General features: G+C 39.4%; 1 protein-coding gene across 3 annotated transcripts; it reads right to left on the bottom strand.

The window, feature by feature from the left end:
- Window positions 1-4053: 4053 nt before the first annotated feature.
- Window positions 4054-33363, bottom strand: LOC114277619 (uncharacterized). 3 transcript variants are annotated; one of them, XR_014329718.1, is made up of 5 exons: window positions 32667-33363; window positions 30113-30697; window positions 7267-7656; window positions 4733-5262; window positions 4054-4333 (listed from the first exon to the last, which is right to left on the bottom strand). XR_014329718.1 is itself a non-coding variant. In XM_082869202.1 (5 exons), the coding sequence occupies exons 3-5, from the start codon at window positions 7543-7545 to the stop codon at window positions 4327-4329; spliced, it is 816 nt and encodes a 271-aa protein (XP_082725328.1). In that variant the 5' UTR covers window positions 7546-7656; window positions 30113-30697; window positions 32667-33291; the 3' UTR covers window positions 4054-4326. The 3 variants fall into 3 exon arrangements, 2 of the variants coding, with proteins under 2 accessions (XP_082725328.1, XP_082725327.1); XM_082869202.1 differs by having other exon boundaries at window positions 32667-33291; XM_082869201.1 differs by lacking the exons at window positions 4054-4333; window positions 4733-5262; window positions 7267-7656 and adding an exon at window positions 29480-29749 and having other exon boundaries at window positions 32667-33350.
- Window positions 33364-72089: the final 38726 nt, after the last annotated feature.

Consider the following 72089-nt stretch of genomic DNA (forward strand, 5'->3'; position numbering starts at 1 on the left):
TGAATATGCCTTTGAATCTTGTGTTGATTGTGACAATGATGACGAGAATTTCTTTTTGTAATTTTTTAACCAACTGTCAATGATAAATTTATCATTGAATTGTCTTTGAATCTTGTGTTAATTTGTGACAATGATGATGAGATTTTATAATTTTTAACAAGCAGACAGTGGTTAAATTTATCACTGAATGTGTCAATCATAATTTTTTTTACTAGATTTGTCTTTGATTCTTTGTGTTAATCTATGAATGTGAAGAATTTTTTTCTGGTAAGAATTCCTCATCTCTCTCCTTCATTTTCTTCATCCTTATTCTTGTCCTTTTCTCTTGTTACCACCTTGTTTGAGGAGGTATAGGCGGTATTGGCACGGAGGAGATGAAAAATGGTCACACATAAAAATATTATAAAAATTCGAAGGTAGATGCTGGAGGTCAGTAACGGCTGTCGGCAATCAAAGATGAAGGCCAAATGAATCATTGGAGGTCGATGATGGTCACCAGTAGTCAGAAGTAATCTTTGGTGGCCGATTAAGAGAGAGAGATTCGAACAGTTGTGATAGAGAGAGAGAGAGAGAGAGAGAGAGTAGAATGGTTGAGTGATTTCTTTGTTTAGACTGAATGTGAAGAATAAAATGGAAAGACGTACTAAATCTTTTTGAGTCAGGACCTTGTAGGAATTAAGTCCGATTCAAAGAACCGGCTAGGAACTCCCCTTATTGTTATTCATGATCATTGTGTGGAACTTCTCTTCAATCACTCGGTTGCCTGCTTCTTACTAGTGTTTGGGTGAGGATGTAGCAAAAGGACAAATAGTTATCGAAAAATTAAAAAAAAAAAATAGCAAAAATGATAGCTCTCCATTGTTATAATTTTAGTCAAATGCTACTATTCATTGCCCTAATTTGGCAATGACAATGCAATTATAGCATTTGCCATTGGAAATATTATCACTTTGCTTGTTTTTGGTTTTCCAAAAACATTTTAAAGAAAAATTTTACTTTCTTATTTTCCGTGTTGTTTTGTTTTTACTGAATATTTTTAATATATTAAGCAATTTTTTAAATTTCTAGACACACCTAACATAATACACGTAAAAGTATAATTTTTGTGAAAAAAAAAAATCTTTCAAAAATTCACTAAATACCAAAAACACAAAAAAAATAAAAATTCAGTATATTTTTCGCATTTCTATGTATTTATTAATTTTTTAAAACATTTTTTACCAATTTTTTTACTTTTTAGATACATTTAAGTAAGGTACATCTAAAAAAGTAAAAAAATGCTTAAAATTTTAAAATTATTTTGCTAAAACAAAAAAACACGAAAAAAAAAATAGTTTTTAAAAAACTCAAACTAAACACACACATTTGGATTTTTGATAAAATTAGTTAAGGTTAACTCATTTAGCAAGTTTACAATGTTATTTCTAAAATCATGACTGTTTACACGCACAGTTTTAATCCATTGAACAAAATTAATACAAAATTATAAATTTAGAATTAATTAAAATTAGAAGAACCAAAATGACCAAAGGGTCAATGAATGGGAATTTAAATATAATTTATCCTAAAAAGAAAAAGAAAAAAAAAATATAGCCATATCTTTTTCTGAATTTTTGTCTCTACTGATTTTTTTTTTTCAAAATTAAGTCAAAAGTTTTTTATTTTTTTGGTTCGTCCTGTCAAGACGAATCTAAAAAATATTATTTCTTTGAAAAATTTTAGAAAAAAGTACTAAAGATAAGAATAAGTTTAAAAAGATTGCTATTTTGACTTATTTTTGCCTTTTCCTTATTTTTTTGAATTTTTTTTAAAAAGTTATAATTTTCCTATTCGTCTTGTCGAATTAAATTTAAAAACCTATAGTTTTTTTTATAAAATTAAAAAAAAAACTTTGGTAAAGACGAAAATAAGCCAAAATTAATTTGTCCAAGCTCAAAAAAAAGTCCACTTCACCAACCACCAAATATTCTTCAAATTTCTGTAATCAAAAAATGAAAATTCGTTGAGAAGAACCGTAGAAATTTTTGCACATACAATTCTTTTATAAAAAATTTATATGAATGGACTACTTTTTTTAAAAATAAAATTGACACATATATAGGAGTACTTTTATTTTGAAAAACCACTAATAGTGGGTTGAGTACCCTCAATTCGTTTCTTTTTTTTTTTAATTCATTATTATAAATTTATAACATCTTAATTCTTTGTTACCCACTCTGTTTCGGATTTCAAAATCTCAATCAACTCTGTTTGACAACTTGATTTTACAAACAAATAAAAACATAACAGTTTACTCTAATTCGTAGACAACCCGCCTACTTATCAGGTTAGACTTTATACAAATAGTAGCCTTTTTTTTTTTTTTTAATATATATATGTGTAAAGAAAAGCAAACGACTCTTGAGTATATTTTTATAGATTCAGGCTTCTTTCCAGTTTGGTTTTCCAATTTGAGTGTGTTATTGGATCTCTATGGGCTTAGTATGGAGCTCACATTGATAATCTGAACTATTCAATACGTAGGATTGATTGAGTATTTCATCCCTATAAAAAATCACGTTGATCGAATATCGATAGTCACTTGATCAGATCACATTTATATTAACAATTTATTTTTGAAATCATAGTAATATTGATAAAAATTTGATCTGATCAAGTGGCTTTCGATATCCAATCAACGTTATTTATTGCAAGAATAAAGTACTCGTCAAGTAGTACACACTGAACAGTTCAGATTATCAATGTGGGTTTTATGGTAGGCCCGCATAACCCAACAACAAGCTCAATCCGATTAGGCTAGAGAAAAGTTATTCCCTATTCTATACTCCTTTTGTGCACAAGTTATAAATTGATTTTTTTTTTTTTTGTTTAGTAATTTACAAGGTTATGTCAATAAATTTTTCACTCTCTATAATTTAAAATTTTCAAAATTATTTTTTTGATTTTTTAATTTTAGATCGACTTAATAGATATACACTTAAAAAATATATAATTTGTACAAAAAATAAAAAATAAAAATCATTGAATATAACAAAATACTAAAATGTATTAAATTTTTGTATTATTTTGTATGCAATAAATTTTTTGCTGGATTATGTAAAAGGAAAAGAATAATAGTGTATTTTTTTTTTTTTTAGATAGTAGGAATAATAGTATTAGACTCAAAAAAATTAAACACATAAAAGTGTTGGATGAAATTTATTTTAAGTCTAACTCAGATCACACTCAAGATGAATTTTAACAATCCAAGACATTTTCTTTATATGTTTTATATTCTATTTTTTTGCACTTAACATTATCAAAAAAAATAATAATAAATAAAGATTAACTTCACTTCTAAAGAATTAGAGATTCATAAATAATCACCAAATTCGTTTGGAAGTAGGCTATTTTAGTTGACTATTTGATTTTTTAGGAAAAGATATGTAAAAAAAATAAAAATAAAATAGAGAAAGTAATGTGATGGGATGTTTTGTTTTAGGGAAAATTACCAACACCCCCTCGAAGTTTGATTAAAATACAGATTTTTTCCTGAGATTTGAGAAATTACATCCTGCCCCTGAGGTTTATATTTGCGTAACAAATTGCCCTCTTATTTGTTATGCAAATATAAATCTCAGGGGGCAATTTGTAATTTCTCAAACCTTAGGGAGAATTCGTATTTTAATCAAATCTCGAGGGAGGTGTTGGCAATTTGCCCCTTGTTTTATTAACTATTTTAGCTTTGAATGGACAACCCATCCCCAAACAAACCCATATTTTAACTTATTTTTACCTTAGTGATTATGCAAGCAAAATAAACTACAATTACAACCTTGTAAAATATGCACAAAATTACTATATAAAACATAAACTCACATTAATACATTAATACAAGATTATCTGAGAAAACAATCTAAATAAGGACCTGTGTTTCGTTTATAAATCAATTCATATGCCCCGTGCAACTCACGGACACCCCACCTATTATATATATGTGTGTGTGTGTGTCAACAATTAGAGACTTTTGGTAATCTTTAGCTCTAGTTTGACATTCATGTTGGGGCTAAAAAATTGTAAAAAGACAAAATTGACGACAAAAGTTAATAAGACAAAATACTACTTATTATCCATAATCATTACACTTTTTTTTCTCACAAAAGTCAAAAAAGTCCAAAAACAAAATCCAAACAAAGTTAAAAAATGTAGGCTAAAAAAGTCCCAATATAAAAAAATTGACTATAGTAGTCAATGCCAAACGAAACTTTATTTCGTAGAAGCCAATAGAACCATAAGCATAGACTCATATCACTACTGATACAGATTTGGGTGCCCTGCCCTCTCGAACTAAACCCTGCACTTCCCACACAATTCAAACTAGTAAATAAATACATTGAAGAAAGTATAGCATCAATAAACAATAGGAAGGGGCAGAATTTTCATATAGGGACGAATATATATATATATATATATATCTAATCAAAATTTTTAGAGATAAAATACAAATTATAATATCAATTTCTACTAACATGATCAAGTAACTATTTTGCCTTTTTTTTTTTTATTATTAATTTTATATTTTGATTACATGTTTCATAGATACAGAGTGATAGCCAATTAAACATTCTTTTGAAATCTAGAGAAGATGATTCTTAAAATTTGTAAACGAAGAAAAATTTAGGAGCGAGTATCTGTAATTTGTAAGTAATTATAACTAATATTATTATAATAAATGGTGTTTTTGAAAACGTACCTCCTTCCACGTCTAGCTTCTATATCGGATCCTATGAAGCTGTTTGCGCATAGATCAGTACAATTTTTGATGATGCGGGTAATCAACAAAAAGAATAGGGGAAGGCAGCCGATAACACAAACTGAAATAGCAAGGCCAGATGAATGTGCTAAGACAGCATATGTCCCCGTAACGAATGCCAACACCATTGCAACCACAGCAAAAATAATAAGATAAGCAGCTGTATAAACTTGGTTCTCTAGCATATCCGGATTGTTAGTAATAGCCGCATAGAAGTGGATGAGCACTGCTGAAATGGATAATGACATGGCTATGGTATCTGTTACCATAAAAGCTTTGAAAGCTGCTTCTCTTGTTAGAATCGCCATGCCTTGGTTTAGGCCATCGTTGCTATTGTATCCGCCGGGCATCGTGAAACCAGCAGTAAAGGCCACAGTTGCTACAAGTGTAGCCACTATCAAATGGTTTGCCCCTGTTTGCCTCAGGTCTTTGGGTGTCATTACATTCCTATAATCAGGCCCATATAGTCGCTGCAAATAAAAAGCGAAATAAAATAAAACAAATAATAAATTATAGAAGGCAAACTTCATTTTACCACGTTACTTTTGCCCATGTGTGAATTATCCCATTCCCATTTGAAAATAATCATATAAATTCCTTGTAACGTTAAATATTGTGTAATTTGATAGCAAGTGTAAAACACGTATAGGCATAAGGGAGATTATATGCTCATTTCAAATTTTAAAGGAATAAATTACACATAAAATAAAGTATAGGAGTTAAGATGCATTTTTGTCTCCCAAATAAATAATGAAAATATCTGTAATTCGCACACTTGGATTGCTTATATATAGAGGCATTTTAATCTTTTTCATTAAATCGTTAGCGGGGCTAATGTATACTTTGGTTCGCAAATATGGCTACATGGTTATTTCCTAAAGAGAAACGAGGAATCCCAACATAAGTCAAATCACAATGTGACAAGGTAAAATTTGCCCAATTATAAACACAAATAAATGGTAAATGCTAGGAGCGATTTGGTGTGTAAGATTAAATTTAATTATTTAGTCATTATAGTGACTCACATGATATGGCAATATTAATTATAGATTTAATGGGATTTATGTTCCATATCTTTAGTCCCAAGTTTTATATGATAGGTCAATAAGAAGAGTGGTTTCCAAGTTTCTTGTTTTGATGGGCAAGTAGAGTTATGTTTGAACAAAGAAATTGGTCATTTCTTTCCCTATAACATAACATTCAGAGTACCCATCAAATAATTCTGAATTCACATATTCTAAAGAGGATTAAAAGAGAGAAATCATTTATTCATGTTTTCCGTAGCAATGGATTCAGGTAAGTACCGCAACAATGGGTTCAGGTAAGTACAATTATTTACATGAAAATCATGATAGTTATAGATCTTGTATTATGAAGGTTGTTATATGCATAATACCATAAAATTTATTTATATCGTGGACCATGTAGTTGTCTCTTGAAAATTTAAAATAACGAGAAAGTCAGACGTTCGGGATTTGAGTCGATGGAGCGACTGTTATCTTTTCGTTGTGATGTAACTTACTAACCCATTAACATCTCATATTTTTTTAAGGAAATAAAAAAAATAAAGGGTTAAATTTATTTTATCCCCTTGTGGTTGGAGGTTAGAGCACTTTACCTCCTTATGGTTCAAATATAGATAGAAAAATCTCATATGATTTTAGATTAAAGTGCTACCATTGATTTTTCCATCCAAACTAACAGAATGTGTATGTCACACACTACTTTTGAGAGTGGATCTGATTTCCTGAAAAATTAAAGTGAAATTAATATAACAAAAAAAAAAAAAATTTATCCCAATTTTCTCTAAACCTAAAATTAGATGAATAGGTTAATTAAAATAAAATAAATATAATTAAAATATAATTAAAAATTGATCTAAAATATAAAATACAATTAAGAAATGATTTAAAATATAATTAAATAAAAATATAAAATAAATAATAATTAAAAACTGAACTAAAATATAATTAAATTAAAATTAGATTAAGATGTTAGGAATTTTAATAGATAATTAAGCATTTAAGATTAATTGTGATCTAAAATATTAAATTAAAATAAGATTAGAAATTTTGTAATTAGAATAAATAATAAAATATTTAGGATTAATTGTGATATAAAATATAATAAAATTAAAATTAGAATAAAAAGTTAAGAATTAAAATAAATAATTAAGAATTTATAATTAATTGTGATCTAATTAAATTAATGTTAAACCTGATAAATTATGTGTGTGAGAGGAGATAGAGAGTGAATAACAAAAAAAATATATATATATATATATATATATATAAAAGATTTGATGGTATTATAATCATTTTATATTTGGTCCAAAATCACATGCCTCTCTGATTATTTTTGAGCCACAAGGGGTAAAGAAGTTTAGCCTGAAATTCTGATGAGGTAAAATGAATTTAACCCAAAAATAAAAAATAAAAATGATTATAAATGAAGTTTAACCCGTTGGTTCTGACCTCAGTACTGACTAGGAGATTGCGCCAAGCTTGTTTGGCTGTTGTAGCATCCTCGATTATTGGAAAGATCCGGTCTGAGACGCCTTGCTGGATGTGAGAAAGAGCTGCAGCATCCTTCTTTTGGTTCTCCTTCTTGGTCTCCTCGTCGGTCTCCCCGTTGGCCTCATGGTTGTACCCATTCTGTACCGTATCCCACAAATCCATAGATGAAAACAGAGTTGTCATCTTCACACTCCAAATCTTGTAGTTGGTACCGTCAAAAATTGGAATTGTCGCCATAACTCTGTTAAGGATATTCAGTTCTTCACCTTGCAGCTGATCTTCCTTCCACAAACCATAACTCTACTACTACCATATGGAATGGAAGCCTTTTGAGTAGGCCTATGTAAGCTGTTGTTTCATCATTAAAAAATAAATAAATAAATAACAGCCAGCAAAATTTACTTTCGCAAGAAGGACGGATGTAGATTTTTTAGAGTTTGGGTACAGCTGCACATGGTGCGCTGCAGCACATTTTATTAGGTTTATTTTAAGGTTTAATTTGATAATTTAAATCGTTCATATTTTAAAAATTATTAAGTAAAATATATCTGTAAAAAATTACGTCGATCGGATATCGTTATTTCTTTATCAAATCACATTTGCATTGAGTTTTATATTTCAAATTACATTTGTCTTTTTTTTTTTTTTTATAATTACAAATGTAATTTGATAAAAAAGCCAACGATATCCAATTGACGTAATTTTTTACTGATATATTTTACTCGATAACTTTTAAAATATGAACGGTTTAAATTATCAAATAAAACCTTGAAATAGGCTCAATAAAAAATATATAACAGTTGCTATTTCACACCATACGCATCGGCAATCCCAAACATGTTTTTTTAACGGCAAAAGAAGGGATGGTATGCAGATTTGGAATTCTATCTTCTGTCGTACACTTTGACTCTTCACAATCTATATCAAAATAAAACCCACAATGGACTCCATTATATGCCATTTTGGGAACCAAAATAAAAAGTCACGTTTTTTATCTTTGGTCCAAAAACGCAAGTGGCAAAAACGTAACAAAATTGGTTGGGGAATTTATAAAAACGCAAGTGTGAAATTACAAATTAGGGCCTATGACAAAAAAATAAAAAAATAAATTTCTTATGTTAGATAAGGATATTTTGGTCATTTTAATTTGATTTGACACTATAAACAAATATTAAACTAAAAAGTCAAAAGCCCGTTTTTTTCCAACTTTCCAAAAAACTGAAAAACTTGATAAAAAAATCAAAATTCAACTTTTTACCAACTTCTCAAAACACCCCTATATATGCACATCAAGGATTATTGTACAACAACAACAACCACATTGTCTCCTAATTATGAGCTCCAGCTTACTTTTCAAGACAAACCAATAGGGTTGTATCAGGAACCATGAAAACAATAAATAAATGATAACTAAAAATAAAAAGGGTGATGATACATACCCATTCTTGAATGGAAAATGAATTGTGGCCCTAAAAACAGTGGCCCTAATGGCCCTAATTTCCTTTTTTGGATAAGTTTGTTTTTTTTTTCTTTTTTTTTTTGCCTTGTTTTTTTTTTTTGCCTTATATGGAAATTTAGGGCCATTAGGGCCACTAAATTTCGAGCTACCAACTAAATCTGTTCTTGAATTTCCTAGATGTGTCCTTAATGATATGACGTGATAATGTGGCGACCATATGAAATAAAAGAATATTTTTTTATATATAGTATGAATTTTTTTATCATAATCTCAAAGATAATATTTGTAATTAAAGAAATTAACTATTGATTATTTATAAAATTAACTAGCTAAGTAAAGTAGTAAAATGGCCTCGAGGGGAGGGAGGCATGTATGCTCGGTATTCTTCGCCCGAAAATGCATTGCCTTGCCATGAGTTGCCTCTGTTTGCACTCGCGGTGATCTCAGAACATCATAGGAACTTCCAGTTTGCATCTGCCCCAACATAGGAACACTTTGACAATTTTCCCTGCAGGTGGCCAGCCGGCCACCTCAACTGGTCCGTAGGCTACCTCAACTGGCCGGCCGGCCAGTGCAAGTGGTCGGTAGGCTAGTGCAAGTGGCCGGCCGGCCACTTCTCTTTCCAGAATTCTGCTTTTGTTATAATAGAGAGCAACAGAGCCAAGACAATGTATTTGGCAAGAAATGTGTGTACTACCACCCTCCTCATCATGTCTCAAGCTCAAAGGAGTGTGGTACTTGGCTCTCAAGCCACCAATTAAACATCTCAACGCATGATGGCCCAAAAACCAAGCTTGTACAAGGTTAGTGAATGCGCACATAAGACTCAAAGTGCCTCCACCCTATCATGCATGATCAAGGGCGTTGGCGACCAAGAAATGCGACACGTTTCATCACTTTGAGTATAAAACATCTTACATTTCTTGTGTTTGGATTAACGTCTGATCCAAACACATGCAATGCAACACACATATGTTATCTTGCTCATGTTTTACTTGATTAATTTCTTGTTTACTCATTTACATTACCAAACCATTCCTTAATTGGTTAAGTCCAATGTGCAAGTCTTCTAAGGAGAGGAGGTCAACCAATTGAATGGTTTAAGGCATAGGAGAGACCATGCCTTTGACTAGGAGGAACCCTCAAAAGAGGGTTAAAGCCATTTAAGCACAAGTCTCAATCCTAAACTTAAACACAATCTTAAGGCCAACCAACTCTCAAATGAAATGGAAAAATGAAGAAATGAGGGATGTGGCAGAAAATTAGTGCTGAAATGGCATGTTAAAGACCTTAAAGCATGCAAGCAATACAAGCATAACATGTTGAGGGTCAAAAACATCAAAACTAGTAAAGAGCATTACACAAGAGACATGCAATACATAGCCTAAATAACCAAACCAGCTCTGGACAGAGCTCAATCATGCCAAATCATAGGTCAAAACATGCTGAAATGGTAGCATGAAAAGCAAGAAACTCATGCTCATGCATTGGCTCGTAAACAAGGCATAAAGCACAACTCTCAAAAGCTATGGAAGAGTGAAATATGTGAGAGTGTGACTACACTATATACACTAAAATTACATGCTAAATGATGCCAAAACATGCAATCATCACACACACAACATGTTAAGGACCCCAAAACTCAAAGCTAGTCAAGGCCAGTCAAGGCCATTTACACTACAACCATGCAAGGCAAGCCTCAAAGGACCAAGACCACTCGAAACAGAGTTTAAACATGTTAAAACATGAGCAAAAATGTGCTGGAATAGAGCCAACACATGGCAAAATAAAAGGCTACAACATCAAGCATGTTAAGCTAGTAAGCAAGATTACACTACAAGTGTAAGAAGCAAACAAGAGATGCTCCAACCAGCAAAAAACAGAGTTATAACATGTTAAAATAAGGCCAAAAACATGCTCAAACTAGGCTACAAAAAGGTAGAAATACATGCTCATTTGGTAGGCCATCAACACATGTAAACAAGACAAGAGGAGAGGGGACCACCCCCTCCCATTTTGGACCTTAAAACCAACTTTCCACCACTGAAATTCCTTTGAGTTTCAGTGGTAGAAAGGCCAAACAAAGAGGGTTACAAAAGCTAAGAGAGGTGGCTCAAAAGGCTTTACAAGCCAAAGAGCCAAGGGAGAAAACCACCCCTTAACCAATCAAAACTCAAACCAACATTTTAAAGCCTTAAAATCAGAGTTTTTAAGAAGTTAAAACCAGCCTTAAAATAGCATGCAAAGGTGGTCAAGCACTTAATCAAAAAAAAAAAAAAGCTTAAAAGGGACAAGTTCTTACCCTTGAAGCACAACAACAATTCAGCAACAATTCTGAACCAAAACCAAGCCTAAGATCTCAAACCAAGCTTCAATGGACCTCAACCCCAAAGTGAAGGTGTTTAACTAGGTGTTTTATTCAAATATATGAAGAAAACTCACTTTCAAGCACAATATAGAGAGATAGATAGAGAATTCTAGAGAGAGAGTAAAATTTAGCTCCTAAATTTTCTGAACCTCTCTAAAGGGGAAGGGACCTCCCCTTATATAAAGCAAGCAAGCAAAAAGCTTGTTTCATCCCTCCATACACGTGTATGGAGGATGTAGTCAGTGACCAACAGCTAGCCCAAAAGATCTGAAAATATCTGAAAAAGGAAAAAATTGGCTGCCGGCCACCTTCCCTAGCCAACCGGCCATTTCAAGTGGCCTGCAAGGGAGAAAAGTGGCCGGCAAATGCCACAAGTGGCCGGCAAGGCCTTTCCCTCCTCTAGGCAAGAGGCACCAAGGTTTGGCCCAAAACAAGGCCAAAACACAGAGTGTAAAGAGGCTCAAAGACAAGGCACTTGGCCGAGAACCTCGGACACTCAAAACGAGCGCAAACATGCACAAACGATAACGTCTGAGTCTTAAGGTCAGTCAAAAATGGGGTGTCTACACTAACGAAAGTAAAGATTATTTCATACAAGTCCGAGCAAAGGCAAAGCTGTCCCTCGGAAGTTCGAGTGGATGTACACTCTCTTCTTCGGCAATCAATGGAAGCAAAGGCTGTCCCTCGAAGCTCGCATTGATGGAAGCGAGGTCTGTTCTTCAAAAGTCTAAGTGGGAGCACAAACTCTACTTTAGTAAGAAAGCTCTTCGAAGCTCGCACTGATGGAAGCAATGGCTACTCTTCAGAAGTCCGAGTGGGAACACACACTCTGCTTCAACAAAAAAGACCCTCGAAGCTTGCACGGACGAAAGTAAGGGGCTGTTTTTCAGAAGTTCGAGTGGTAACACACACTCCACTTCAACAAGAAAGACCCTCGAAACTTGCATTGATGAAAACAATGGCTGCTCTTCGGAGGTCCGAGTGGAAGCACATCTACTTCAGCAAGAAAGACCCTCGAAGCTTGCATTGATGGAAGTAATGGCTGCTCTTCAGAGGTCCGAGTGGGAGCACGCACTATTTCAACAACTAATGGCCACTGTCTCTTGGAAATTCGAATGGGAGTCCACTCTACTTCGGTAACTAATGGAAGCAAAGGTTATCCCTCGGAAGTCCAAGTGGGAGTACACTTTTACTGTGTCAAGAAAGGTCCCTTCATGTTGGCAATAGAGTCTATTACTCCTCCTTCTTCTTCAAGGGGCAACAAAAATTGAAAATTGTCTCAAGCAACATAACACAATAAAGATATATAATATAGAGAAACTAATGGAGATACACAATATGGAGGAAACAAATTGCTTCATAACATAAAAAAGATAAAACTTCTTGGACAATGCAGTAAATAAAAATTGTTAATGTAATGGATAGACTTCTTCTGCTGAATTCTTTTACGGAATGTCGACCCTTGCTCTCAGTCACTAGAGTTGTGAGGTCATTTGGAAAACTTTCACCAGCTGCTCAGGTTGTGGCCGTTATGTGCCACCATTGCCATGCCTTCTAAGATATCCTGGGGCCCCTGTTTTTTGAACTCTAGCTCATCTGTTTCGACTTTCTTTCTAAAGATCTTCTTAAGCGTCTGACACTTTTCTGTAAGATGTTCTAGTGATCGGTGGAAAACATAATAATTAGGGCCCTCGCGGTCCTTCTTTGGCAAAAGCTCTTCGATATGAAGCAACTTCAGTTCCCCGTCTACCACCCATTCTTTAACTAAGGCCTTTACTTCCTCAACAATACATGGAAAATGAGTGTCATCTTCGCAGTTTTTCCTCTTCTGACCTCTGAATTCCTCCCCCTGCGACTTTCGGGTAGAAGACGCGGAAGCCGCAGTAACAGAAGGTCCTCGAGATGTTTTGAAGCTGGTTTTATAACTAGTCTCAAACCCAATCTCCTGAGACTGAGGTATGTTGATGTTCCGAGATGCTTTAATTAGTGCTGAGAATGTGGGTAACTTGTGATTAACGAGAAGCATCGTGTACCCATTCAATGCCCTTTCAACACATATTTGGACTAAGTAGCTTTCCTCTACAGCCTCGTGATAGTCCACAACTTTGTCTTGGAACCTCTTCACATATTCGAGAATGTCTTCACTCTAGTATTGTTTTTCCTTACATAGGGTAAGTGTAGTTACCTTCTCAGCCACTTGAAAGAATTTGGCGTGGAATTTGTTGACCATCTCTTCCCAACTTTGGATAGAGTTTGGGGTCAACTTAACGTACCAACTGTATACTCGGTTGGTGAGAGACTTGGAGAATTCTCTCAGTCGAAGGGCATGATTTGAACCATGAATCCCCAAAGTCTCGATGAACCGAACAACATGTTCTCGAGCATTTCCTTGTTTGCCATCGAATTTGATGAACTTCGACACTACGTACCCCTCCGGGTATGGATAACTTAACATCTCAATAGGGTATGGTGGCTTGACATCCGAATCGGGCAAAGAGGGTAAAGTCCTCTTGCCTCGTTCGAGATCGAACATGGCTTGCACATTAGCGAGAGTGAGAAATTGTTGAGGAAGAGAACTTGATGGTGGTATTCCTGAAACTCGACTTGTAGACCCAAAGACCAAGCCTGGAGCGACTTGGCCATTTGGGTGTTAAGAATTCACCACCGGTGAAGACACATGACGATATTGGCTATCGGCACCTATGGACAAGCCATTTGATGGTGGGACATTGAATTGGGTCCTATAAAGTCTATTGCATGCCGTGGCTATACCGGGTTGGACTTGCAAACTCAGCGTTGGAACTAAAGGAGACCCATTCGGTGCATGAGTAGAATTTACAATTGGTGGAACAAAAATAGGCATGGATGAAGCACCATTTTGTAGAAAAATTTCTGTGGGCCTTCCTTAAACTTCCATAGCTGCTGGAACACCATTCATCGCGCTGGAAACTCCTCAAACCACCGCTGGACCATGGCTTGATCCTCCAGGTGCGTGATTTTGCACTCCATGGGCCACAGGCTGACCATGACTTGTTCCTCCTAGCACTTGATTTTGCACACCATTTTGGGCAACTTCAAGGAGAATTGGAGGTGAGTCTTGATGGTTTTGACCATTCCCAACATCACCGTGAAGTTGTTGATGTTTGCCGGTGCTGATTTGACCTCCATTTGTTACTGGACGTACGAAATTCGAACCCATCACCAACATGGTGTGGGTGAGATTTTGAAGGGTCGTAAGAATCTCTTGTTGAGTGTGTTGGAGTCCTTAAATGGCTTCAAGAATAAGAGGTGCATCTTGAACTTGAGTAATCTCATCACCACCGTTGAAAGGGCCTTGTTGATGAACTTCTTCTTCTCTAGCCATCTTCACCGGAGTTGTGTAGATTCCGGATCTTGTTGAGACTATTAACCAATTCGCCTCCCTAGCAGAGTCGCCAAATGTATGAGAGAGTTCAAGAGCGTCGTTGGAAAATTCGAAGATCTTCGAAGAAAAATTTGAATTCTCTAGAAAATGATGAGAGGCTTAGATTCTTCAATAGTCACAACTAAGAACACAAAAGCAAAGAGATGGTGAAGATAAGAGATTGCGTAAAGAATAAGGCAAAATAGTTAGAGAGAGAATAATAGCAAGGCTCTCCTATGGATCTCCCACTTTCACTCTCAAGGTTGATAATGGAGAAAGAAAATTAGTTCTTTCTTAAGAGTTATCTCTCCAAAATCTATCCCTTGTAAAGCTATGGGTAGGTGCTATTTATAGGTACCTCATGATGTAGGATGGAGGCCATGTGCAAGGCACATGGGAAATATTCTCTTTAACAACCTTGTCCAAAAAGGTGACTTTTACGAGGATGCGGAAAACCTTGTAGAGGATATCAATCTCTCGGCGAACCCTTTTTTTTAGCCACACTTAACCAATGATCCCCAATCATCTCAATGGGTTAGAGGCAGTCCCAGAGGACGTCCTGCTGCAGAAGGGTCAGGGGTAGTTCAAGAGAATGCCCTGCCACAAATATTGCCAAGTCGCAGGGACCCCCTAGATCGTGCCACCTCGACCCGGGTATAAGCTAGTTTAACCAAAGAGTGAATTTATCTCCACTCACCGTCCTCAGGATCGGGTCCTTTGTTCGAACTCCATTATGCCCATGGTTCTGGTGTGTCAATCCCGGAAAGCTCCGAGCCCGCAAGTGTTTTGGGACTCATTAACGAAGCGACTTCTAGATTGCGATCGAATCTGTTCGAAGCCCGAGTGCCTTGAATCTCTAAGCTTGCTCAATACCCTCTCGAGTCCGGGCCCGAGTAAGTCTCTAAGTTCGTGGATCCGAACTCTTTCGAGGCTTATAGCAATCTGGCCTGTTTGATGGCGATAAATCTAGGCCCACCAATCTTGGACCTTTGAATTGGGTCCATTAATTTAGTGGGCTCAAATTAACTCCTCTTACACACGTCATATAATTATGATAGCTAATTTGTACTCAATGATTTTATGATATAATAGGATACCATGAGTCTTATAAACGGCCTTACATTATTGAAATTTTCATTTTGTGTGTTCATCATAAATGCATGAAATTTTCATTGTGATTTTTTTTTATATAAAAAAAATTTAAAATTATATTTTATAAAAAAAAATTTAAAATACTAAGTTGTTTTTGGAGAAACTCCAATACGGGAGACAAATATGCAAATTAAGAATTTTTGCTAATGAAGATTTACTAATTTTGTCTCAAACAAATTATTCATCCTAAAAGACATTTTCTCTATTTTTTAATTTGACTCTACAAATGTTGATAGCATGCAGTGTGAGAGGGTGATTTTTTGGGAAAAATTGGGCCGAGCTGGGAGTTGGGCCATGCGGCCCAAAGTATGAAAGAATTGGTAAAAAGCCGTAATGTTATTTCGGCTCCAGGAGAAGTGAAATTATTCCGGCCCAGCAGAAGTGAAGTTATTCCGGCCCAGGAAGGGTGCGGTTACTTCGGTTCAAGAATGCGCCACGCTACTCCGGTCTGGAGTTAACTAGAGTTAGTCCGGTCTCGGAATTAATCCGGTCGCAGGCGTATTGTGGTTAGATCGGCCAGAGCTTGCTACTCAGAAGCTTGGTCCAAACACACTGTATTCTGAACAGGGGCAGCCGAAGTAAGGAGTTAGAGGAGAAGACCGAGCTAAGTCCAGTTCGGCCCTCTGTGGCTCGGCGTAGCTAATCTTACTTCGGTCACATGGAAGTTCGGCCATGGAGAAAACCATCCCACTTGGTTTAAGCAGTGGGGGAGGGTATAAAAGGATAAGCATTATCCTTAGGAGTATGAATCCTAAGAGGACTCTGCATGGAGAAATAAAAGTCCTACTAGGATTGTGCCACTCGAAATCTATAAAAGCTCACAAGCAACACCTTGGAGGAGGTAATTCGATTTTACTTTCTGAGAACATAGAGCTTTGTCTATTTGTCAAGTTTTCTGACTTAGGCATCGGAGAGGTTTCCGGCACACACCCGCCGGCTAGCTCACGTTTGTATTTTCAGGTAAGAAAGCGATGTCGTACGGAGGAGCGTGGACTTGGTCAACAGGATTATACGAGGAGAATTATTTCCTCCCCGTACAATTGGCGCCGTCTGTGGGAAGAACAGACAAGAACAAAAAACCTCTTGACTAAGCTTCTCCTTCTCTCAATCAATGGCAAACATTGAAGACATGCCGCAGTCCGCCGTCGATGGACTAACTCCAGAAGGAGGCGCAAGGCGTGAAGGATTACCTTCTGTCCCTCCCATGGGGGACCTGGAGCCTCAGCGACATACCTCCAGGAGGGATGCTAGGGGAAGACGGAATCATAGCCCCCGTCAATCCCATTCTCAAAGTCCCGACCGGCAGAGACGGAGGATTGACTCTCAAGCCCTGGAGGATCGTGTGAAAGAGCAAGATGAACTAATTCGGAAGATGGCGGCGGACATGGAAGCTTTGAAACGCCAGATGAAGAATAAAGATGTGGCGACAGGAGAGGGGCGCAAACACAAGACGCCCCCTCGCCACTCAGAGAATCGTAGTAGGAATACTACGCCCTCATAAGGAGAGAGCAGGAGCCTCAGGACAGGCGACACTCATTCCTTATCTTCCAGGACTCGTCTCTCCAGGTCTGAGAGGACGAGATCTGAGAGATCATACACTGAAGGAAGCACGTAATGGCCTTCGCATTCACACCAAACCAGATCTAGACAGACAGAGCTCCCCAGGTCATCCGACTTACGAACCATGCTCGAAGAAAAAGCACGATGCAAGGAGGATGCCAGGGCGAGGGATCCACACCGAGTTTCGGCCTTACAACGGTTGGCTCCTCGGACGCATGGAAGCGTCGAGGTTGGAATGCCAATACCGCGACCGGCCTACGAACCAATGGACAAGGCATTGGCAAGACTACAGACTTCGCCGTTTGTTCCAGCAATCGAAAACGCTCCCCTACCATCAGACTTCCTTCAGCCGAAATTCACTACATATGAAGGGAAGACGGACCCGTATTCACACTTGAGTCATTTTCGCCAAGTCATGGCTGTTTACAGGCGAAACGAGGCCTTAATGTGCATACTCTTCCCATCAAGCCTTGGCGACCTAGGCTTGACTTGGTTCGAGAAACTCCCAGAAGGCAGCATAGCCTCTTGGGCTCAATTGGCAGAAGCGTTCGTAACAAGGTTTCGAACAAACACAAAAATGCCGGTGGAGATAGATCAGTTACTCTCCATCGACATGGGTGAAAAAGAGACCCTTAGATCTTACAACAGTCGCTACTGGGAGACATTCAACCAGATTGGAGACTACCCCACCAATTTAGCCATTGCACAATACAAAAGAGGCCTTCCAGTCGGGAATAGACTGAGGGACTCGATCACCATGACGCCACCCCTCACTATGGAAGCCCTGATGGAAAGAGTGCACCAGCACATCAGGGTAGAAGAGGATGGCGCACGTGCAAAAGCAAAATCTAGTGCAGCCGTAGTACCAGAAAAGAAGACCTCGGCAAAGGTCAATACAGTAGATCGGCAGAATAAAAACGGGCGTGGCAGACGAGATAACGGAGAAGACCCGGACAAAAGATGGTTGAGAATCCGCACTGCCATAACCACGGTGTTCAAAAAACCAATATATCGGATTCTGAGCGAAATAAAAGATGAGCCTTTTGTCAAGTGGCCAGCCAAGCTAGGGGAAGCTCAGAAAAATTACGACGACAGATCACGGTGCACCTTCCACAAAGAAAAGGGGCACCGAACTGAGAATTGCACGCCACTGAGACAACACTTGGAAGAATTGGTGGCAGCAGGCCACTTGGACAAATACATTGAAGGAGGAACGCAACCGGCCCCCCAAGATCATAATGACCATCCCCACAGAATGCCAATCGATGCTCCGCCTCAAGGTATTATCAATGTCATTCATGGAGTTTTTGAACCTGAGCGTGTATGCGAGCTTAAGGGATCAATTAAAAAGGCTGAGCACTTTAGGGAAATAAGAAGTGCCCAACCTGTTATCAAGAAGGGGAAGACAGAGGCAACAAACATCATGTCCTTTTCGGACAGGGACTTGGATCGAATTTACTGCCCCCATAATGATGCCTTGGTCGTCACTCTCCGAGTCAAGGAATTTGACGTCAAGTGGATTCTGATTGACCAGGGTAGTTCATGTGAGATCATGTACTACGACACATTCAAGCAACTGAAGCTGCAAGACAAAGACTTGGCGCCTGCAGTCTCTCCCCTGATTGGATTCAACTCCATGCCAGAGTGGCCTGTCGGCAAAATAATCCTTCCAGTCAAAGCAGGAAGCGTGACGAAGCAAGTGGAGTTCTGGGTGTTAAAAGTCCCCTCCACCTACAACATCATCTTAGGAAGAACATGGCTGCATGCCATGCGATCGGTGGCGTCTTCCTACCACCAAGTAATGCGGTTTCCCAACGACACCGGCATAATTGAAGAAGTCTATGGGGACCAGATCATGTCAAAACAATGCTTTGCCACGGTGAATGGCAGCCGTGCTGCCAAAGGAAACGTTCATTCGGTGGAGGAACCAGAAAGTAATGAGCTATTTGTCGAAGTTGGCAAAACGGCAGATCAGAAAGCAGTGGAGGACTTGGTGGAGGTAAAAATAGATGAGAACAACCCGGATAAGTTCTTCTTGCTTAGCTCATCGTTGTCCAGCACCGAGAGATTAGAGGTCTTGGAATTCTTGACTTCTAATATCGAAGTGTTTGCCTGGACGCCTTACGACATGCCAGGTATTGACCCAAACTTCATCAGTCACCAACTCAATGTCCACCCATCCGCCAGACCAGTCATTCAACGCACACGCAGGTCGGCACTCCACCACGCCGAAATAGTGGCAGAAGAGGTAGGCAACCTGCTGGAGGCAGGAGCAATAAGAGAAGTGCACTACCCAAGATGGATCTCCAACACGGTTGTAGTGCCAAAAAAGAATGGTAAATGGCGTGTCTGCGTCGACTACAAAACAGTCAACAAGGCGTGCCCAAAAGATAGCTTTCCTCTACCAAGGATAGATCAACTGGTGGACCTAACGGCAGGGCATAACCGACTTAGCTTTCTGGATGCATACAGGGGCTACCACCAGATCGCCATGCATGAACCAGACCAGGAGGTCACATCCTTCACCACACCAAGGGGGCTATATTGCTACAAGGTCATGCCCTTTGGCCTAAAGAACGCAGGGGCGACATTCCAACGGATGGTCACCAAGATGTTTGAACCATTGTTAGGCAGAACAATGGAGGCTTACATCGACGATATGGTGGTCAAAAGCAAGGATGAGAATGACCATCTTAAAGATCTAGGCGAGATGTTCCAGATCCTGAAGAAACACAAGTTGCGTCTCAATGCGTCCAAATGCGCATTCGGAGTTGGATCTGGCAAATTCTTGGGCTTCTTGGTGACAAACCGAGGTATAGAAGCAGACCCATCTCAGATTAAAGCAATCCAGGAGTTGGAGAGACCAAACTCAGTCAAAGAAGCGCAGCATCTCACTGGTATGGCCGCTGCGCTCAACCGGTTCATAAGCAGGTCATCAGACAGACTACGACCATTCTTCCAGGCTTTAAAGGCCAAGTTTGAGTGGGATGAAGAATGCGACCGAGCTCTGGAAAGCTTAAAGGAGTACATGTCTTCCCCACCACTACTTGTTACTCCAGTACCTGGTGAAGAACTCTTTTTGTACCTGGCAGTCTCTCAGCACGCAGTCAGCGCAGTGTTGGTTCGTGCAGAAAGAATACAACACTTGCCCATCTTTTATGTCAGCAAGACATTGTTCGGAGCCGAAACAAGGTACTTGCCCTTGGAGAAACTCGCATTAGCATTAATGATGGCATCCAGAAAATTGGCGCACTACTTTCACGCCCACACCATAGTCGTCCTCACAGCCTTTCCACTAAAAGCTCTATTTGAAAGGGCGAACTTTAGTGGGCGAATTTTGAAGTGGGCAGTAGAGTTGGGACAATTCGATATCAAGTTCCAACCCAAGACCGCAATAAAAGCCCAATCTTTGGCAGACTTCGTCGCAGAGTTCACTCCAGGAAGTCATCATATCTGCCCAGTCGACCTAACCGACACAACCGAACTAGGGACGGAAGTTGACGCCGGAATAACGCAACCCCTAGTAGAAGGAAGTCAATCAAGCACCAAGGCAGACCATACTAAGGACAACAAGGAAGAGACAAAAAAAGGCTCACCAGCAGTTCAAACAGAGGACGACGGGCAGACAGCCGACATGGACCTTGAAGAAAACACCATTCTCGACCCCACGACATCATCTGATCCTGCCACTTGCTGGAAGTTATTCGTTGGAGAGATGTGGAAGCTCTTTGTGGATGGAGCATCCAACCGACATGGCGCAGGACTTGGCATAGTCCTCATCTCTCCAGACGGCCTGGTTATAGAGCAAGCAATCAACCTTGGCTTTCCAGCATCCAACAATGAAGCGGAGTATGAGGTGCTTCTCGCAGGGCTCAAGTCAGCATACTACATGAAGGCCACCGAACTAATGGTATACAATGACTCTCTGCTGGTGGTAAACCAAATCTCTGGCGAATACGAAGCAAAGGACGACAGAATGGCCAAGTACCAAGAGTTAGTCAGAACAGAGATCAAGAAGTTTGATGTAGTAAGGATAGAACAAATTGGCAGGGAAGAAAACAGCCGAGCGGACGAACTAGCAGGCCTTGCCTCAATGGCAGATACATCCATCCCTCATCCATTACTCATCGACTTCCTACCAAGACCAAGCATAGACGACCCCGAAGCAGAAGAAGTATGTTGCACAAAATTAGGCCCTTCATGGATGGATCCCATCATCCTGTTCCTAAAAGACGGCATCCTACCAGAAGAGAAAAAAGAAGCCAACAAAATAAGGGCAAAGTCGCAGCGATTTTGGCTATCTCCATCTTCAGCATTATACAAGAAGTCATTTTCTGGACCTTACCTCAAATGTGTTCATCCCAGCAAAGTAGAAGCATTTTTGTTCGAAATACACGAAGGGGTGTGTGGAAGTCATCAAGGGGGAAGGTCACTCGCTTACAGGGCTATTTCACAAGGATATTGGTGGCCCTATATGCAAGCAGACTCAGAAAAATATGTGAAGAAGTGTGAGAAATGCCAAAAATTCGCACACCAAATACATCAACCAGCAAGAGAACTCCTACCATTAACTAGCCCATGGCCTTTCGCAATGTGGGGCTTGGACATAGTAGGACCACTTCCAACAGCGCCCGGGGGCAGAAAATTCTTTCTCGCAGCAACAGACTACTTCACAAAGTGGGTAGAAGCAGAAGCATTGGCGTCAATCAAAGAAAAAGATGTGAAGAAGTTCATCTGGCAAAACATCATCACTCGATTTGGCATACCAAAGGCCCTAATCTCAGACAATGGCACTCAATTCGACGGCAGAATTTTCAGAAGCTTTTGTGAAGAGTACAAGATAGAGTTCTACAATTCTACACCAGCATATCCTCAAGCAAATGGCCAAGCAGAAGCATCAAATAAAGTCGTCTTGGATGGACTAAAGAAAAGGTTAGAAAGGGCAAAAGGCAAATGGGCAGATGAACTCCCCCACGTCTTATGGGCTTACCGCACCACGCCTCGGCGATCAACTGGAGAAACACCATTCTCCTTAGCCTATGGAATGGAAGCAGTGATCCCATTAGAAGTCGGCCTCCCCACAATTCGAAGCGAAAATTTTGATCCAGACTTAAATGGAGAAGCCATAGCCTTAGAACTCGACCTTGCAGAAGAAAGAAGAGAAAGAGCGCTAGTCCACATCGCCTCATACCAACGAGAGTTAATCAGAAAATACAGCAAAAAGGTGCATCCAAGACAATTCAAGATTGGGGATTGGGTGCTGCGCAAAGTAATGGGAAACACCTTAAACCCAGGAGATGGCAAGTTAGGCCCAAATTGGGAAGGTCCTTATAAGGTGGTTGGGTTAGCAGGCAAAGGGGCATACCACCTAGAAGACAAGGATGGCAAGGCAATCCCTAGACCATGGAATACGGCCAATCTCAAGTTATTTTACTTTTAGCTTTTTTTTTTCAAACATATATAATTTTTTCTTCCTTCAATAAAACAAACAGTTCTTTTCAGCATAAGTTGTTCCTTGTAAAAGTTAGCTTTAGTAAAAATTAGGCACATTGCAAGCATTTTATTCTAAGTTAGCCGGAAAAACTAACTTAGAGGTTGGCTGGAATAAACCAACACTTGTTACTCTTCAGCCGAAGTAAGGGTAGGGCTGGAGAGTGGTTGGCTGGATTAAACCAACACTTGTTACTCTTCAGCCGAAGTAAGTGTAAGGCTGAAGAGTGGTTGGCTGGATTAAACCAACACTTGTTAATCTTCAGCCGAACTAAGTGTAAGGCTGAAGAGTGGTTGGCTGGATTAAACCAACACTTGTTACTCTTCAGCCGAAGTAAGGGTAGGGCTGGAGAGTGGTTGGCTGGATTAAACCAACACTTGTTACTCTTCAGCCGAAGTAAGTGTAAGGCTGAAGAGTGGTTGGCTGGATTAAACCAACACTTGTTACTCTTCAGCTGAAGTAAGGGTAGGGCTGGAGAGTGGTTGGCTGGATTAAACCAACACTTGTTACTCTTCAACCGAAGTAAGTGTAAGGCTGAAGAATGGTTGGCTGGATTAAACCAACACTTGTTACTCTTCAGCCGAAGTAAGTGTAAGGCTGAAGAGTGGTTGGCTGGATTAAACCAACACTTATTACTCTTCAGCCGAAGTAAAGATATGGCTGAAAAAGTCGTTGGCTGGATTAACCAAACTCTATATACTCCTCAGCCGAAGTGATTATGTCGGCTAAGGAGTGGTTGGCTAGTAAACATATTTTAATCAGCCAAAACCGAAATAACAGTTGGAGTAAAAGAAGACATTACAAAATACAAGCATACACATCACAACCGGAATAAGAGTTCAAGCAAATTCCCAATTCATTGAAATTATTACAAAGAAGATTCATAGTTCGGTTACAACGGCAAAAAACAGCAAAGAAAAATCAAGAAAAAAGATCTTCGATTTCGGCGTCCAAAGTAGCATTGGCGTCGACCTGAAGACCGGTTCCAGGCGCAAGGACATTTTCAGTAGGAAGAGTGGTCTCGGCCGGAGCCACGGTTTCACTTGGTTGATCAATAGTTAAATCTTCCACCGTGGGCTCCGACCGAACTACTTGATCTGCATTCACAACCGGAGTATCCTCAGGGGCTGAGTCTTCAGAGTCTTCATCGTCTGAGCCCTCAAGAAACTGCTGTTGCATGGCATTGGCGTATTCCTTCAGGGAGTTCGGTATAAAGTAGGCTGGAGGGTTGAAAACCTCGGTCTGAGGATCATGACCGAGCTTCTCAACGGCTCCCCTCCAGCCGCACTTAAAAAACAGCTCCTTGGCGGCATTGCATTGTTGGGCATAAGCATCCTCTGCTCTCTTGAAGCCTTGTTTGTCAGCTTCCTTTGCCTTCTCCTTTATTTCGGCGTCCTTCTTTCTTTCGAGCTTCACCAGCTCGCGCAGGTATTTGTCCTTCAGAGCTATGGCAGTCTTCTGCCTTTCTGCCTCTGCCGAATTAACTACTTCGGTCAGCCTGTTGTTCTCAGCTCTTAGCTCGGCCATTTCCTTTTTGGCCTCCTCCAGCTCGGCCGTTTTTGAATCAGCTTCAGCCGCTGCTTGCCTGGTTACCTTCCTTAGCTCCAGCACTTTCCTGTGAGTAATTTGGTTTTTCTGAATGGCCTGACAAAACAAAGATTTCCAATTAACCGTAGTAATAGTTGGAAAGATAAAGAAAAAATGACCGAAGTTACCTACCAGAATAAGGGATTTAGTCGTAGACCGGATGGATTTCAGCTCGGTGGTTAACTGTTTGTGGTGATGCTCCATGTCTTTGGGCAGACACACACTCTTGGCCAGATTGATGGCCAACAGGTGGTCTTTCTCCGCAACAACCGAATCTGTATCTCGGATGTCCCGGTCGTTGAATGTAAGTTTCGGTGCCCAACTGGTGATAGTTCGGTCGATTGGCTCCGGTTGGGGACTCGGTGGCAGGATCGGTGGAACTGCAGTCTCATCTTCATCAACCAAACTTGGTTCAGACTCAATGGTTCGTGCGCGCTTGGTTCGGCGCGATGAAGACGGCTGTTGAGAGGGGAGGGCCACAACGGCAGGCTGTGCTTGGCTGGCTGACGGTGCTTCGGGCCTGCTTGTCTCGATCAGAAGCGCCCTTAGTCTGCTCTTCTTCGCCATTTCTTCTTCAGCAGTTAATGGAACAAGTCGAATTTCGGGTAAGGTTGGATCCGGTTCTGGTGCTTCCTCAAGAAGGAAATCGGTTACCTTTGCCTTTCGGCGACCGCTATACCGGTAGGTCGGCTCAAAGTTCAGAAGCTTAGCCCAACTCCTTTCTTGACACCGAAGTGCGGCTCGTAAAATCGCAAGGTTGGGATAGCTATACAGGGAACGGAGGTGGGCAAAATCTGCAAAAAAGAGTGTTAGTTCGGTCAATAGACTAGTAGAACCGAGATAAACATACAAGGAAGAAGACCGAAGTTAAATTACCAGGCTCTCCCATTTTCCAATTTATAGGTCGGCCAGGAATTTGGGCTTGAAAATCCTCAAAGTTCCCAGAGACCCGAAAGAAATCATCATCATTAAGATCTTTGTCCGGTGTGTGTTTAATTATCTTCTCTCGGCGGCGGCGAATTCTAAGGTAATAGACCCACCCAGCATTCTTTGAGCCAATGGAGTATTGATGAAAGATTTCAGCCAGACCAAGGTTTAGTCCGGTTTGGTGGTTCAGTGCGGCTATTCCCATGATAATGCGGTATGTATTGGTGGACAGTTGAGTGGGACATAACCTAGTCTGCCTAAGAAATTCGCAGATCAATGGTTGGACAGGGAACCGTAGTCCGGTTTCGATTATGGATTGAAGGGTGAAAGGGACAAAACCTTCATTGTTCCACGGAGTGATGTCCTTTTCGGCCAACTCCAGATGGACGTCTTCAGGAATATGGTAATCTTTCCTAAATTCGGCCATACCACCAGGGGTCTCAACTAGATACCTATACTTACCCATCTGGTGTATAATTTACTTATAAATTATATCGGTTTAAAAATCGTGCTCAGTAGCTCGGTCGAGCGCATGCAGGAGTGCCTGGATAGCCTAAGTCTGCAAAGTAGAAAAAGACGGGGTTAAAGCACTGATCAATGGACCGTGCTACAATTTAAAAGCAAGGTATGAGAGCCCTATTTCGGCCTCTAAAGACTATTCCTATCTCGGTTCATCAAAAGGCTTGGTAGCTCGGCTTGAACTGTTTGCTCGGTATACCGGTTCAACATCGAGGGGCAGCTTTCTGAGTTCGGTCTAAAAAACTAAGAAAGCTGGTTTAGCCCCAAGGCCTAAATCGGTTGAGCTATGTGTTTCGTTACTCCGGTTAAGCCTCTAGGGCCAGCTTTCTGAGTCCGGTTTAGAAACTGAGAAAGCTGGCTTGGCCCCAAAGGCTTAGCTCGGTTATTGACTAAAGTCCCCGGTTTAGTGAGTCCAGACTTCGTTCGGTGATCTTATTTCGGCTAAGATTGGATCGGAAATTTATTTTTCAAAGCTACTGTTGTCTCTACAAGTTCTAGTTCGGCTATTGACTGAAGTGATCTACCTATTTGGGGCAAACAGGAATCTAGTTCGGTTGCTATGTGATTTTGGATCTAAGATTGGTTTTCTACATATTGTTCATACACACATGGAGTTCTACTGGTTTTTTTTATGAAAATACAGAGGCAAAAGCGACGAATGGAAGAAAGTGTTTGCAAAAAACACACAAAACAAGATATACAGTTGCATAAAATGAATATGGAAGTAAAAATAAGAAGGGAAAGTGGATTTGCTCACCTGGTTAAAAGAAGGAAGCCTGGAAATGAAGGCAGTAGCAGCGATGGAAGCACGAACACAGCAAGAACAGCAAGAGCACGCAGAGAGAAGACGAAAAACATGAAAAAGTGTAAGTGAATGATTCAAGAGTAGAAAAGTTGTTTTGTGAAAAGGGACTGCGAAGAGGCGGCAAAAAGAGGCGGGACTGTTCAAAATGCACGAAGTACGAAAGACGGCGTGACAGCCGTCCTCAGCCTATCAGAATCTGCCACGTGTCATTGGAAGGGGAAGTGTTACAGTCGCTGTGATTGAAGAGACGTTTTGATTGGACATAGTGAAGCCCGAAGTAAAAATTAGCTCGGTTGGAGAGCCCGAGGGTTTTTAGCTCGGCTGGAAAGGCTTAATAAAACTCTAGCTCGGCCAGTGGAATGATAATCCCAATCATGTGGCGCAGATGGAATTAAGGGGCAATTGAGAGGGTGATTTTTTGGGAAAAATTGGGCCGAGCTGGGAGTTGGGCCATGCGGCCCAAAGTATGAAAGAATTGGTAAAAAGCCGTAATGTTATTTCGGCTCCAGGAGAAGTGAAATTATTCCGGCCCAGCAGAAGTGAAGTTATTCCGGCCCAGGAAGGGTGCGGTTACTTCGGTTCAAGAATGCGCCACGCTACTCCGGTCTGGAGTTAACTAGAGTTAGTCCGGTCTCGGAATTAATCCGGTCGCAAGCGTATTGTGGTTAGATCGGCCAGAGCTTGCTACTCAGAAGCTTGGTCCAAACACACTGTATTCTGAACAGGGGCAGCCGAAGTAAGGAGTTAGAGGAGAAGACCGAGCTAAGTCCAGTTCGGCCCTCTGTGGCTCGGCGTAGCTAATCTTACTTCGGTCACATGGAAGTTCGGCCATGGAGAAAACCATCCCACTTGGTTTAAGCAGTGGGGGAGGGTGTAAAAGGATAAGCATTATCCTTAGGAGTATGAATCCTAAGAGGACTCTGCATGGAGAAATAAAAGTCCTACTAAGATTGTGCCACTCGAAATCTATAAAAGCTCACAAGCAACACCTTGGAGGAGGTAATTCGATTTTACTTTCTGAGAACATAGAGCTTTGTCTATTTGTCAAGTTTTCTGACTTAGGCATCGGAGAGGTTTCCGGCACACACCCGCCGGCTAGCTCACGTTTGTGTTTTCAGGTAAGAAAGCGACGTCGTACGGAGGAGCGTGGACTTGGTCAACAGGATTATACGAGGAGAATTATTTCCTCCCCGTACACAGTGCTAGCCAAAATGTATATTTCCGCCACTGTGCTGCTTGATCCATGTTAGTTTATTTGTTCCAACATATTTATCTTTGTTTCGCTTATTTTTATTGCATTATTAATATTTTATAAATGGAGATTGTTTGTCTCGTGTGATACGAATTTGTAATTTCTCAAACCTCAGGGAGAATCTGTATTTTAGTCAAATCTCGAGGGGGTATTGGTAATTTAACCTTTGTTTTATTAACTATTTTAGCTTTGAATGGACAACCCATCCCCAAACAAACCCATATTTTAACTTATTTTTACCTTAGTGATTATGCTAGCAAAATAAACTACAATTACAACCTTGTAAACTATGCACAAAATTACTATATAAAACATAAACTCACATTAATACATTAATACAAGATTATCTGAGAAAACAATCTAAATAAGGATTTGTGTTTCGTTTATAAATCAATTCATATGCCACGTGCAACTCACGAACACCCCACCTATTATATATATGTGCGTGTGTGTCAACAATTAGAGACTTTTGGTAATCTTTAGCTCTCACTACAAGAAAAAGCATCTTTGGCGACTAAATTTTTAGTCGCCAAAAGTCCATTTTTAGTCGCCTGTTTTGTCGCGTATATATGGTCGCCGGAGGTATTGGTGACTAAAATTTTTTTAGTCGGCAAAATATAGCTCTTTAGCGACCAACGTTTTAGTCGCCAATAATGATTTACACTTTTTAAAATCACACATTTAGCGACTAATCTTTTAGTCGCCAATAGTCCATGAATCGCCGACTAAACTGTTTAGTCGCCAAAGGTGCTTCCGTGAAAAAAAAAAAAAAAAAAAAAAACCAACTTCTTTGCTTTTTCTGAGATTTGAACAGCTAACCTCTCTCACATTCTAAACCTTTAGCAACACACTCTCTCCACTATGGCACTACAACACCACATGAATATATATGCAACATATATTATTTATATACTATATTGACCTGTATTAATATCTAGCTATATATATATATAAATAATTATTTTTATTCAATATAATTTATGTAAAAAACTAAATTATTTACTAAAAAAAAAATTAAATCACTTTTGGCGACTAAATCTATTTTGTAGTCGCCAATTGTATAGTTTTGGCTACTAATTATATTTTAGTCGCTAAAAAAATTCATTCCCGCCTAAAAACCTCCACTTTTGGCGACTAAACTGAAATTTAGTCGCCAAAACCTCTACTTTGGGCGACTAAACTGCATTTTAGTTGGCAATTCTTGACTTTTAGCTACTGAATTTTTTTTAGTAGCCAAAAAGCTTCACTTTTGGCTACGAAATTGATTTTTGTCTGTAAAACACTTATAATCGGCGACCAAACAATTTTTTAGTCGCTAAAACCTATACTTTTGGCTACTAAATGTTTTTAGTCGCCAAAAACCTTCGCTTTTGGCTACTAAAATTTTTTTAGTCGCTAAAACCCCTATATTCGGCGACTAAACTGACTTTTAGTCGCTAAAACCCCTACATTTGGCTACTAAACCGTTTTAGTCGCCAAAAGTGTTCACTTTTGGCGACTAATTCCATTTTAGTCACCAATTCTGCTATTTTCAGCGACGAAAAATCCATTTTTAGTCGCGAAATCTACTTTTTCTTGTAGTGTCTGGTTTGACATTCATGGTGGGGCTAAAAAATTGTAAAAAGATACAATTGATTACAAAAGTTAATAAGACAAAATACCACTTATTACTCATAATCATTACATTTTTTTTCTCACAAAAGTCAAAAAAGTCCAAAAACAAAAACCAAACAAAGTTAAAAAATATAGGATAAAAAAGTCCCAATATAAAAAAATTGACTATAGTAGTCAATGTCAAACGAAACTTTATTTCGTAGATGCCAATAGAACCATAAGCATAGACTTATATCACTACTAATACAGATTTGGGTGCGCTACCCTCTCCAACTAAACTCTGCACTTCCCACACAATTCAAACCTGTAAATAAATACATTGAAGAAAGCATAAGGGGCAGAATTTTCATATAGGGACGAATATATATATATATATATATATATATATCTAATCAAAATTTTTAGAGATAAAATACAAATTATAATATCAATTTCTACTAACATGATCAAGTAACTATTTTGCCTTTTTTTTTATTATTATTAATTTTATATTTTGATTACATGTTTCATAGATACAGAGTGATAGCCAATTAAACATTTCTTTTAAAATCTAGAGAAGATGATTCTTAAAATTTGTAAACGAAGAAAAATTTAGGAGCGAGTATCTGTAATTTGTAAATAATTATAACTAATATTATTATAATAAATGGTGTTTTTGAAAACGTACCTCCTTCTACGTCTAGATTCTATAGCGGATCCTATACAGTACAGTACAATTTTCGATGATGCGGCATCTTTTGTTGATGCGGGTAATCAAGAAAAAGAATAGGGGAAGGCAGCCGATAACACAAACTGAAATAGCAAGGCCAGATGAATGTGCTAAGACAGCGTATGTCCCCGTAACGAATGCCAACACCATTGCAACCACAGCATACCTAATAAGATGAGCAGCTCTATAAACTTGTTTCTCTGGCATATGCGGATCGTCAGGCATTGCCGCATAGAAGTGGATGAGCACTGCTGAAATGGATAATGACATGGCTATGGTATCTGTTACCATAAAAGCTTTGAAAGCTGCTTCTCTTGTTAGAATCGCCATGCCTTGGTTTAGGCCATCGTTGCTATTGTATCCACCGGGCATCGTGAAACCAGCAGTAAAGGCCACAGTTGCTACAAGTGTAGCCACTATCAAATGGCTTGCCGCTCTTCCCCTCAGGTCTGTATCTGTAGGTCTTAATACAGTCCTATAATGAGGCAAAGTTGGTCCCGGCAAAGTTGGTCCCTGCAAAGTTGGTCCCGGCAAAGTTGGTCCCTGCAAATAAAAAGCGAAGTAAAATAAAACAAATAATAAATTATAGAAGGCAAATTTCATTTTACTACGTTACTTTTGCCGATGTGTGAATTATCCCATTCTCATTTGAAAATAATCATATAAATCCCTTGTAACGTTAAATATTATATAATTTAACAAGTGTAAAACATGTATAGGCATAAAGGAGATTATATGCTCATTTCAAATTTTAAAGGAATAAATTACACATAAAATAAAGTATAAAAGTTAAGATGCATTTTTGTCTCCCAAATAAATAATGAAAATATCTATAATTCGCATACCTAGATTACTTATATATAGAGGCATTTTAATCTTTTTCATTAAATCGTTAGCAGGGCTAATAGTATACTTTGGTTCGCAAATATGGCTACATGGTTATTTCCTAAAGAGAAACGAGGAATCCCAACATAGGTCAAATCACAATGTGATAAAGTAAAATTTGCCCAATTATAAACACAAATAAATGGTAAATGCTAGGAGCGACTTGGTGTGTAAGATTAAATTTAATTATTTAGTTATTATAGTGACTCACATGATATGGCAATATTAATTATAGATTTAATGGGATTTATGTTCCATATCTTTAGTCCCAAGTTTTATCTGATAGGTCAATAAGAAGAGTGGTTTCCAAGTTTCTTGTTTTGATGGGCAAGTAGAGTTATGTTTGAACAAAGAAATTGGTCATTTCTTTGCCTATAACATAACATTCAGAGTAACGATCAAACAATTCTGAATTCACATATTCTAAAGAAGGTTAAGAGAGAAAAATCATTTATTCATGTTTTCCGTAGCAATGGATTCAGGTAAGTACCACAGCAATGGATTCAGGTAAGTACAATTATTTACATGAAAATCATGATAGTTATAGATCTTGGATTATGAAAATTGTTATATGCACAATACCATAAAATTTATTTATATCGTGGACCATGTAGTTGTCTCTTGAAAATTTAAAATGAGGAGAAAGTCAGACATTCGGGATTTGAGTCGATAAAGCGGCTGTTATCTTTTTGTTGTGATGTAACTTACTAACCCATTAACATCTTATATTTTTATAAGGAAATAAAAAAAATAAAGGGTTAAATTCATTTTATCCCCTTGTGGTTGGAGGTTGGAACACTTTACCTCCTTATGGTTCAAAAATATAGCTAGAAAAATTTTATATGATTTTAAATTAAAGTGCTACCATTGATTTTTTCATCCAAACTAACAAGATGTGTATTTCACACACTACTTTTGAGAGTGGATCTGATTTCCTGAAAAATTAAAGTGAAATTAATATAATAAAAAAAAAATTATCCCAATTTTCTCTAAACCTAAAATTAGATGAATATGTTAATTAAAATAAAATAAATCAAATTAAAATATAATTAAGAATTGATCTAAAATATAAAATTCAATTAAGAAATGATTTAAAATATAATTAAATAAAAATAAAAAATAAAAAATAATTAAAAATTGAACTAAAATATAATTAAATTAAAATTAGATTAACATGTTAGGAATTTTAATAGAAAATTAAGCATTTAAGATTAATTGTGATCTAAAATATTATATTAAAATAAGATTAGAAATTTTGTAATTAGAATAAATAATTAAATATTTAGGATTAATTGTGATATAAAATATAATAAAATTAAAATTAGAATAAAAAGTTAAGAATTGAAATAAATAATTAAGAATTTATAATTAATTGTGATCTAATTAAATTAATGCTAAACCTGATAAATTATGTGTATGTGAGGAGATAGAGAGAAAATAACAGAAAAAAATATAAGATTTAATGGTATTTTAATCATTTTATATGTGGTCCAAAATCACATTGATTATTTTTGAGCCGTAAGGGGTAAAGAAGTTTAGCCTGAAATTCTGATGAGCTAAAATGAATTTAACCCAAAAATAACAAATAAAAATGATTGTAAATGAAGTTTAACCCGTTGGTTGTGACCTGAGGACTGAATCGTAAGAGAATGTCCCAAGCTTGTTTGGCTGTTGTAGCATCCTTGATACTTGGAAAGATCCAGTCTGAGACGCCTTGCTGGATGTGAGAAAGAGCTGCAGCATCCTTCTGTTGATTGGCCTCATGGTTGTACCCATCCTGTACGGTATCCAACAAACCCTTAGATAAAAACAGAGTTCTCATCTTCACACTCCAAAACTCGTAGTTGGTACCGTCAAAAATTGGAATTCTGGCCATGTAGAGTTGACTCTGTTAAGGATATTCAGTTCTTCACCTTGCAGCTGATCTTCCTTCCACAAACCATAAACTCTACTACTACCATATGGAATGGAAGCCTTTTGAGTAGGCCTATGTAAGCTGTTGTTTCAGCATTAAAAAATAAACAAAGAAATAACAGCCAGCAAAATTGACTTTCGCAAGAAGGACGGATGTAGATTTTTTAGAGTTTGGGTTACAGCTGCACCTGTGCGCTGTAGCACATTTTATTAGGTTTATTTTAGGGTTTAATTCGGTAATTTAAATCGTTCATATTTTAAAAATTATTAAGTAGAATATATCTGTAAAAAATTACGTCGATCGGATATCGTTATCTCTTTCATCAATCACATTTGTATTGAGTTTTATATTTCAAATTACATTTATCAACTTTTTTTAAAATACAACCGTGATTTGATAAAAAAGTCAACGATATCCGATTGACGTAATTTTTTACTAATATATTCTACTCGATAACTTCTAAAATATGAACGATTTAAATTATCAAATTACACCTTGAAATAAACTCAATAAAATATGTAGCAGTTGCTATTTCTCACCATACGCATCGACAATCCCAAACACGTTGTTTTAACGGCAAAAGAAGGGAGGAATGGACGCCATTATATATGCACATCAATGATTATTGTACAACAACAACAACCACATTGTCTCCTAATTATGAGCTCCAGCTAACTTTTCAAGACAAACCAATAGGGTTGTATCAGGAACCATGAAAACAATAAATAAATGATAACTTAAAATAAAAAGGGTGATGATGCATACCCATTCTTGAATTTCCTAAATGTGTCCTTAATGATATGACGTGATAATGTGGCGACCATATGAAATAGAAGAATATTTTTTTATATATAATATAAATTTTTTTATCATAATCTCAAAGATAATATTTGTAATTAAAGAAATTAAATACTGATTATTTATAAAATTACCTTAAGATTTTACTTTTTCATGTCTACCTTATTTCGTCTGCTATTTATACTTTTCAAACATTTTAACAAGTAGAAAGTGTAATTTTTTACTTTCGGTGAATGTTATTTGTACTTGGAAATAAAAACTTTTATTGAATACTTAAAAAACTATAGAGATTATAAAAAAAATAAAAAGAACACTCTTACTCACTTATAAAACTCTACTTCTTGGCTCTATTTCTACAAGACGCAACTATACCCTTTTTATAGGCAAAGAGTGGACTTCAATTTCGGAATTGAAATGCATAAAATTAAAATATAAGGTTCTTGTTACAAGACAAGAAACCTTTTATACTCTAATTTATTGAAACTAACATAGTAGTGGTATCTCCACTACTTTGGTTTTATTCAGCATATGACTTTCTTATTTTCATTCACAATGTGATTCAATTTTTTTTGTCTCCTTGGATATATATGTCATGTGAGCTTTCTTTTTGTCTTCTTTTATCATGTGAGTCTTACTTAGTTTTGTCTTCCATGTGACTTGTCTAAAGGATTTTTGCCTTTTTTGGCTTGATTTATTATGTGAACTTCTGCTTATTTTTCAAAAATGCAAAGGTCCACGACTTACATTGATTCATAGTGAATTTGGTTCTTCTCTTGATTTTGTAGAGTTCTAAAATAGCTGCAAAGATGTTTGGTGTTTCAATTATCTTTTCTTGGAGCATCTTGAGTCCTTTGCTCTATCTTCTCCTAACTTAGATGGTTCAATGACATCTTTTTCACTTCTTACCACCACAACTCTCTTCCCATCATAAAAGATTGTTGGTTCTAAATGTCGGAGAAGAGTTTCCAATTACTTATGGAAAAACATGAGCCTATCAATTTTGTCGATGGTAGGATCATACCTGTAACACCTCGAATAATGCAATTAACAATAATTAATATTAGGCACCTTTCAATACCTTAAACCAAAATTAAGCTATTTGATTATATAGAATAAATAATTTATTACTTGAAAAAGTATATAGTGAATAGAATAAGATGTGTGCACATGCATTCCGTTGTCGAAATAATAATTAACATATAATAAAAAATATATAAAAAAAATATTGAATTTAAGTACCTCATAATATCAAGGAATAGAAATGTAAATAGAAATTAATTGGAAATGAATGCCGGCTAACAACAAGGCACTGTCGGCCATCTGCAAGGCACTGCCGGCCACTGATGTGCTGGGACACGAAGCTGCAGTAGAGCACAAAACAGAGAAAATTGAGGGTCTCCCAAGGGCATGTACGCACTATGCCACCCCATATCATCTTAAAACATCAAGGGTGAGGCATAGTCAGATCTACGACCATCAATCACGCATCTCGATGCATGATGGCCAAAGATCCAACTTGTGCAAATCAATATGAAATAAATGCACAAATAAACACATAAAGCCTAAAACTCTATCATGGATCATCAAGAGCGTCGGGGACTAGATTATTTTGGTAGCCTCACTTAGATATTATTTCCACTCGCGCTAATTGAAATATGCCCTAAAACTAACTATCGAAAATGGTTAAGTAAAAGGGAGAAAGAAGTGGGGTTGGAAGACATGCACACACACACGCACGCTTATTACAACATTACGCCCTCTCGAAGGAGGGTCCGAATAATTAAGATAAACTAATTATTACAACCAACTAATTAACTAACTTAGCTAATTAATTATTACAAACAGAATTGAAACTAGCTATGCTAGGCTAATTAGAATATTACAGAGATGAATTAAATTAGCTAAACACTTTAACTAATTAATTATAAAACCGGCAAATTAGCTAGCTAAGTAAAGTAGTAAAATGGCCTCGAGGGGAGGGAGGCATGCATGCTCGGTATTCTTCGCCCGAAAATGCATTGCCTTGCCATGAGTTGCCTCTGTTTGCACTCGCGGTGATCTCAGAACATCATAGGAACTTCCAGTTTGCATCTGCCCCAACATAGGAACACTTTGACAATTTTCCCTGCAGGTGGCCAGCCGGCCACCTCAACTGGTCCGTAGGCTACCTCAACTGGCCGGCCGGCCAGTGCAAGTGGTCGGTAGGCTAGTGCAAGTGGCCGGCCGGCCACTTCTCTTTCCAGAATTCTGCTTTTGTTATAATAGAGAGCAACAGAGCCAAGACAATGTATTTGGCAAGAAATGTGTGTACTACCACCCTCCTCATCATGTCTCAAGCTCAAAGGAGTGTGGTACTTGGCTCTCAAGCCACCAATTAAACATCTCAACGCATGATGGCCCAAAAACCAAGCTTGTACAAGGTTAGTGAATGCGCACATAAGACTCAAAGTGCCTCCACCCTATCATGCATGATCAAGGGCGTTGGCGACCAAGAAATGCGACACGTTTCATCACTTTGAGTATGAAACATCTTACATTTCTTGTGTTTGGATTAATGTCTGATCCAAACACATGCAATGCAACACACATATGTTATCTTGCTCATGCTTTACTTGATCAATTTCTTGTTTACTCATTTACATTACCAAACCATTCCTTAATTGGTTAAGTCCAATGTGCAAGTCTTCTAAGGAGAGGAGGTCAACTAATTGAATGGTTTAAGGCATAGGAGAGACCATGCCTTTGACTAGGAGGAACCCTCAAAAGAGGGTTAAAGCCATTTAAGCACAAGTCTCAATCCTAAGCTTAAACACAATCTTAAGGCCAACCAACTCTCAAATGAAATGGAAAAATGAAGAAATGAGGGATGTGGCAGAAAATTAGTGCTGAAATGGCATGTTAAAGACCTTAAAGCATGCAAGCAATACAAGCATAACATGTTGAGGGTCAAAAACATCAAAACTAGTAAAGAGCATTACACAAGAGACATGCAATACATAGCCTAAATAACCAAACCAGCTCTGGACAGAGCTCAATCATGCCAAATCATAGGTCAAAACATGCTGAAATGGTAGCATGAAAAGCAAGAAACTCATGCTCATGTATTGGCTCGTAAACAAGGCATAAAGCACAACTCTCAAAAGCTATGGAAGAGTGAAATATGTGAGAGTGTGACTACACTATATACACTAAAATTACATGCTAAATGATGCCAAAACATGCAATCATCACACACACAACATGTTAAGGGCCCCAAAACTCAAAGCTAGTCAAGGCCAATCAAGGCCATTTACACTACAACCATGCAAGGCAAGCCTCAAAGGACCAAGACCACTCGAAACAGAGTTTAAACATGTTAAAACATGAGCAAAAATGTGCTGGAATAGAGCCAACACATGGCAAAATAAAAGGCTACAACATCAAGCATGTTAAGCTAGTAAACAAGATTACACTACAAGTGTAAGAAGCAAACAAGAGATGCTCCAACCAGCAAAAAATAGAGTTGTAACATGTTAAAATAAGGCCAAAAACATGCTCAAACTAGGCTACAAAAAGGTAGAAATACATGCTCATTTGGTAGGCCATCAACACATGTAAACAAGACAAGAGGAGAGGGGACCACCCCCTCCCATTTTGGACCTTAAAACCAACTTTCCACCACTGAAATTCCTTTGAGTTTCAGTGGTAGAAAGGCCAAACAAAGAGGGTTACAAAAGCTAAGAGAGGTGGCTCAAAAGGCTTTACAAGCCAAAGAGCCAAGGAAGAAAACCACCCCCTAACCAATCAAAACTCAAACCAATATTTTAAAGCCTTAAAATCAGAGTTTTTAAGAAGTTAAAACCAGCCTTAAAATAGCATGCAAAGGTGGTCAAGCACTTAATCAAAAAAAAAAAAAAAAGCTTAAAAGGGACAAGTTCTTACCCTTGAAGCACAGCAACAATTCAGCAACAATTCTGAACCAAAACCAAGCCTAAGATCTCAAACCAAGCTTCAATGGACCTCAACCCCAAAGTGAAGGTGTTTAACTAGGTGTTTTATTCAAATATGTGAAGAAAACTCACTTTCAAGCACAATATAGAGAGAGAGATAGAGAATTCTAAAGAGAGAGTAAAATTTAGCTCCTAAATTTTCTGAACCTCTCTAAAGGGGAAGGGACCTCCCCTTATATAGAGCAAGCAAGCAAAAAGCTTGTTTCATCCCTCCATATGGAGGATGTAGTCAGTGACCAACAGCTAGCCCAAAAGATCTGAAAATATCTGAAAAAAGAAAAAATTGGCTGCCGGCCACCTTCCCTAGCCAACCGGCCACTTCAAGTGGCCTGCAAGGGAGAAAAGTGGCCGGCAAGGCCTTTCCCTCCTCTAGGCAAGAGGCACCAAGGTTTGGCCCAAAACAAGGCCAAAACACAGAGTGTAAAGAGGCTCAAAGACAAGGCACTTGGCCGAGAACCTCAGACACTCAAAACGAGCGCAAACATGCACAAACGATAACGTTTGAGTCTTAAGGTCAGTCAAAAATGGGGTGTCTACACTAACGAAAGTAAAGATTATTTCATAGAAGTCCGAGCAAAGGCAAAGCTGTCCCTCGGAAGTTCGAGTGGATGTACACTCTCTTCTTCGGCAATCAATGGAAGCAAAGGCTGTCCCTCGAAGCTCGCATTGATGGAAGCGAGATCTATTCTTCAAAAGTCTAAGTGGGAGCACAAACTCTACTTTAGTAAGAAAGCTCTTCGAAGCTCGCACTGATGGCCAACAGCTATTTCAACAACTAATGGCCACTGTCTCTTGGAAATTCGAATGGGAGTCCACTCTACTTCGGTAACTAATAGAAGCAAAGGTTATCCGTCGGAAGTCCAAGTGGGAGTACACTTTTACTGTGTCAAGAAAGGTCCCTTCATGTTGGTAACAGAGTCTATTACTCCTCCTTCTTCTTCAAGGGGCAACAAAAATTGAAAATTGTCTCAAGCAACATAACACAATAAAGATATATAATATAGAGAAACTAATGGAGATACACAATATGGAGGAAACAAATTTCTTCATAACATAAAAAAGATAAAACTTCTTGGACAATGCAGTAAATAAAAATTGTTAATGTAATAGATAGACTTCTTCTGCTGAATTCTTTTACGGAATGTCGACCCTTGCTCTCAGTCACTAGAGTTGTGAGGTCATTTGGAAAACTTTCACCAGCTGCTCAGGTTGTGGCCGTTATGTGCCACCATTGCCATGCCTTCTAAGATATCCTGGGGCCCCTGTTTTTTGAACTCTAGCTCATCTGTTTCGACTTTCTTTCTAAAGATCTTCTTAAGCGTCTGACACTTTTCTGTAAGATGTTCTAGTGATCGGTGGAAAACATAATAATTAGGGCCCTCGCGGTCCTTCTTTGGCAAAAGCTCTTCGATATGAAGCAACTTCAGTTCCCCGTCTACCACCCATTCTTTAACTAAGGCCTTTACTTCCTCAACAATACATGGAAAATGAGTGTCATCTTCGCAGTTTTTCCTCTTCTGACCTCTGAATTCCTCCCCCTGCGACTTTCGGGTAGAAGACGCGGAAGCCGCAGTAACAGAAGGTCCTCGAGATGTTTTGAAGCTAGTTTTATAACTAGTCTCAAACCCAATCTCCTGAGACTGAGGTATGTTGATGTTCCGAGATGCTTTAATTAGTGCTGAGAATGTGGGTAACTTGTGATTAACGAGAAGCATCGTGTACCCATTCAATGCCCTTTCAACACATATTTGGACTAAGTAGCTTTCCTCTACAGCCTCGTGATAGTCCACAACTTTGTCTTGGAACCTCTTCACATATTCGAGAATGTCTTCACTCTAGTATTGTTTTTCCTTACATAGGGTAAGTGTAGTTACCTTCTCAGCCACTTGAAAGAATTTGGCGTGGAATTTGTTGACCATCTCTTCCCAACTTCGGATAGAGTTTGGGGTCAACTTAACGTACCAACTGTATACTCGGTTGGTGAGAGACTTGGAGAATTCTCTCAGTCGAAGGGCATGATTTGAACCATGAATCCCCAAAGTCTCGATGAACCGAACAACATGTTCTCGAGCATTTCCTTGTTTGCCATCGAATTTGATGAACTTCGACACTACGTACCCCTCCGGGTATGGATAACTTAACATCTCAATAAGGTATGGTGGCTTAACATCCGAATCGGGCAAAGAGGGTAAAGTCCTCTTGTCTCGTTCGAGATCGAACATGGCTTGCACATTAGCGAGAGTGAGAAATTGTTGAGGGAGAGAACTTGATGGTGGTATTCCTGAAACTCGACTTGTAGACCCAAAGACCAAGCCTGGAGCGACTTGGCCATTTGGGTGTTAAGAATTCACCACCGGTGAAGACACATGACGATATTGGCTATCGGCACCTATGGACAAGCCATTTGATGGTGGGACATTGAATTGGGTCCTATAAAGTCTATTGCATGCCGTGGCTATACCGGGTTGGACTTGCAAACTCAGCGTTGGAACTAAAGGAGACCCATTCGGTGCATGAGTAGAATTTACAATTGGTGGAACAAAAATAGGCATGGATGAAGCACCATTTTGTAGAAAAATTTCTGTGGGCCTTCCTTAAACTTCCATAGCTGCTGGAACACCATTCATCGCGCTGGAAACTCCTCAAACCACCGCTGGACCATGGCTTGATCCTCCAGGTGCGTGATTTTGCGCTCCATGGGCCACAGGCTGACCATGACTTGTTCCTCCTAGCACTTGATTTTGCACACCATTTTGGGCAACTTCAAGGAGAATTGTAGGTGAGTCTTGATGGTTTTGACCATTCCCAACATCACCGTGAAGTTGTTGATGTTTGCCGGTGCTGATTTGACCTCCATTTGTTACTGGATGTACGAAATTCGAACCCATCACCAACATGGTGTGGGTGAGATTTTGAAGGGTCGTGAGAATCTCTTGTTGAGTGTGTTGGAGTCCTTAAATGGCTTCAAGAATAAGAGGTGCATCTTGAACTTGAGTAATCTCATCACCACCGTTGAAAGGGCCTTGTTGATGAACTTCTTCTTCTCTAGCCATCTTCACCGGAGTTGTGTAGATTCCGGATCTTGTTGAGACTATTAACCAATTCGCCTCCCTAGCAGAGTCGCCAAATGTATGAGAGAGTTCAAGAGCGTCGTTGGAAAATTCGAAGATCTTCGAAGAAAAATTCGAATTCTCTAGAAAATGATGAGAGGCTTAGATTCTTCAATAGTCACAACTAAGAACACAAAAGCAAAGAGATGGTGAAGATAAGAGATTGCGTAAAGAATAAGGCAAAATAGTTAGAGAGAGAATAATAGCAAGGCTCTCCTATGGATCTCTCACTTTCACTCTCAAGGTTGATAATGGAGAAAGAAAATTAGTTCTTTCCTAAGAGTTATCTCTCCAAAATCTATCCCTTGTAAAGCTATGGGTAGGTGCTATTTATAGGTACCTCATGATGTAGGATGGAGGCCATGGGCAAGGCACATGGGAAATATTCTCTTTAACAACCTTGTCCAAAAAGGTGACTTTTACGAGGATGCGAAAAACCCTGAAGAGGAGATCAATCTCTTGGCGAACCCTTTTTTTTAGCCACACTTAACCAATGATCCCCAATCATTTCAACGGGTTAGGGGTAGTCCCAGAGGACGTCCTGCTGCAGAAGGGTCAGGGGTAGTTCAAGAGAATGCCCTGCCACAAATATTGCCAAGTCGCAGGGACCCCCTAGATCGTGCCACCTCGACCCGGGTATAAGCTAGTTTAACCAAAGAGTGAATTTATCTCCACTCACCGCCCTCGGGATCGGGTCCTTTGTTCGAACTCCATTATGCCCATGGTTCTGGTGTGTAAATCCCGGAAAGCTCCGAGCCCGCAAGTGTTTTGGGACTCATTAACGAAGCGACTTCTAGATTGCGATCGAATCTGTTTGAAGCCCGAGTGCCTTGAATCTCTAAGCTTGCTCAATACCCTCTCGAGTCCGGGCCCGAGTAAGTCTCTAAGTTCGTGGATCCGAACTCTTTCGAGGCTTATAGTAATCTGGCCTGTTTGATGGCGATAAATCTAGACCACCAATCTTGGACCTTTGAATTGGGTCCATTAATTTAGTGGGCTCAAATTAACTCCTCTTACACACGTCATATAATTATGATAGCTAATTTGTACTCAATGATTTTATGATATAATAGGATACCATGAGTCTTATAAACAGCCTTACATTATTGAAATTTTCATTTTGTGTGTTCATCATAAATGCATGAAATTTTCATTGTGATTTTTTTTTTATATAAAAAAAATTTAAAATTATATTTTATAAAAAAGTTTTTTAAATACTAAGTTGTTTTTGGAGAAACTCCAATACGGGAGACAAATATGCAAATTAAGAATTTTTGCTAATGAAGATTTACTAATTTTGTCTCAAACAAATTATTCATCCTAAAAGACATTTTGTCTATTTTTTAATTTGACTCTACAAATGTTGATAGCATGCAGTGCTAGCCAAAATGTATATTTCCGCCAATGTGCTGCTTGATCCATGTTAGTTTATTTGTTCCAACATATTTATCTTTGTTTCGTTTATTTTTATTGCATTATTAATATTTTATAAATGGAGATTGTTTGTCTCGTGTGATACGAATTTTTTGCAATGCCTCCAAAAATCTTTAGCAAATTTGTCTATTTAAAAGAATATAAAAAATAAAGTTAGCCATATCTAATCACTAAAAAATAAAGCAAAAGTTGAAGAAGTTAAAGAAGATTCTATTTCTGAAAATTAGTATCTTATGTTATTAAATCAAATAACATATCATAAATGGTATATTAAAATAACTCTGGTTATAAATAACAAGTTTGTTATGAAAGATACCATTGATCTAGTTGATAGTAGAGCTGATATGAATTACTTTAAAAAATGTTTCATACCTTCTGAATATTTTGAAAAAACCACTCAGTCACTAACTAGAGTTATTTTAATATACCATTTATGATATGTTATTTGATTTAATGACATAAGATACTGATTTTAGAAGTAGAATCTTCCTTAACTTCTTCAACTTTTGCTTTATTTTTTATTGATTAGATATGGCTGAGATTTGTTGTTTTATTTGGATTAAGTCCAAATTATGCTGATATCGATGAATTTTAATTCTTTTATTTCTGTTTTAAGAAGATTAACTTATCTACGGAGATCGTTAAGATTTGCAGGAACTTCGGTATTTTCAAGGAGTTAAACTACCACGCTAAGACTGTAATGAGTGGGTTGCATATTATAGCGATCCCGGTTTCCCTTTTTCTTTAACTGTTGTACCCGGACTTAGGTTCCGTAGAGTTGGTTGTTGTATGTGCCTTGTTTACATCCTTTAATCCTTTTATTGAGTCTCAGGTTGGTTGAGCTTAGGAACCAAGTCTAGTTGCCCAGATTTTGGCTTGTCCGCTCGAGCGGGGGTTTGGGCGCTCGAGCGGGGAATGCACCCATCCAGTATGTCCTGTTTAGTGTTGGACGCTCGAGCGGGGGATTGGCCGCTCGAGCGGGAGGTTGTGAGTGACGCTCGAGCGGGGAGTTGGGTGCTCGAGCGGGGACCTGTCTGCAAAAAAACTTCTGGGAGTGTGCATTCGCCGCTCGAGCGGGAGTTTGGCCGCTCGAGCGGGAGTCTGTGAGTGGCGCTCGAGCGGGGGTTTACACGCTCGAGCGGGGCGACTGTTATAAAAATCCGAGATCCGACTTTCTGGATCATTTTTCATCTCCCTTTTGATTCTAAAACCCTAGAACCGACTTTTCTCTCTCTCTACACACCTTCTCTCTTAGGTTTGATCTATTTAGAGTGTGTTTCTACCCCAGATCCTTCATTAAAAAGATAGAGTGAGTCGAGGGCTTCCATTTAATCTGAACGTTTGGTGGTTTGGAGCACTTTGGAATTTGGGTATTCATCCCTGTCTTCTCCATTCGGGTTATTTTCTTCGATGTAGGGATTTCCTACTCCATCTTATAAGTTTTGTTCTAAGTTTTGGTATTTTGATATGTTGGGGTACTTTGGTAATTTTGGGAAAAACCCTAGTGTATTAGTAAATTAATTTGTATAATTAATTTAAGGAAATTGGGGAATTTGGTTAAATTCATGAAATTGAGGAATTCATTGATTAAATGGTGTAGTTGGATAATTTAAATCACTCGCCTATTGAATTGTTGATATATTTATTTCCAGTCTAGAAATAACTGTTTTGGGCTATCGGTGGAGGATAGTCGTGTTTGTTGTAGACATTGCATGTGGATTAGGGAAAATTGAAACTAATCAATTTGTTTAAGTCATAAATTTAGACTATTGATACAGAAAATACATGTATTGATTGAGCATTACATATGCATATTGTTTGGGAGGAGATAGGGGATGTACTCCACGGTTTAGGGGAAGATAGGGGATGGACCTCTAAACCGGATTTTGTTTGGGAGGAGATAGGGGATGGACTCCATTAGCATCACTATTATGTGAGCTTATTATATTGAAGTGTTTTTACATGTTATTGATACAGCACTAAAATGTGTATCAAACGGGAAGTATGAAGTGTTTTGATATGAGCCTGAGTCTCATCTGTGTTGTTGATATTGGAAGTAATGTGATCTTGGAAGTAATGTGAATATGGTATATAGTTCACTGTTGTAAGTTTGGCCAGGTTCTGAGCCATATTGATAATAATGGGAATTGAAACATGTCATAGACATTAGTGTCAAGAGACTGTATTAAGTTATAATTGATTATCTTGGTTAACCATCTACTGAATGCTATAGCTTTATTCAATGCTTATATTTGGTTTAGTATTTTTCTACTGGGTTGTGGCTCACCCTTTATGGGAACATCATTTTCAGGTCCAGGTGATAAGCTACCTCCGAGGACTTAGCTTGGGAGGATTTGGCTTTTGGATTTGGAAGACTATCTTTAGTTAATTATTTTTATTTGTTAGTACATGTAAACATTCAAGCCTAGGGCTTTACTTGTATTTGAGTTAGAACTCATATTTTTGTGTCCAAGTGTTGGCTTGGAAAGATGTTAGGCCGTAGGGCATTTGATTTGATGTTACATGTAATGCTTTTATTTAGTAATACTCTGATGAATGAATTAATGAATTGTTTTCTTTAAATATTGCATGTCAATGATATATATATAATGGGTTTATTTTGAGGGCGTGACAACTTGGTATCAGAGCGTACCGGGTTTGAATACTTTGGGTACGTGGGAAGTGATTAGTATCACAATGGGTTCGTCTCGTTTGATAGAGACTTAGTGAAATATTATATGCTTATATGATAACATGTTTATGTGATTATGTGGGTATGGAACGTAGTTTCTAGGATGTTAATTGGACCCTTGAGTTTCTAGTAGTCTTGTTGGAAAGGCACTTGATCAATGCTGCTTCCAACCGGAACTATAGTAACGCTTCGGGACTATTATCATCCAGGAATGAAATTCGTAGGTGCTTATGTGATTATGTGCTTACGTGGAATGAATTATTGTTGTCCAATGCATTAGGACGCAAGTGTTTAGTTTCGGCACATTTATTAATGTGCTAACGTCTTTGTTTCCTTTATTAGGATGTCAGGACGAGGACGAGGACGCGGTAGGCGTGGTAGGCCAGGTAGGCAGGAGGTGCCTGTGCCAGAGAAGATTCCGGCAGTTCAGGAGGGAATTGGCCAGGCCAATGTGGCCGAGCCAGTAGGCCAGCAGGCTATGGCCGCTCTAGCCCGAGAGATAGCAGGGGCATTCAGGGAGTCAGTAGGCATTCTCAGAGCTGAGAATCAAGCTCGGGTTGTTGTTGCGGATGCAGGACCTTCCTTTCTGAAGAGGGAGTTCTTCCGGTCTAACCCGGATGAATTTGTGAGTGATCCTAAAGAGCCACTTAAGGCAGATGAATGGCTCGAACAGACAACGAAGACGTTTGAGATGCTTGGCATCGAAGACGAGGGGTTGAAAGTGACCTTGGCATCTTTCCAGCTGAAGGGAGATGCGGGTCAATGGTGGAAGTTCACTAAGGGTCGTATAGGAGGTACATGGGAGGCTTTTGTGAATGCTTTCCAGGAGAGGTTCTTATCTCCAGCAGTTAGGAAGAAGCTGAGAGACCAGTTCTGCCAGCTTAAGCAGTCGAGTTCTTCAGTGGCCGAGTTTGAGGCTGCATTTACTAGCTTGTCCAGGTTTGCACCTGAGTTGGTGGCGTCTGAGCAACGCCGTTGTATCAAGTTTGAGAAGAAGTTGAGGCGTGGCCTCAAGCTGCGAGTTGGGGGAACTATGATTTGGGATTATGGGCGTATGGTTGATGCTGCAGCCCACATGGAAATCATGATGCAGGAGGAGGAGGAAGGACAGAAGGGCTCCAAGAGGAGTCAGGATGGTCAGAGTGATGGTAGGAGACAGAAGGGTTTTAATCCTCAGCAGTCTCAGGGTAGCTTTTCTAGATCGACTTTTCCTGTGCCGAGTGCTAGTTCGGGGAAAGGTAGTCAGGGAGACATTACCTGTTTCAAGTGTGGCCAGCTGGGCCACAAGTCTCCAGTTTGTCCTCAGCGGGGAGGAGTGCAGAGAGCAGCATCATCTTCGGCTCGATCTCAGAGCCAGAGTCAGGGTAGAGGCCAGCCACTCTCGTGTTATCAGTGTGGTCAGCCAGGGCATATGAAGAGGTATTGCCCGCAGTTGGCTGGTACACCCGGTGCATCTGGTTTGAGGCAGATTCAGGGTCAGCAGCCAGCTCAGTCGGGTCAGGCCTCGAGGGTCAATCAGAGGGCTTCATCGTCCCAATCGGTGCAGCAATCTTATGCTCCTAGGGGTGAGCAGGTTGATTTGAGGTCTTCTGGGCGCGTGTACACTGTTACCGCGCAGGATCTTATGCCGGTACCATCAGTTGTAAGAGGTACCTTCTTGTTTTGCAACTCGGTTGGTAGTGTTTTGATTGATACGGGTGCATCTGATTCCTTTGTGTCTACTGCATTTGCATCTGTTTTGGAGTTGGAATTGGCACAGTTAGCATCTCCTATTTGTGTAGTGTCACCTCTTGGGGGTGAATTGATCTTGAAACAAGGTGTCAGGGGTTGTGATATAGAGGTCGCCGATCATAGACTTCCGTTTCCTTTTGTAGTTATGCCCATGAAGGGCTTTGATGTTATTTTGGGTATGGACTGGTTATCGTCATATCGGGCAGTTATTGATTGCTACCGCCAGAGGGTCACTTGTTGTACCGTGAGCGGGGAGTGTTTTCATTTTCTGGGGGACCGGGTTGGTAGTGTTTTGCCACCAGGGTATGATCTACGAGGGCGGAGTGAGCTTAGTGGCCTACTTGCTAGCTTTGAGAGTGGTGAGTGTAATGAGACCCAGACTGTGTTGCCAAGAGTGGTTTGTGAGTACTCGGACGTCTTTCCCGAGGACCTTGTTGGTTTGCCACCTCACAGAGAGATTGAGTTCTCTATTGACTTAGTGCCCGGCACGACGCCGATTTCTATGGCACCTTATCGTTTTGCCCCAGCTGAGTTAGTTGAGTTGAAGATCCAACTCCAGGAGTTGCTAGATAAGGGCTTTATACGTCTTAGTGTTTCGCCATGGGGAGCACCGGCCCTCTTTGTTAAAAAGAAAGGTGGTGCTTTGAGACTTTGTATAGATTACCGAAAATTGAATCGGGCTACGGTTAAGAATAAGTACCCTATGCCTCGTATAGATGATCTGTTCGATCAGTTGAAGGGTTCCCGTTGTTTTTCGAAGATAGACTTGAGATCGGGTTATCATCAGTTGAGAGTCAGGGAGGAGGATATTCCGAAGACGGCATTCCGTACGCGGTATGGCCACTATGAGTTTTTGGTGATGCCATTTGGACTCACCAATGCACCGGCAGTATTTATGGATTTGATGAACCGGATATTCCGGGAATTTTTAGATCGTTTTGTAGTCGTCTTCGTGGACGACATCCTTATCTATTCACCTTCTGAGGAGAAGCACAAGGAACACTTGAGAGTGGTGCTTGAGTTACTTAGAGCCCATAAACTTTATGCTAAGTTTGGGAAGTGTGAGTTCTGGTTAGAAGAGGTCAAGTTCTTAGGCCATGTAGTTTCTGGAGAAGGAGTGTCTGTTGATACATCCAAGACTGAGGCAGTGCAAGATTGGGCACAGCCTAAGAGTGTGTTTGAGATCCGCAGTTTTCTGGGGTTAGCTGGGTATTATCGCCGGTTTGTGAAGGATTTCTCCAGGTTAGCTTCACCTTTGACTAGATTGACTCGGAAGGGAGTCAAGTTTGTATGGAGTGAGACTTGTGAAAAGTCGTTCCAGGAGTTGAAAGTTAGACTGACCACCGCTCCAGTCTTGATTATTCCGGAGAGAGGGTTGGGTTATGCAGTCTATTGTGACGCCTCACGAGAGGGTCTGGGTTGTGTGTTGATGCAAGAAGAGAAAGTAGTTGCCTATGGCTCACGTGAGTTGAAAATTCACGAGAAGAATTACCCTACGCATGATTTAGAGTTAGCAGCTGTGATATTTGCCTTGAAGATTTGGAGGCATTATCTCTACGGTGAGAGGTTCGAGGTATTCTCGGATCATAAGAGTCTGAAATATCTATTTACACAGAAAGACTTGAACTTGAGGCAGAGGAGGTGGATGGAGTTTATTGAGGATTATGACTTCGAGTTGCATTATCATCCGGGGAAGGCCAATGTGGTGGCCGATGCCCTTAGCAGGAAATCTGTTGGTGACATAGCTAGTATAGCCATCCGGGAATGGGAGATGTTGGGTGCACTTGGGGAGTTTGATTTACTTCTGGGCGAATCCGTTGAGGCTGCGGCCTTGTTTTCTGTTGTTGCACAACCTACACTTAGAGGCTCAGAGGGGTGACCCTGAGGTAGAATCCCTCCGTGAGAAGATTTTCGATGGGAAGGTTGAGAAGGGTTTGACGGTGTATCCCGACCTGAGTGTGAGATACCGAGACCGTCTGTTTGTGCCGGAGTCTTGTCGAGAGGAGGTACTCCGAGAGTTTCATCATTCACGCCTTGCAGTGCATCCGGGAGGCACTAAGATGTATCGAGATTTGGGTCGCCAGTTTTGGTGGCGGGGTATAAAGAGAGATGTGGCAGCTTTCGTGTCTAAGTGCCTTACTTGTCAGCAAGTGAAGACCGAGCATCAGAGGCCAGCGGGTTTGTTACAACCCTTGCCTATTGCCAAGTGGAAGTGGGAGCATGTCACTATGGACTTCGTTGTAGGCCTTCCGAGGACTCAGCGGGGTAGTGACGCCATTTGGGTGGTTGTAGACCGGTTGACTAAGTCGACGCACTTCATTCCTATGCGCGTGAGAGATTCGGTAGACCATCTTGCCGACTTGTATATTCGGGACATAATGAGATTGCACGGGATCCCAGTGACGATCGTCTCAGATAGAGATCCTCGTTTTACGGCTAGGTTGTGGCAGAGTTTGCAGAGTGCCTTGGGCACTAAGTTAACCTTTAGTACGGCTTATCATCCGCAGACTGACGGGCAGTCCGAGCGTACTATTCAGATCCTTGAGGATATGCTTCGGGGTTGTGTCCTTGACTTTAGTGGGACGTGGGAGAGGCACTTACCATTGGTGGAGTTCGCCTACAACAACAGCTTTCAGTCTAGTATCGGTATGGCACCGTTTGAGGCCTTGTATGGTCGACCGTGTAGGTCTCCAGTTTGTTGGGCCGAGGTGGGTGATGCACCTTTGTTGGGTCCGGAGTTGGTTAGGGAGACGACGGAGAAGGTTGAGCTTATCCGTAGGAGGCTTGTTACAGCCCAGAGTCGCCAAAAGAGTTATGCCGACCGTAAGAGGAGGCCTTTGGCATTTGAGGTAGGTGATCATGTCTTTTTGAAGATATCACCTAGGCGAGGCATGATGAGGTTTGGGAAGAGTGGGAAATTATCCCCTCGGTTTATTGGTCCTTTTGAGATCCTTGAGAGGATTGGCGAGGTTGCTTATCGGTTAGCTTTACCGCCACAGTTTTCCGGAGTTCATGACGTGTTTCATGTGAGTATGCTTCGGAAGTATGAGCCAGATCCATCACATGTATTGGATTGGACCGATTTAGAGGTAGATGAAGATGCCTCGTATGAGGAAAGACCGATTCGGGTCTTGGATAGGCGGGATCATGTCCTGTGTGTCAAGACCATTCCTTTGGTGAAAGTCTTGTGGAAACATCACGGAGTGGAGGAAGCCACGTGGGAACGTGAGTTGGAAGTCCGTGAGAAATATCCGGACTTGTTTGTTGATGTGTAATCTTGTATTTAGATTTTGAACTATCGTTGAACTTAAGAGCTTTTATATATGTCTTAAGTTGTGAAACATTGAAAATGTTTTGGTTTATTGGAAGAATGTTTTGGAACTTGCCTCCTTATGGAAGATTATGGTAACATTGCATATGTTGAATAAATATTGTTGAATTAGAGTTCTATCATGAAATTGAATATGATATTGAGAACTGTTATCATTGAGAAAAAAAAAAAAAAACCTGTTTTCAAAAACTTATGCTTAATTTCGGGGACGAAATTCTTTAAGGGGGGGAGGTTATAGCGATCCCGGTTTTCCTTTTTCTTTAATTATTGTACCCGGACTTAGGTTCCGTGGAGTTGGTTGTTGTATGTGCCTTGTTTACATCCTTTAATCCTTTTATTGAGTCTCAGGTTGGTTGAGCTTAGGAACCAAGTCTAGTTGCCCAGATTTTGGCTTGTCCGCTCGAGCGGGGGTTTGGGCGCTCGAGCGGGGAATGCACCCATCCAGTATGTCCTGTTTAGTGTTGGACGCTCGAGCGGGGGATTGGCCGCTCGAGCGGGAGGTTGTGAATGACGCTCGAGCGGGGAGTTGGGTGCTCGAGCGGGGACCTGTCTGCAAAAAAACTTCTGGGAGTGTGCATTCGCCGCTCGAGCGGGAGTTTGGCCGCTCGAGCGGGAGTCTGTGAGTGGCGCTCGAGCGGGGGTTTACACGCTCGAGCGGGGTGACTGTTATAAAAATCCGAGATCCGACTTTCTGGATCATTTTTCATCTCCCTTTTGATTCTAAAACCCTAGAACCGACTTTTCTCTCTCTCTACACACCTTCTCTCTTAGGTTTGATCTATTTAGAGTGTGTTTCTACCCCAGATCCTTTATTAAAAAGATAGAGTGAGTCGAGGGCTTCCATTTAATCTGAACGTTTGGTGGTTTGGAGCACTTTGGAATTTGGGTATTCATCTCTGTCTTCTCCATTCGGGTTATTTTCTTTGAGGTAGGGATTTCCTACTCCATCTTATAAGTTTTGTTCTAAGTTTTGGTATTTTGATATGTTGGGGTACTTTGGTAATTTTGGGAAAAACCCTAGTGTATTAGTAAATTAATTTGTATAATTAATTTAAGGAAATTGGGGAATTTGGTTAAATTCATGAAATTGAGGAATTCATTGATTAAATGGTGTAGTTGGATAATTTAAATCACTCGCCTATTGAATTGTTGATATATTTATTTCCAGTCTAGAAATAACTGTTTTGGGCTATCGGTGGAGGATAGTCGTGTTTGTTGTAGACATTGCATGTGGATTAGGGAAAATTGAAACTAATCAATTTGTTTAAGTCATAAATTTAGACTATTGATACAGAAAATACATGTATTGATTGAGCATTGCATATGCATATTGTTTGGGAGGAGATAGGGGATGTACTCCACGGTTTAGGGGAAGATAGGGGATGGACCTCTAAACCGGATTTTGTTTGGGAGGAGATAGGGGATGGACTCTATTAGCATCACTATTATGTGTGCTTATTATATTGAAGTGTTTTTACATTTTATTGATACAGCACTAAAATGTGTATCAAACGGGAAGTATGAAGTGTTTTGATATGAGCCTGAGTCTCATCTGTGTTGTTGATATTGGAAGTAATGTGATCTTGGAAGAAATGTGAATATGGTATATAGTTCACTGTTGTAAGTTTGGCCAGGTTCTGAGCCATATTGATAATAATGGGAATTGAAACATGTCATAGACATTAGTGTCAAGAGACTGTATTAAGTTATAATTGATTATCTTGGTTAACCATCTACTGAATGCTATAGCTTTATTCAATGCTTATATTTGGTTTAGTATTTTTCTACTGGGCTGTGGCTCACCCTTTATGGGAACATCATTTTCAGGTCCAGGTGATAAGCTACCTCCGAAGACTTAGCTTGGGAGGATTTGGCTTTTGGATTTGGAAGACTATCTTTAGTTAATTATTTTTATTTGTTAGTACATGTAAACATTCAAGCCTAGGGCTTTACTTGTATTTTAGTTAGAACTCATATTTTTGTGTCCAAGTGTTGGCTTGGAAAGATGTTAGGCCGTAGGGCATTTGATTTGATGTTACATGTAATGCTTTTATTTAGTAATACTCTGATGAATGAATTAATGAATTGTTTTCTTTAAATATTGCATGTCAATGATATATATATAATGGGTTTATTTTGAGGGCGTGACAACTTGGTATCAGAGCGTACCGGGTTTGAATACTTTGGGTACGTGGGAAGTGATTAGTATCACAATGGGTTCGTCTCGTTTGATAGAGACTTAGTGAAATGTTATATGCTTATATGATAACATGTTTATGTGATTATGTGGGTATGGAACGTAGTTTCTAGGATGTTAATTGGACCCTTAAGTTTCTAGTAGTCTTGTTGGAAAGGCACTTGATCAATGCTGCTTCCAACCGGAACTATAGTAACGCTTCGGGACTATTATCATCCAGGAATGAAATTCGTAGGTGCTTATGTGATTATGTGCTTACGTGGAATGAATTATTGTTGTCCAATACATTAGGACGCAAGTGTTTAGCTTCGGCACATTTATTAATGTGCTAACGTCTTTGTTTCCTTTATTAGGATGTCAGGACGAGGACGAGGACGCGGTAGGCGTGGTAGGCCGGGTAGGCAGGAGGTGCCTGTGCCAGAGGAGATTCCAGCAGTTCAGGAGGGAATTGGCCAGGCCAATGTGGCCGAGCCAGTAGGCCAGCAGGCTATGGGCGCTCTAGCCCGAGAGATAGCAGGGGCATTCAGGGAGTCAGTAGGCATTCTCAGAGTTGAGAATCAAGCTCGGGTTGTTGTTGCGGATGCAGGACCTTCCTTTCTGAAGAGGGAGTTCTTCCGGTCTAACCCGGATGAATTTGTGGGTGATCCTAAAGAGCCACTTAAGGCAGATGAATGGCTCGAACAGACAACGAAGACGTTTGAGATGCTTGGCATCGAAGACGAGGGGTTGAAAGTGACCTTGGCATCTTTCCAGCTGAAGGGGGATGCGGGTTAATGGTGGAAGTTCAGTAAGGGTCGTATAGGAGGTACATGGGAGGCTTTTGTGAATGCTTTCCAGGAGAGGTTCTTATCTCCAGCAGTTAGGGAGAAGCTGAGAGACCAGTTCTGCCAGCTTAAGCAGTCGAGTTCTTCAGTGGCCGAGTTTGAGGCTGCATTTACTAGCTTGTCCAGGTTTGCACCTGAGTTGGTGGCGTCTGAGGAACGTCGTTGTATCGAGTTTGAGAAGAAGTTGAGGCGTGGCCTCAAGCTGCGAGTTAGGGGAACTATGATTCGGGATTATGGGCGTATGGTTGATGCTGCAACCCACATGGAAATCATGATGCAGGAGGAGGAGGAAGGACAGAAGGGCTCCAAGAGGAGTCAGGATGGTCAGAGTGATGGTAGGAGACAGAAGGGTTTTAATCCTCAGCAGTCTCAGGGTAGCTTTTCTAGATCGACTTTTCCTGTGCCGAGTGCTAGTTCGGGGAAAGGTAGTCAGGGAGACATTACCTGTTTCAAGTGTGGCCAGCTGGGCCACAAGTCTCCAGTTTGTCCTCAGAGGGGAGGAGTGCAGAGAGCAGCATCATCTTCGGCTCGATCTCAGAGCCAGAGTCAGGGTAGAGGCCAGCCACTCTCGTGTTATCAATGTGGTCAGCCAGGGCATATGAAGAGGTATTGCCCGCAGTTGGGTGGTACACCCGGTGCATCTGGTTTGAGGCAGATTCAGGGTCAGCAGCCAGCTCAGTCGGGTCAAGCCTCGAGGGTCAATCAGGGGGCTTCATCGTCCCAGTCGGTGCAACAATCTTATGCTCCTAGGGGTGAGCAGGTTGATCAGAGGTCTTCTGGGCGCGTGTACGCTGTTACCGCGCAGGATCTTATGCCGGTACCATCAGTTGTGAGAGGTACCTTCTTGTTTTGCAACTCGGTTGCTAGTGTTTTGATTGATACGGGTGCATCTCATTCCTTTGTGTCTGCTGCATTTGCATCTGTTTTGGAGTTGGAATTAGCACAGTTAGCATCTCCTATTTGTGTAGTGTCACCTCTTGGGGGTGAATTGATCTTGAAACAAGGTGTCAGGGGTTGTGATATAGAGGTCGCCGATCATAGACTTCCGTTTCCTTTTGTAGTTATGCCCATGAAGGGCTTTGATGTTATTTTGGGTATGGACTGGTTATCGTCATACCGGGCAGTTATTGATTGCTACCGCCAGAGGGTCACTTGTTGTACCGTGAGCGAGGAGTGTTTTCATTTTCTGGGGGACCGGGTTGGTGTAGACACCCCATTTTTGACCGACCTTGAGACTCAGACGTCACCAGTTGAGCACTTGGTGATATTGCATGTTGTGCTTGTTCAGAAGTCTCAGAGTCGCGGCCGTGAGCCCTGCCTCCGGACTCCCGAACCCTTTTCTGTGCCTTGTCTCGGTTTGCGAACCAGACTCGGTTTTCTCTGTTTCTTTTCTTGAGGGGAGGGAGAGGTCCCGTAGACCATCTCTCAATGTCCGTAGGCTACATTTGGTGGCCGTAGGCCATTTTTCCCATTTCGGAGTCCGGTTCCCGGTTTTCGGAGCCGTCAGGCCGTGTGCCTCGGTTCGGGACCGCTTAACCATCTCCTATTGCTCTGATTTTTGGCATACATCTTATTTCATCCCTTTTGAGGGACACTGGGGGCTGAGAAACCCACTTCGTGGCCGAATGCCACTTTCGGTGCTTAACAGCCCATTTTCGGGACCCCGAACTGCGTGTTTTGGCCCCGGAACATTCGTTTTGCATCGGTTTTCATTCATTTTTGGCAGGTACCTCTGTTTTATCACCAGGAAGGTCACTGAAGGGGTGGGAGGCCAGCAATTGTTGCAGCAGCCAGTTACCTCTCCTCCGGAGCCTCCCGGCGCCCGTTTTTCCAACTTCCGGGCTAATGTTGAATACCTTGGAGCTAATGTTGTCAACTTTCAACCACATATCTGTGATCTACACATCTAGGAGGCCACTAAAAGTTGGTGGCCGGCCATTAAGGTCACCTGACCCTTTTGACCCCTTTCTTCCAGGCTAATGTTGAACCCCTTGGACCTTTTTTCTTGAACTTTCAACCACATATCTGTGATCTACACATCTGAGAGGCCACTAAAAGTTCATGGCCGGCCATTAAGGTCACTTGACCCTTTTGAACCCCTCTTTCCGAGCCAATGTTGAACCCCTTGGACCCACTTTCTTGGACTTTTAACCACATGGTTGTGTTGTACACACATAGGGCTACCTCCCTAGTAGCTGGCCGGCCAGAAAATATCATTGACCCTTTTGACCCCTAGCCGGCCGGCTAGGGGGTGTGGCCGGCCGGCCACCTCCAGTAAAAGTAAGAGGCCGGCCGTATTCTCCTCACTGTACCCTTTCCAGCTGTTGGGCAATATCCCCCAGATATTTTCTGTATCCGGGGGATATTTTGTGGGGGAGTTTTCCTCTCCATTTCCCCCACCTTTTACACCCCCTTTTGGCCCTTTTAACCAGCTGATGGCCTCCTCTACAAGGGTTAGAAAAACTTTTCTTCAAAGCTCCATAGCCACCTCCATCTTCTTCTTCTTCTTCTTCAATTCTTCAAAAAACCCTAAGTCCATAACCTTCATTCCTTCTACACCACCAAGCTCTACCACCACCATCTCATTTCCAGCAGCAAGGAGGGATTCTTGAAGGCTAAAGAAGCTGCAAATTCATCCAAGAAGCAACAAAAATTCGAATCTTCAAGGGTAAGTTACACTTTTACCCTTTTGACCCTTTTTCTTGATCCATTTCTAAGCCTCACTTCCTTTTTGTTTCAAGCTCCGGCCCTAACTGAAAAGGGCCATCTTTTGAGCTCATCTTCACTTTTCATTAAGGGCTCAACCCTGTTTGAGCTCTCCATAATACACTTGCTTCATTGATCATCTTGTATGTCATAGATTTGCATGCTATTTTTGACCCATGAGCAATTTATTTTCGAGCATGTTGTAAACTGATATAAGGCTTATTTTGAGCCCCTCTTCAACATTGGGGAAGGGCTCAACCTTGTTTGGTGTCTCCATGTGTCACTTGTAGTTCAATCCCTTATTTGGCCTCATTTTTGCATGAGTTGATAGCCCTCTTTGCTTCTGTTTTTGGACCTTGGTCCGAACTGAAAATGGCCTTGTTTTGGCCTATACTTCATGTTTCATTCACACTTTTTTTCTGTTTGGTGATTATTTTGTATACTTCATGCTTTAGCACCTTTTGAGCTTCATTTTACATCACATTTTTAGCATATTTGTATACTGATTTTGAGACTGTCATATACTGTAAATGTTCATATTTTTGGTCCATCTTCAGTGTTGTAGAAGGAAATTTTTCAGTTTGGGTTTTGCTTATACCACTTGCTTCATTACCTCTCTTTTGGCCCCTATTCTTGCATGCTATGTTTCCCTTATCTATGCTTGCTGTTTGGCCATGTTTATAACTGTGAAAGTGCATCTTTTGGGACTGTCTAGCTTCTGTCTTTGCATTGCATGTCCATATTGTGCATGTTTGGCATGGCTATAGGCCATTTCGGGTGCTTAATGTTGCATTTCGGGACATTTCCTTGCATTTCATGTCATTTCGCTTCATTTCGGGACTGTTTTCCCCCATATTTCGTTGCTGAAATTCCATTGGCATGCTTGCATATCATTTTGGCCATGTTCCATTCCATTTTATCATTGCCTCGGTTTGCGTGCCCGTGTGCACGCATTTCGAGGCGCTCCATTTTTTATCCGCTGGCATCCCATGTGAGTGTGGCTGAGGCTCACTCATGTTGGTATAAGCCCATTTGTCATTTTCATGTCATTCCATTCCATTTTATCATTGCCTCGGTTTGCGTGCCCGTGTGCACGCATTTCGAGGCACCTCTTTTTTATCCGCTGACATCCCATGTGAGTGTGGCTGAGGCTCACTCATGTTGGTATAAGCCCATTTGTCATTTTCATGTCATTCCATTTCATTTTATCATTGCCTCGGTTTGCGTGCCCGTGTGCACGCATTTCGAGGCACCTCTTTTTTATCCGCCGGCATCCTATGTGAGTGTGGCTGAGGCTCACTCATGTTGGTATAAGCCCATTTGTCATTTCCATGTCATTTCATCGCATTCCGTCATCGCCTCGGTTTGCGTGCCCGTGTGCACGCATTTCGAGGCACCTCTTTTTATCCGCCGGCATCCGATATGAGCGTGGCTGAGGCTCACTCATGTTGGTATAAGCCCATTTGTCATGTCATTTCATATCATCGCCTCGGTTTGCGTGCCCGCGTGCACGCATTTCGAGACACATATCATCGCCTCGGTTTGCGTGCCCGCGTGCACGCATTTTGAGACACATATCATCGCCTCGGTTTGCGTGCCCGCGTGCACGCTCTTCGAGGCACCTCATCCGTATTGTTTCTACCATCGCCTCGATTTGCGTGCCCGCGTGCACGCACTTCGAGGCACCTCATTTTCATAGCATTGTGCATACTAGGTTGTATCTTAGATTGTATTCCGTCATTTCCTCGGTTTGCGTGCCCGTGTGCACGCACTTCGAGGTATTTCATTTTCATAGCATTCTGTGTATGTTAGGACTATAGCTTAGTTGCATTTCATGCATATCATGCATATTGCATCGTGTCCGGAATAGGAGTTAGCCCGGGCACGGGAAACGAGGTACATTTCGTACTCCAAGTGACGGAATGTGTCTCAATTCCCCAGTCACCGACACTCCGGATTATCCATGATGGGGTTAGGTTTTAGCTGTAATTTCATGTGCATTCATCTTATATTGAGTTGTGCATTTCGACTCCTCGACCATCATGCCTCGGTATGCGTGATTGGTGGCACGAGGATCGAGACATGCATATATTTGTGCAAATACATTGCTATGCCCCTTTCCTGCTCTCTGTTGCAGCAAAACGCAGAATCAGTAACTTTTCAAGGCTTGGCACGCATTTTAAGAAACAGGTGTAAACAGAGGCTAATTGGGGCATTCCGGTGGATTTCCGCGCAAGACAACCCGGACATGCATCATCCATCAGAAGCAAGGCAGTCCCTGGCTTGCACGCCAGTTTTATTTGCTTTCTTAGTTAAATTCATTAATTAATTAAGATTTTGTAATATTTTGGACTGTAATATTCTTTTATTCGGGACTGTAATATTTGGACTGTATATTTATTCGGACCCTCTGCGCGAGGGCACAACTGTAATAAGTGTGCGTGTGTGTGTTGTATGTCTTCCAACCCCACGTCTTTCTCCCTTTTATTTATCCGCTTATGATGGTTAGATTAGGGCATATTTAAATTAGCATACAGTATGACAGCATGTTTGTATCATTCATCTGTATTGCACGCACCGGGCTCGGCGCACCATACTAACTACATCGTACTTTCAATTCCAAATTGAATACATGGTAGTTGTAGCATTTCATATACCATCTTAGAATAGCCGAGCCTGCCATAGTTGCATTTTTGCATGTGTTGCATTAGGCATTTCTGTATGCTTAGGATCATGCATGATTTCTAATACAGTTTTTGTTTTGGCTTGGAGTACCCGGTAAGTTTTATGCTTTAGCATCCTTGCATGCGTGTGAGTGTTGCCATGAATAGCATGCTTACCATGAGGCTATGTGCTTATGTGATATAACTGCCTGAATGCCTGTGGGTGAAGGTTGGGTTATCTGAATTGGAATAAATCATCAAATGTTTTAAGCCTACCTGCGGGTAGCAAACCGTTTTCAAAAACAAACAAGAAGTGTTTTGTTCCAATCCAGGCGACCTGGTCTATATTTATATGCTGTGCGCATTACATAGTAACCTAGGCTAATAACCGGTACAAGAACTCACAATGTTTTCAAAAATTGATATCATGGTTAGTAGAGGCCGGTCTATGACCGGGCGAGCGGGGGTGCTCACGAAGTGACCTTCCCCAATCGTACCCAAGTTCCCGAGCCGAGGCAACTTTGGTGATGACGGACACGTGGCCTTTTGGCACCGAGTCAGGGTTTCCTAAATTTCCCAAAATAAAATATTTAGGTGGCGACTCTGTATCTGGCAAAGCAGTCCATGTTTGGCACTACTTTTTCAAAAATCAGTTTCTCAAAACGATTTGCCGGATTTGGACTCTTTGGTTCAGACTTAGAACCGTGACTGACGAAAAGCCGAGTCCGAGCTGTAGCGAGGTCCCCCCGCGGCCCTGTTACAGTTGGTAGTGTTTTGCCACCAGGGTATGATCTACGAGGGCGGAGTGAGCTTAGTGGCCTACTTGCTAGCTTTGAGAGTGGTGAGTGTAATGAGACCCAGACTGTGTTGCCAAGAGTGGTTTGTGAGTACTCGGACGTCTTTCCCGAGGACCTTGTTGGTTTGCCACCTCACAGAGAGATTGAGTTCTCTATTGACTTAGTGCCCGGCACGGCGCCGATTTCTATGGCACCTTATCGTTTTGCCCCAGCTGAGTTAGTTGAGTTGAAGATCCAACTCCAGGAGTTGCTAGATAAGGGCTTTATACGTCCTAGTGTTTCGCCATGGGGAGCACCGGCCCTCTTTGTTAAAAAGAAAGGTGGTACTTTGAGACTTTGTATAGATTACCGGAAATTGAATCGGGCTACGGTTAAGAATAAGTACCCTATGCCTCGTATAGACGATCTGTTCGATCAGTTGAAGGGTTCCCGTTGTTTTTCGAAGATAGACTTGAGATCGGGTTATCATCAGTTGAGAGTCAGGGAGGAGGATATTCCGAAGACGGCATTCCGTACGCGGTATGGCCACTATGAGTTTTTGGTGATGCCATTTGGACTCACCAATGCACCGGCAGTATTTATGGATTTGATGAACCGGATATTCCGGGAATTTTTAGATCGTTTTGTAGTCGTCTTCGTGGACGACATCCTTATCTATTCACCTTCTGAGGAGAAGCACAAGGAACACTTGAGAGTGGTGCTTGAGTTACTTAGAGCCCATAAACTTTATGCTAAGTTTGGGAAGTGTGAGTTCTGGTTAGAAGAGGTCAAGTTCTTAGGCCATGTAGTTTCTGGAGAAGGAGTGTCTGTTGATACATCCAAGACTGAGGCAGTGCAAGATTGGGCACAGCCTAAGAGTGTGTTTGAGATCCGCAGTTTTCTGGGGTTAGCTGGGTATTATCGCCGGTTTGTGAAGGATTTCTCCAGGTTAGCTTCACCTTTGACTAGATTGACTCGGAAGGGAGTCAAGTTTGTATGGAGTGAGACTTGTGAAAAGTCGTTCCAGGAGTTGAAAGTTAGACTGACCACCGCTCCAGTCTTGATTATTCCGGAGAGAGGGTTGGGTTATGCAGTCTATTGTGACGCCTCACGAGAGGGTCTGGGTTGTGTGTTGATGCAAGAAGAGAAAGTAGTTGCCTATGGCTCACGTGAGTTGAAAATTCACGAGAAGAATTACCCTACGCATGATTTAGAGTTAGCAGCTGTGATATTTGCCTTGAAGAGTGCACAACGGAGAAGGGTAATAACTTTTTTGGTTATCACTGTTGAACAGATGAATGAGTTCAGAGATCTTGTTTGTTTCCTTAAATATTTGTTACCAAGAAATATTTAAATAAAACTTCACACAACATATACAAAGTATCTAATTTGCTAATTACTACTACGAACGGGGAAACAAAATAAAGGTATGACTATAACACTTACAATACTTCAGAACGACGTAGCTAGTTCAAACATAAGTATCCCACAAAAATAATTTGTGGAAACATTCAACATAACACAGTACATAAAATAAAACGACGAGTACAATAATTAACAGTTACATAGACAAATATTAGACAAACCTTTCACAAACTCATTGCCGAAAGAGTTATTTTAACGCACACAATACATAATTATGGATAATCTAATATAATTTAGTAGATAGATAGATGCCCAATCCTCGCTCAAATCGGCAATCTCAGAGTCCGAATAATCTGAGAGTTCAGGGTCAGAGAGAAGTGTAGGATCCTCTTTGATAGCCTCAGCATTTGGTGTTGTTCCTTTCTTCTTGGCATCCGACTTAAGTATAGATAGTTGGGCTAACCTACGGTGCATTTGAGAAATCTCACGTCGAAGTCTTTCACATAGTCGATCAACATTATCTGGATCTACCTTTTGGATCTCAACTGAACGTGCTTTCGGCACCTTCAATCGATTTTCTCGAAATAAATATACTGAAATAAATATATTTTCCTGATGCTGTCATCTCTTCTATACTGAAATAAATTTTTTTTTTCTTTTATTTATCTCTTTGTGTAACGACCCAAATTTTTAATTATTCTGTAAAATTTATACTAATATTATTTAATCACAGTTGGGAAAATATACGATTTACTTTGTATTATTATGTGCAATTTTGTAAAATAATATAATTATTGAGAATTTAGGGGTCAAAGTATAAATAAATAACTAAGTTAACTTATCCATTGTAGAGCTTAGTGATAGCAGCTAAATTAGGGGGGTACGTGGGTGGCTACGTGTCACCTAAAGCTTGCTGAGCAAGCCTTGCATCTTGTATAAAATGAAGAGTTGGGAACAAGAGGAAGGAAAAAACAAATAAAGAAAGGGAAAGAAAGTAATGAAAGTTAAGAAGGTTTTGATGGTGGAAAGAAAGAGTGAGGTATTAATTTTAAGGTGAGTTATATTATACCTTGAGTCACCATAATATATTTCACGTATGTTTTGAGTTACCATAATTTATTTTACGTAAATTATGTTTTATATATTATATTAGCATTTTTAATTATGTTATTTGTTTATGAACCTCATTTAATATACTAAGGAAAACCCATGGATATAACTGTTTATTAAAATGTGTTTTGAGTAATTATTTTATAAGTACCACCACGGAGGTCCCATGCCTTGGGGGACTTAAATAACCATTGGCCCTCTGATTAGTTACTTTGTGACTCTTTGTCTGTCATGGATCCACTGACCCTTTAAATTTCTGGTGTAGAGCAAAGTGTTGTACGAAGCTAAGTGTTACACTGTGGTGGGAGCCACCTCTAGAGTTCGTACAATCCACCTCTTGAGTCTATACTTCTATTATGTTCTGTTCTGTACTGTGGTTATGATTATTTTGTTTATATGATTTCTGTATTATATGTCAAATAATCTTTGTATTACATACTTTGTATTTTAAAGCTTTGTTTAGCCAGTAATTATCCATGGTGAATTTTATGCTCTTATGCTCTTAGTATAATATTTCTCACTCTGCCATGTGCTTATAGCTGTTTACCAATTTTTAGGAAACAATGCAATTCAAAAATAGCTTTTGGAGAGTCTTAGACGCGGGGCTGCAGAATAGATACACATAGCACTTCATATGTAAATATTGGCCTTTTGGTCAATGAGTTTTGTTATGAAAGTAAAAGCTCCAATGATTATTTCGGTACCCTTACTTAAATATTTTTTCCGCTCGCGTTTATTTATTTGTTCAAGAATTGGCCGCAGGTAACTTCAGTTACTGGCCATCACGATGGGTACGGGGAGCGGATCGTGACACTTTGTCTATATCATCTACATTAGTTTTAATTATTTTAGTTTTACTAAAAGAGTGGTCAATATAATTTTGTCAAATTTGTAGAGTAGTTAGTGCAGTCTATCTTTTCTAAGGGTAACATTTTGTCAAATTACACAAACCTCCCTTAATGTTTAAAGAGAATTTTGAGAATTACACTGAGCTTCCGTAATGCATTAATTCTCATAACACTTAGCATCTTTTCATATGTAATTCATTAGTTGTATGTATCATCATGTCTACAAACCATCAACATTAGTTTGGATTGCTTTAGTTTGACTAAAATTGATGTCAATATAATCATGCCAAATTAGTAAGGCTTATTGTAGTTTTCTAAACTTAGAGATGATGGGTGTAATTTGCCCCTTATTTAATTATTCAATGTGATGGCCATTACATGAAGTAAATTTTTTATTTTCAAAGTAGAAAAAAAAGACATGAGAAAATTTTTAAAAGACAAGAATTTAATAAATAATATATTGGGAACATAGGGTTGAGTTTTGTTTTTGGAGATGTTGTAATTGTCACTTAAGTTTTCAAATAAATTTGAGACATGCAAATTTTAATGTTTGGCAATGCTTTTAGCTTTAGCTTTATGTTGTGTAATAATAGTAAAATAAATAAATATATAAACAAAATAGATAAAAAATAACCCTACTTTAACACTAACTCTCAATGTTAACAATATCCACAATTTTGCTTATTTGCTTGATTCTTTATCTTTATGGCATGCTCGCTTCGATCATGTAAACATTAGAAAATAAATGACATTGTAAAATATGAACTAATTTCTAAGCATGATATTGATATAGAAAATTGTTAAGTCTGCATGCAAAGTCATTATGTAATCAAAGAAATGAGCATGTGAACCAAGTGATTTTCTCTGGCACAAAAGCGTATGCAAGCAAAATAAAGGAGCGCAGTTTTAATATTCTGCTGATTTCAAGCCATTACGTTGCTCACTAAATTCTTGGCCCATACTTTTAATGTTACCGTCATTCTTGGCATGTTAACATTCTTCTTGACATCTAATTCTTCCTTGGAAGAGTTTATTTAGTTATAAAATTTATATAAAAATAAAAGGGTTAATTACTTGTCATTGGCCAAGGAAAAACATTGCCCAAACATGAAGGATGCAAGTTGTTTTGTGGTTGGTTGCAACTCAAACACTATGAGGATGTTACTCTGAGTTGCACCCATCCATATTTGTGTATATTTTCTCTCTGTCTCACTATATATTAATTCTTCCAAAATAAAAATATCACAATAATGATATTATAGTGTCATTTTTTTTATATGTAGATCATCTTCATAACTATTTTTATGTTAAAATGAAAAGTTCTTACTAAGTCACATTATTTTATATAAAAATTTATATGAATTTTTGTTTGTATATTTTTTAATCTTCCACCTGCAGCAACTAATGAATCCAATTAAAGGGTTTACAAAAATGCTAGAGATTCTAAAAATTCTACCAAAAGTTCTAGCAAATGTCTCACATAGATGTATGATCCACATGGACTCACATTGTGTGGGTTCCACACCCATATGAAACATTTGGTAGAAACTTTGGTATAATTTTTAGAGTGTCTAACATTACTCAAGGGTTTATTAAAATAAATGGTTAATCACACCAAAACTCTCTTAACTACTAATGGATATCGCTATGTCCCTTAATTTATGAGCTCTTGTGTTTTGACCTTCTCAACTTTAAAATATATCAATTCAACCCTTTAGACTACCTCTTGAAAGAATGTATCTGCACAATTTTCATTGTTAAGAGAGTGATAATTAACTAGGTCTTGATTTAATTGATAAATTAATAAACTATCCATAAAGCCATTAGACTCCCCCAACTAATATAGATAGACCTTTGGGATCCTCTCTCTCCCCCCTACCCTTCAATTGCATATTCTCGTCTTAGCTGTACCACGTCCCTTTCTTAATAGGACATGCCACCTTACCTTCGTTTGACACTACCTCACCCACTTTTGGTATGGTTTATCATTGACTTCTAAATAAATTCTATAAAACATAAGGTTGTGAAATCTGGATTTTAATGATGAAATTTATCAATAAATTGTTAATTTTAAGACGTCATATACAAGTACTTAAAAAAAGACCTCATATGACTTCAAATGAGAAATTATGGAACCGAAATATTTTACAAATCTGTTTAAAAATAGTTTCTAAGAATTTACAAATCAATAACCATTGAAGCTAATTTGCTGAGCAAAAGGATAAATTTATAATTTGAATAGCTTAAATCTTATAAACAAACACTATTAAATTGGTTGTGAGGTGTAGTTTGTTCAAAATAATAAGAAAAATGTGTGTTTTTTTTTTCGATTTAAATGTTTTAAATTCTAAAATAACCCTTTTTCATGAAGTTCAGCTTCAATGGTTATTGATTATCACTTTGGCAAAAGCGATGTACCACTGGATTAAATTCACAGAACCCTAGCCCTAACCCTTTCAACAACCCAATTTGAATTCACAGAAACCTAGCCCTAACCCACATTGGTATCTTCTAAACTTCCTCCCTTACTATTCTACCCACATTCGCATTTTCACAAACAAAATCAACATAAACAAAATCAACATAAATAAAATTCAAACTCAGAGAGAGTGAGAGAGAGAGATAGACAGTGATATACCTGCGAGAGAGACGAGCTCAGAGAGAGAGAGAGACACCGTGAGCGACCCATAAAGAGAAAGAGAAAGTAGAGAGCGACAGAGAGAGGGAGAGTGATTGTGAGCGACCCAGAGAGAGAAAGAGAGCAGAGAGCGATAGAGAGAGGAAGGAAGGTTGCCTCTAGTTGGGGTTTTGGGGGGAAAAGAAAGAGAGGAAGAAGAAAGCGTGGTTGCAAATAAGGGGGGGTGGGCCATTTTATAACGGGTTTCTGTTAAAAGTGTGTTTCCAAATCATGCAATCTTTACCTAAAAGCGCTAATAGTAACAGTGCTTTCTTAAGTAAAGGCGTGTTTTCTAACCACGCTTTCATAATTCCACTGCCTGGGCCAAAAACATGCTGAAAGCGTGTTTTATAAACACGCTTCTGCTTAGTTTGAGAAATTCGGCCTAACTAAACTTAGTTTAGGAAATAAATTAGTATAGGGGCTTAGTTTGGGAAAAGTCCCAATTTTTACATCATAAGCAAATTGGTCACAAAATTCACCTATTGGGATTACATCAAAGCTTTTACAAAAGCTTTTCTTTATATGAACCCTAACCGTACTCATTCATGGTTAATCAAAGTTTACCCCCAATTATGCTAAGTTGATATTTCTAATTGGTTTTTATATTATATTTAAAATAATATAAAAAATAAAATTAGCCTTGCACAAACGTCACGTCAATAATTATGTCAAAACTGAATGTTTATATAGCATGCCATTAAAATTATAACATTTTTGTCATACATATATAACATTATTCTTTTGATGGTTGGTTGAGTTAATTTGAATAATTTAATAGAGTAGATGTAACGCCCTCAAAATAATAGTATTAATCCCATCAATTTAGACATACGAAGATATAAGAAATAAACATCATTCTATTCATCAGAGTAATTCTTTACAAAAGCATTACATGTTAACAACAAAAGCAAATGCCTTACGGGCTTACAGTTTTCCAAGTTAACACTTGGTTACAAAGAGGAGAGTACTAACTCAAATACACATTAAGCCCTTGGCTTGAAATTACATGTAATACAACAAGGATAATACAACCACAAACGTCTGCCTGCCTCTAGTTTCTCAAGCTATGTCCTTGGAGGTGGCATGCTTCCTGTACCTGAAAATGGTGTCCCATATAGGGTGAGCCATAGCCCAGTAGAAATACACTAAACCAACTATAAGCAATGACTAAAAGATTAGCAGTTTGATAGATGGTCAACACTTGTACACTCGTTTACCTCACATTACTGTTCCATGACATTCGTGTCCATGTTACAATTCACTTTCCATTTCTTATTCAACTTAGAGTTTGAAAACAAGGCTCAGTGCCCTGGCCAAATCATTTGATGAGATCATAATTCCCCACTAGAACACTTTCAAAATTCGTGATGGATATACATGTTGGTGTCATATCTAAATCAAACAAAACATTTCCATATTTCTCAACGATATACATTTTAGTGCTATATCAAGTCAAACAAACAATTCCATATTTCACGAATGATAATGATATACATTTTAGTGCTATATCAAATCAAAACAAACGTTTCCATAAGTCTCAAATAATACACATTGTAGTGCTGTATTAATGAAACAAAAACACTTCTAATTCGCAGCCTGATACACATTGTAGTGCTATATCACTGTCACAAGATTCGGTTTAGAGGTTCAGCCCCATTCTTCCAATAAACCGTGGAGTACAGCCCCTTTCTCCTCCCACACAATACAATGTATATAAACAATTATCATATACAAATTCAACCTATCAGTACAACATTTTGATGTATTAAACCAATTGCCATGTTCATTAGCATACTCAATAGATTAGCTTTAGTTTGCCTAATCATCATACATTGCCTACAACAATCAAGACTATCCTCCACCGATAGTCCAATACAGTTATTTCTAAATAGAAAATAAATGCACCAATTTGATATATTATCAACAGTTTAACTAGGTGAGCGATAAGTGAGTCCAACTACACCCTTTAACCCCATATCTTTCTATTTTGAATATTTCCTATTCAATTTCTCAATTCCCTAAATTTCTTGTACAAATTAATTTATCAATGTAATTAGGGCTTTACCCATAATCTACATAACAACACTAAGGTTCCATTTTCTTCAATAGTTCAACATTAGCCTCATTTCTCTATATCAAACATGCATATAGGTTTACATATAACAAACCCCCATCTTTTGTAAAATTACACAAAGACCCAAACTTTCTCAAAAATACCCAACAACCCCAACATATCAAAATGCTAAAATTCAAAGACAAAACTCATAAGGAGGAGTAGGATATCCCTACCTCAAATTTGGAGCTCAAAGGGAGAGGATGACGAAACTCAAAGTGCTCCAAAACTCAATATGCTCGGATCAAAATGTAGCCCTCGACGATCAACACAACTTTTGTAAAGGCCAAAGATGAGGAAATCACTCCTACTAGATCAATACTTAGAGAGAAGTTGAGTTTTAGTGAGAGAAGCTCTCAAATGGCTTTTTCAGAAAAGTAAGAGAGAGAAAGGATGTTGAAATGTGATTCAAAAGTGCACAGCTGCCAACTGATATACGCATGATCCGTTCGAGCGGAGAATAGAACGCTCGAGCGTCAAGCACAAAAACTAGAACCGCTCGAACGCAAGAATGCCCGCTCGAGCACGAAAACCAGTTCGCTCGAGCGTAGATTACCCCTTCTCAGAACTTTCGCAGACAATGAACACCCCGCTCGAGCACCAACAGACCCGCTCGAGCGTGAAGAAACCGGCTCGAGCGTGAAAAACACATCTGCAGAAGTTTTGCAGAGGCACAGATACTGGAAGTGTGAAAACTCCGCTCGAGCGTGATATGGTTCGCTCGAGTGTACAACTAAAAATCCAACTCCGCTCGAGCGCAAGGGTACCCGCTCGAGCGTACCACCAAAACTCTGGGCAATAAGGAAAGGGACTAAGGCTCAACCAGCTTGTTCGAAACACGCCCAACACATCCTAAAACTCAGACATACGGAATTTAAAGGATGACAACATGACATACAACCACCAACTCCACTGAACCTACGACCAGAACACTGTACATAAAGGGGACAAACCCGGGATCGCTATAGTAGAGATTGTTGTCACAACAAACATTATGTAAAGAGATGGAGCAAAATACAAATGTAAATTTAATATACTTTTACCATGTAAAATGCATAAAAATGTTGGAATTACTCTTAGGAAGTTTGTTATTGAACAATTAAAAATAAAATTTCAACATGTGTTTTTTCATAACAAATATTCGTAGAGTTATATTTAGCCCATCTTAATTATTCATTTTGATTAGTATTATCAAATTTTAAAACATGATTTCAAATTAAAAACTACATTTTAAAAACACAATTTTATTTACCAATTAAATTAAAAAAAGTTAATAATAATAATTTTAATTTTAAAATGTATTTATAAAGAAAAATGATTGAGAGCTCTAGAAATAGAGCTCTAGAGGAGTTCAAAATGGGTGGGGCTTACCTTTGATGTGATGTGTATGTCTGTATTTTTTTTTTCTTTGCCACATGTGTAGAGCTCAAATATTAAAATTCTCTACCATTAGTGATTTATAAATCCACACGGTAAAAAAAGTATTTATCGTTAACACATCACAATTAAGGTTGCAAATGAGGCCGAATTTAGAAAAATATTACAATGCAAAAAAGATTAGCAAGTTGGAAAGCAAATACTTTATCCATGGTAGGCAGAGTTACTCTCATAAAATTTGTGACCTCTAAGAGCGTCTTCGACGTTTACTATTTTTTTCATCAAATTTGACTAAAAACTTCATCTAATATCGCATCGCCCAACATAAATTTTTGGATTTTTATCAAAACACCAGTTGACTGGGAGGATCTGGCCAATCAATTGGTTTGGTGTAAATTGACCATAACCTGCATGACAATTTTGCAAGGAAGATGTTGTCCGGGAGGACGTCTAGCCCAACGGTCGCTTACAAATTTGATAAAAACGCTCTAGGCATTCTCAGGTTGATGAAAAATTTAAGACAATTTCAATTTGATATTAGTTTTATGTTATGATTAGAGCATCAAAAATTGGACTTTTTTCATCAAATTAAAATTTGATTAAAGAAAAGAGCAAGCATTGGAGACACTCTTACATCATGCAAACCATGCTTTTACCCAAAAAAGGTTTGCAATGAGATTGATAGCCTAAACAGAAACTCCCTCTGGGGTGATACAATGGAGAGGAAGAAAATTCATCTTGCTAATTAAGATGTGGGATGTAAAATTAAAAAGAATGGGGGACTTGGGATCAACAAAGCCGAAGACCAAAACCTGGCTTTGATCTCTAAATTGGGTTGGAATCTTTTCAATTAGAAAGATGATATGTGGTGTGAAGTTTTGCATAAGAAATATTTAAATAAAACCTCATTCCATTATTGGAAAAGAAGGAGGAATGCTTTCCATTTATGGAGAAGCATCATGAGCACCAAGAAAATTTTAAGGAAAGGTATGGAATGAAAGGTAGGTGATGGTAAGTCTGTGAATGTTTGGAAATATTAGTGATATGGAGACAATGCTTTTGAGGAAACTGTTTCCTTCACCAATCATACCAATCACAATGAAGCTCCTATTATAACTAATGTGAGATAGCTTTTGGGCGAGGATGGCAATTGGGATGAGAGTTCTGTGCATAGGAACTTTCCCTCCCAATTGGCTTATCTGGTCTTGAAAGCTACTCTTCTTGGGAATCTCGACATGGATACTCTTTGTGGGGAGGGTCTCCTGATGGTACCTTCGTTGTTTCCTTAGTGCATTAATTCATCTTGAGGAACAGTGACAAGAAGGAGGACTGGAAATGGGTATGGAAGCTCAAATTACCACAAAAACTTAAGGGTTTATTGTGGATTGTGCTTCATAGCAAACTACTTACCAATCAAATGAGAATGAAGAAAGTATTGACTAATGATACTCAACGCACTAGATGCTGTGAGGTCGAGGATATCAATAATTTGTTTTGAGATTGCTATAAGGCCAAAGAAATGTGGCTTACTATTTTTAATAAACATTGGTACCTTGACATGAAGAGGAAACCTTGGATGGTTTGGATCAAGAGTAATGCTGAGAGGATAAGAGCTGGTGTAGCTCGGTCTTAAAACTAACGAGCTAGGACCAAGTGAAGTCTGGGTCGAGCTATGGGCTGAGGTGCTTTGGGCTCACAACTTGGACCTCACCCTTTTTAGCTCGGTTAGAGACTACTGCTATTAGCTCGGTCTAAATAGCCAAAACCGAGATATAAACGTACAAGGACCGAGCTAGGCGTTGCATATGAAGGCACCGAATTAAGTGTGTCAAAGGGCTAGTGTTAGCTCGGTCATACTGTTATTCCATCGTAGTAGTTATCTCATTTGGCTTGCGGTAATGACTACTAGGAGGACTTTGCTAAGGAGAGTAGAGTCTTACTAGGATTGAGTAAACCATCTCACTTGGTTGGTAGTGACTAGGGTGAGTGATTCCTAGGAGAACTCTTAGAAGAAGAGTTGGAATCCTACTAGGATTGTGCCACATAGAATCTATAAAAGCTTATGACAGAACCTATGTACAGGTATCACAATTTTGACTCTCGAATACACAGAGCTCTAGTTTATTGTCTACTTTGTTGACTTAAGCATCAGAGAGGTATCCGACACACACCCGCCGACTAGCTCACGCTTGTGTTTTCAGGGAGTAAAGTGACGACGTAAGGAGGAGCGCAAACTTGATCAACAGGATTATACGAGAAGATTATTTCGTGCTCGTACAAATGCTAAATGTAAGATACACTTTAATGATGATCTCTCTTGGTATACTATTTTTGTTGTTGCTTTATGGAAAAATTGGAAAAACATAAATGATTTTATGTCTGAGGAAAATCTATGAGTAATAAATAGAGTGCCAAATTCATTTTGGATTACTCTAGAGAAATCCATCAAGCTTTCCTTTACATTGTACCTATCTCTAGACTTTCTTATAGACTAATCACTTGTAATTTACCACCTCCAAGAAGACTAAGGGTATGTTTGGTTTGGCTTTGTAGAGTGCTTTTGAGAAAAAAATTTCAAAAAACTTGTTTGGTTTGTAATTTTTCCAAAATTACTTTCTCTCTCTTACACATCAATCAATCACTTTTTCTTTCTCCTCTTTCCTCTCTTATTCTCAATCATTTTTTCTCTCATGCTCATCTACTCAATTACAACAAAATATTAAATCATTCCAAACTCCCAAACTCCAAAACTACTTTTAAAATACACAACCAAATAAACTAAAAAAAAATTTAAACTCTCTCTCCAAAACAATTTTTAAAAACTACTCTCTTAAAACCAAACCAAACATATCCTAAAACTCAACATAGATGGTAGTAGGAAAGTAGGAGGAGGTTAAGGATTTTGAGGGTTGATCTGAGATAAAAGAGGAGTATGGGTGTATGGACACTATGGCAGATTGCAAAGAGGAACCAGCCTCGAAGTTGGGCTATGGGCACTGTATAGGGGCCTAACAGTCATACTTCAAAAAGGCTTAAATAATGTGATCATTAAAATAGATGTAGCTCAGGTAGTGCAATTGATGGAGGAATAAATAGGGGATAAATGCCCTTTTAAGAACTTGGCAGAAGATGCCAAGATCTTGCTTAGAGGATGTAAGTGTACTCTTTAACATGTTTGGAAAATAGGGAACCTATGCGCTGATGCCTTAGTCAAGTTTGGAGCAAAACAAATTGAAGATATAATGGTGGTGAATGAACCACCAATTGAAATTAGAAGTCTCCTTGTTGCAAACATGGTAGCAATATGTCTAAGGAACGGGCTTAGGCCACGTTTGACAAGTTAACATTTTAATCAAAAAGTCAAAAAGTTACTAAAAAAGTCAAAAAGCCT

The sequence above is a fragment of the Camellia sinensis genome, chromosome 5 (assembly GCF_055761805.1).
Source record: "Camellia sinensis isolate YWXY chromosome 5, ASM5576180v1, whole genome shotgun sequence".
Classification (NCBI taxonomy): Eukaryota; Viridiplantae; Streptophyta; class Magnoliopsida; order Ericales; family Theaceae; genus Camellia; species Camellia sinensis.

Bases quoted from the DNA above. Each gene is read 5' to 3' on its own strand.
- LOC114277619 (XM_082869201.1), bottom strand. From the start codon at position 32,915: ATGGCCAGAATTCCAATTTTTGACGGTACCAACTACGAGTTTTGGAGT. The intron at 30,698-32,666 runs GTCACAACCAAC...TTTTATTTGCAG, and splicing joins TCTTACGATTCAGTCCTCAG to GGACCAACTTTGCCGGGACC.